The sequence below is a fragment of the Miscanthus floridulus genome, chromosome 5, assembly GCF_019320115.1.
Source record: "Miscanthus floridulus cultivar M001 chromosome 5, ASM1932011v1, whole genome shotgun sequence".
Taxonomy (NCBI): Eukaryota; Viridiplantae; Streptophyta; class Magnoliopsida; order Poales; family Poaceae; genus Miscanthus; species Miscanthus floridulus.
The window spans coordinates 44429197-44501285 of record NC_089584.1 but is presented as its reverse complement, the minus strand read 5'-3'; the positions used below and the strand labels follow the sequence as shown (position 1 = coordinate 44501285).

Genomic DNA, 72089 nt, shown 5'->3' with positions numbered 1-72089 from the left:
GGCTTGGAGCAGCGAGGATCGTCGAGTGGAGGTTGGTGATTGTCTCCGGCTTCGATCGTGGAGATTGTGAGGGGTTCTTGACCTTTCCTCGGTGGAGAGCCAAAAGGTACTCTAGTGGATTGCTCGTGGCTTGTGTGATCCTCATCTTGTGTTGGTTGTGCAGCACCCTATTGAGGGTTTGGCGTGTGAAGCCAATTAGCACGTGAACCTCCAAGTGAGTGAATTGCCACAACAAGGACTAGCTTGCCAGCAAGCAAGTGAACCTCGGTAAAAAATCATTGTGTTCATCATTGATTCTGAGGTGATTGATCTTCATTGTTATTCATCCTTGTGATTGATTTATTCCTTCATCTACACGGTGGTATAACCTTCTTGATCACTCTCTTTACTTTACCGCAAACTAGTTGACAAGCTCTTTAGTGTAGCTAGTTGTGAGAGCTTGCTTGGTTGGTTGGTGTGGCTCTTTAGTTAGCCTTTGAGAGCACACTAACATAGGATAGTGTCATAGCTATTGTGTGAATAGACACTATCTAAACTAGAATTGTGGTAGGTGGCTTGCATTTTGAGTAGGCTAGCGCAACACTTGCTTCGCCTCATAATTGTCTAACCATTTTGTTAAGTGTTGTTGTAGAAATTTTATTAGGCTATTCACCCCCCTCTAGCCATTAGGACCTTACAGGGGGGCGAACCCCTGACCTTTGTTTTGCATCATAAGAGCAAGACCATTTTGAGCCTACCCCTGCTCCTAGGTAGAGGGCTCGCTCCCCACTAGCACCTTGGGTGCGACGGCAGAGGCACCCACCCTATTGGCTCATAGGGTGGGCCAATGGTATGGCCCACCTCCGCTAGCTCAACGAATGTACCCTCCCCTCTGTGGAACAGAAGGGTCTCGATGCCTGCAAGGACAAACCGATACCTGTCAATGCATCCTCATCCTCTAGGTTGTCCCACTCGATATCGTCGACCACCTCATCAGTGTCTCCATCATCATCATCGCTGTCAGTGTCCTCCCCTCATTCCCACACCTGCTGCTTCCGCTATTACTTCCTCTTCTTGTCCTCTTTTGCCTTCCTCAACCGCTCGCCCTCAGCGTGATTTGTCATCCTCATGGTCAAATCCCTCAGCAATGGTGCTAGGTGATCCGTGAGGATGAGGTCCCTTAGCTGGTCTCGCCCCTCTCATTAGTATCAAGGGGTCAGGAAATTGATTGAAGAAAAGGAAGGAAAAAGGAGGACTTATGAAGATGATGTATCCTAACTCCGAATGCATCGGAGGATGCCCCAGCACTAGGTAGATGAAGTCAAGGGTGGCACCCATGTCATCCCACAAAGGCTCCATTGCCTCCTTGATGCGCTATGCGATCTTGGAGTTGGGGAGTGTTTGGTGAACTCTGACAGAGGGGTGGAAGCATCGTTCTTGAGGTAGAACCACTATGAGTGCCACCCCTTGTTGGACATTCACATCCGCATGGATGGGTACTCACCGACCCGATTGTTTTCAAGTTTGATGCCAGTGCATCTAATCGGCATGTGCAGCTCCTGCCTACCGCTCTTCTCTCTCTTATTCTGAAGGGTGACAGCAAAGAAGTGCCTCTATAAGTTGAAGTGGGGGCTGATCCCTAGAAATCCCTCACATAGGGCGACGAATGCCACCATGTGCTGGATCCCATTGGGATTGAGATGCTACAACTTGATCTTGTAGTAGTGCAGCAGCCCCCAAAGAAATTTATGAGCATGGGTCGTGAACCCACGCTCGTAGAAGTGGGCGAACGACACCACATAAGCCATCGGGCTATGATGGCAAATCCTCCTCGTCAGGCAGCAGCCACTCCTCGGTCGAGGTCCACGCATGGAGAAGACCATGATGAACAAGGCCCTCCATGCGCTGGAAGGTGATGTCAAAATGGCACCACAGATCCATTGGAGATGGAGGCGGATGGATGTGAGCTCAACGATGGTGGAGATGCGAAGGCAGGAAACCTAAGCGATTGGCGGTGGTAGTCATGGCTATGGAGGCATGGATGCAGGCGTGCGTATAAAACCCAAGGGGCCAATCCTTTGGTTTTATAGGGGCGATGGGTGCGAGGAAACCAACCACCCACCTAGATCTCTGCGCCTACCATGATCTGCCACCATGTCTCACCACGGGGCATGCGTACGCAACCTACGTCCGTTCTCTCTAAAAACTCACCGGACATTCTGCCTTCTTGAATGAACCATGACTCATCACAAGTAAAAGGGATACGGAGCTAAAAACGCTCCTACGGCCCGTCTGGGCCCAGGGGTTCAAAGGTTGGCCCACCAATGGGTTCGACAACTGCTCCGGGCACCCTAAGAGCAAGGTGTGGAACGGGATGGGCCTGTTAGCGGCCAGCACCTAGGCGCACGAGTGCCACGGGCATCCCAGCCCACGTTCGAGTCTTGGCTAGATACGATCCATGGTTTTTCCTTGAAGAAAGGCGGAGAGCCCTCGGGACCGATCAAACAGAACTGAGAACTATATGGATTGACCGCTAAGAACATGGAGTCAGTCACTAGCTGACCCGAGCTAAATCCCCACAAACAGAATGCTAGAGCCCCACTCGGACTAGCTAGCTAATAGCTCATCGAGCACCATGGCTCGTCCATGGAGGAAAATCATGGCATGGCTCAACCCCTCTGGTTGCGGAAACCGTGGATAGGGTGATGATCATAAGATGAGCCGACCCTCAACTAGACCCCTGCTACAAGTGGGGGCTCAAGGAAAGTTGGACTCATAAGGAGACCGAACGCACGGTCGTGGAACGACAAGACCCTCGTAGGGGTCGAAATCAGGGAAAGACCTTTTTTGACCCGCCAAACCTCATGGCTATACCCCTAAGGGGTTCGATCACGATGAAAGGGAATCATTGTCCCTAGGACATGCCGTGGGCAACAAAATAAGGCTAAGGCCATCAGAGTCCTCCCTTTCTAAAAAGCCTTCGAAGGAGTATTCTACTCCTCCACAGGCTCGGGGACTACTATCAGGAACCAATACTAGGGTACCAAAAGAGGAGGAGCTAATGATCATCAACATTGATTCAATTGAGCAGTCAAAAGCGTGACTATAGCTCTAACCGACCCCTAGGCATGCAAGCTCCACCTTGCCCGACCTCTAGGGGTGGACTTCGCCTCGCCCGACCCCGAGGCCACGGGCTCTGCCTCATTCGACCCTTGGGTTCACACTCTACCTTGCCCGACCTCTTGGGGAGACCTCCGCCTCACCTAACCCCGAGGCCACGGGATCCACCTCGCCTGACCTCGAGGCCATGGGCTCCACCTCGCCCAACCATTGGGTTCTCGCTCCACCTCGACCGACCTCTAGGGTAGGGCTCTGCCTCGCCCAACCCTGAGGCCACAGGCTCTGCCTCACTCGACTCTGATGCTGTGGGCTCTACCTTGCCTGACCCTTGGGTTCGTGCTTTGCCTCGCCCGACCTCTAGGGGAGAGCTTTGCCTCGCCCAACCTCAAGGCCGTGGGCTCCACCTTGCTCGACCCTTGGGTTTGTGCTCTGCCTTGCCTAGCCTCTAGGGAGGGCTCTACCTCTCCTGACCCTAAGGCAACAGGATCCACCTCACCCGACCCCCGAGGCCACAGGCTCTGCCTCACCCCCACCCATGGGTTCATGCTCCGCCTTGCTCAACCCCAAGGCCATGGGCTCTGCCTCGCCCAGCCTCTTGGGGAGGGCTCTGCCTCGCCTGACCCCAGGGCCATGGGCTCCGCCTCGCCTGACCCTTTGGTTTGCGCTCTATCTCGCCTGACCCCAAGGTCGTGGGCTCCGCCTTGCCTAACCCTTGGGTTTGCTATCCGCCTCGCCCGACCCTAAGGTCATGGGCTCTGTCTTGTCCGACGGAGACCCATACCATCGCCAACCACTCTAGGTCCAAGTGTATGGGTCTGGGTCAAGACTCTGACACCAAGAAAGAGACCGACATGCCCCGATGTAACCCGCAGCGATGATTGGCCATACCTGAGGATCCACATCAAGAATAGTGTCGGGCGTACCGATACTATTCTGCCTAACCCTCGTATGAACGCTTACATGCATGTCGGTTCACCCGACTTGTACCGTTCTAAGCATGGCTAAGCATAAATAAACATTCTCATATTAAAACAGGTAACAAGGTTGATATTGAAAAATAAGGTTGGTAATGCACCAATTAGGTTTTCACTCAACTCCTAATCACTTAATGCAGTATACAAAAGCAAAAGCGATAAAAATTTGTAAATCATAAGGTAGGTTTAAATGCATCCGGGGCTTGCCTTGATTGACGGAAAAGTCAGGTTCCGGAGACGTTCCATAATTATCAAACCTGACCTCAATAGACGGATTAACCTCCTCCTCAACTTGATTGACTACCACGTTCTCGCTTTCATTCACTACACATTGTAACAATGTCATGTTTAATATGATGCGCGATAAGAAACATGATGCTTGACAATGGATGCAAAAATTAATAACTTGAATACAACTTACCTTCGCGGTACAGTTACAAGACAACAACTACTTAAACCATTTCATAAATGCAAACACGTACTTTAAGTACAAAGAATTATTTTATACTAATGACCTAAGGTCATCACTCAATCCAAAATTCAAACAAAACTTAAGTTATTAAGGTTTACTATTTGCCTTTATGAATTAATTATTTAATTAAAAGATATGAAATAAATCAACTTTCTCCAAATGAGCTCAAACTTTTTATGAAGGCTTATCACATGATAACTAAGTGGCAAAACAATTTTCATAATTTTTGAATAAATAATAAAGCCTAGAAAAATCATGGAAACTCATTTATCAATTAATTAGAGCAATTTTTATCACATTCAAAATGTACTGAAAATAAACATCTAATATTTTTCCTAAATAGTGTACATCACAGAGAGTTCACACAAAAATTTTCATAATTTTTGGAGCTCTATTTAATTCTACACAAAAATAACAAAAACTTACACTATTCATCCTTTTCTAAAAATAGAAAATCCATTTTCAAATCCAACCGACACTGACAATGGGGTCCCACCTGTCAGCATCGATCTCCCGCCACAGCAGCGATGACCGCGCGTTTGACCACCGGTAACTCTCTGTCGGTGAGAACTCCGGCCACGGCGAAGGTACCAACACACTCTCCACATCACAACGCATCGATTGAAGGTACTAGCTAGATCAATTGCAGCGGGGTTCGAGCTCAACACCGACCATGGCGGCCACGAGGGCGTGGCCGCGCTACGCCGGCGAAACAAGGCCAGTAGCAGTGAAATAAAGCACTCAGGAAGAATCAGGAGCTCACCCCAAACACGCTCGAGCAGAAATCAGGACAGGAGGAGCAGCGGTGAAGCGGGTCGACGGTCACAGCAGCCACGGTGGCGCAAGCTTCATCGGCGGTGGTGTTCCGGTGGCTATGGTGGACAAAAGGCTCAATCAACAAGGCACAAAGCACCATGGCAACATGGCGAAGCAGGAACTATGCTGAGCAAGAGCCAAGACACACCGTGGATTGCTGGCCACGGCGATGCGCACACGACACTGGTGCTGCCGGCCACGAGGAAGAAAGGCACGCACTGTAGTTTCCCGGTAGAGTCAAGCTTCAAGGGCTGGTCGGATGGATGTGTGAGGAGCAAACGGAGCTATGACGGGCTTTGCTATGACTGGTTGGTGCAAGCTCGACGGAGCAACGGCGGCGGCATCGGGAAAAACAGGGGAGAAGAAAAGAGAAGAATGGCGACGGCAAAGACCTTATAACACGGCCAGGAAGCAAGAAGAAGCCACGCCACGGCCTTCTCCACGCTAGCATGAAACCAAACGTGGCCACGAGCACGCCTAGAATCCAGAGGAAGCTCGCCGTCGGTGAGGTGTCGCCCGAAGACACTGTTCACAGAAATTACCAAATTGCCACTCATCTATTTTCCCAAATTACTCCCAATTTTGTATGGTAACTAAAAAATCTCTAGAAACAAAAGTTGTTCCAAATTTAAAGTTCTACAACTTTACTTTAATAACCATACTCTAATTCGTTCTAAATTTTGAAATGCAAGTTTAAAATCAAAAGGGGACACTTTAAGTACATTTTGCCTTTTTAAATTACTTCAAATTTTATATAACAACTTTGAAAACTCCAAAAACCAACTTTGTACACCTTGACAAGCTCTACATTCTTGCTTTTAAGCTCAACCCCAAAATATGCTTAGATTTTGAATTAGGTTTTCAGGGTAGAATTTAATTACTGAAAATTAGGGTTTTCAGAAATTCAATTCAATACAATGATTTTGACTTGATTCAAACCATACAAGTCAACACATATAACATAAAGGTAAACTTGTTTTAGTGTATGCATATCAAAGTTCTCACTAACACATGAATGATGTGCAATGCATATGATGACATGGCATGTTTTAGGGTTTAAAGCACCAGAGGTGTTACAATCCTTCCCCCTAAAAGAAATCTCGTCCCGAGATTTAAAGTCCAAGGGTAAGTAATGGAAAAGGAAATGTGTCAATCCAAAATCATACAAAACCTATTCATAAAACAGCTAAGGTCCTTTTACAAAACATGGTGCGTAATAACAGAGCACAACTAACATTATTCTATATCAACGCAAGAAACTCTAGAAATTGTTCTAGCAAGTAATCTTCGGATTCCCAAGTAGCTTCTTCTTTAGAATGTTGATTCCATTGTATCTTGTAGAATTTGATTGTCCTCCTTCGAGTGACACGGTCTTTCTGATCTAGAACTCAGATAGGATATTCAGAATAGGTCAAATCAGATTCAAGTTCCACTCCTTCAACCTCAATATTCTGCTCAGGCATTCGAAGGCACTTCTTTAATTGAGAAACATGGAACACATCATGTACAGCTGAGAGATGTTCTGGTAACTTCAAGTGATATGCCACCTTTCCATACCTTTCCAATATTTGAAATGGTTCAATATAATGTGGTGCCAACTTGCCTTTAACACCGAAATGGGTATTTCCCTTCATTGGTGACACCTTCAGATATACAAAATCTCCTTTATTAAACACCAAAGGTCTACGTCGTTTATCTGCATAACTCTTTTGTTAGGACTGAGCTACCTTCAAATTACTTTATAGCTGCCTAACCTTCTCTTTTGTTTCTTTCACCAGGTCAACTCCAAAGAACCATCTTTCCCCAAGTTCAGACCAATTCAGCGATGTTCTGCATCTACGACCATAGAGTGCTTCAAATGGAGCCATTCTAATGCTCTCTTGATAACTATTGTTGTATGAGAACTCAGCCAAAGGCAAACATTCATCCCACTTATTGGAATAGTTAAGGACACAACACCTTAACATATCTTCAAGTACTTGATTCACTCTTTTAGTCTAACCATCAGTCTGTGGATGATAAGCGGTACTATATAGAAGTTTGGTACCCAACGAAGCATGCAATTGATTCCAAAATTTGGAGACAAACTGTGTACCTCTATCCGACACAATGGTCTTTGGTACCCCATGTAAACTCATGATTCATGCTAAATACATCTTGGCATATTGGATAGTAGGGTATATACTCTTGACTAGAAGAAAATGTGCTGACTTAGTTAGTCGATCTACAATAACCCATATTGAGTCAAAACCTTTTGATGTCTTAGGTAGACCAACTATAAAATACATACTAATATCCTCCCACTTCCAAGCTAGAATAGGCAATGGCTATAACTCTCCAGCAGATCTCAAATGTATAGCTTTTACTTTTTGACAAGTATCACACTTGGCTATATATTGAGCAATCTCTATCTTCATTTTGGTCCACCAAAATCTCTGTTTCAAGTCATGGTACATTTTATTACTTCCCGGATGAATAGATAACCTGGTGGTATGTGCCTCTTCAAGAATTAACAGTCGCAACTCAGAAACCTTTGCTACCACAAGGCGATCCTTGAACCATAACACATCTGCATCATCTATCCTAAAGCATACTGCTTTTCCCTTCCTGACTCTTTCTTTGATATAGGCTATACCCTTGTTTTCTTTTTGAGCGGCAATAATCTGGTCTCGAATAGTTGATTCAACAGTTGTATTGGTCAAACTACCTTGTTGAATTATCTCTACATTCAACTTCTCCATCTCTTGACATAAAGTCAGATCCATTGTTTTTACTGCTAGACAATTGCAATGACTCTTACAACTGAGGGCATCTGCAACCACATTTGCCTTACCAGGATGGTAATGCACCTCCAAGTCATAATCTTTAATCAATTCTAACCATCTTCTTTGTCGCATGTTCAATTCTGACTAAGTAAAGATATACTTTAAACTTTTGTGATCTATATAAATATGGCATGTATTACCAAGCAGGTAATGTCGCCAAATCTTCAAAGCATGGACAACTGCTGCTAACTCTAGATCATGAGTTGGATAATGTTCTTAATGTTGCTTAAGTTGTCTGGAAGCATAGGCAATGACTCAGCCTTCTTATATCAATACACACCCAATACCAATACCAGAAGCATCACAATAAACGTCAAACGACTTCTCGATATCTAGCTGTGCTAATACTAGTGCAGTGGTTAACAATCTCTTTAAAGTCTAGAAAGCTTCTTCACAATCAGATGACTAGACAAAATTGACTTGGTTCTTCAACAACCCAGTGATGGACTTGGATATTCTAGAGAAATCTAGAATAAACCGACGGTAATAACCCGCCATTTCCAGAAAACTCCGAACCTGATGAACAGTAGTTGGTGGTTTCCAATCTAGTACATCCCTAACTTTGCTTGGATCCACAGCAACTCCTTCAGCGGACAAGACATGCCCTAAGAATTGTACTTCCTTTAACCAAAAGTCACACTTCCTGAACTTGGCATACAACTGATGTTCTCTTAGGTGGGTCAGAACAATTCTAAGATGTTCCGCATGTTCTTTCTTGTTCTTGGAATATACTAAGATGTCATCAATAAACACCACTACAAACTTGTCTAGCTCAGGCATGAATACTAAATTCATTAGATACATGAAATGAGCTGGGGCATTCGTCAAACCAAAAGACATTACCAGGTATTTATATAATCCATATCTTGTGGTAAATGCCATTTTGGGAATATCTTCAGGCTTAATTTTGATTTGGTGGTAACTTGACCTCAAATCAATCTTGGAGAAAACTTTGGCTCCAGCCAGTTGATCAAAAAGTAAATCTATCCAAGGTAAGGGGACTTTTTCTTAATGGTTACTTCATTCAATGGACGATAGTCAACACACAATCTCAGGGTCTCATCTTTCTTCTTCACAAAAATTGCAGGACATCCCCAAGGTGATGAACTAGGTTAGATAAACCCTTTATCAATCAACTCTTGCAACTGAGTCTTCAATTCAGCTAATTCCTTGGGAGGCATCCTATAAGCTCTTCGAGAGATCGGAGCTGTTCCAGGCTTTAGATCTATGTTAAACTAAACATCCCTATCAGGTGGTAGACCGAGTAAATCTTCAGAAAAAACATCAAGGAATTCACCAACTACAGGGATATCTCTAATCTCCTTGATGAAAGTTGCACAAACTTTTTCCACTGGTCTCCTTAAGGTTGGAAGTTAGATAAGAAGCTGAGAATTACTATCTGGCAAACTCAACCTTATTGTCCTATTCAAATCATCTATAACAGTCTTATGCTGATACATCCAATTCATTCCTAAGATCACATCTATATCCTGATCCTTAAGAATAATCATGGTAGTGGGAAAAATATGCCCACCTAGGTTTATGGGTACCTGGTACACCATTTCCTTAGTACACAGACGTCCCTCGAGCGACTGTATAAAGAAATTTTCCTTGGTTGCCCCAATTGGAATTTCATGCTTTATGACAAAGGTTCTATTGATGAATCTATGAGATGCACCAGAATAAAAAAGCATAACTACAGGATGATCAGCGACAGGAAACATACCCAGCATCATAGGCTCCCCTTCTAGAATCTCCCCGGCCTAAATATAGAAAACCCACCCTGTCTTCTTTTCATCTTTGCCCTTCTAAGCATTTTGGTTGTTGTTCTTGTTCTAGACTTGACCCTGTTGTTGATTTCTAGGAGCCTTCTGAAAATTTGGATTATATTGCTTAGGATACGGACATTCCCTAGAGAAATGACCAGACTTCCCACAATTGAAACATGGGTAATGGTGGCCTTGGGGGTGTTGGAGCACGAACACCAGGAACATTTGACTGTTGAGAGTTCTGGTTAGTTGTAGCAGGACTGACATTTTGTCGTTGACCGGCTTAGAACTACGGCGAACGATAAGGAGGATGATAGTGATTCACTAGATGATAGATTATTTTCTATCTCTTTTGATTACCACCGAAAGATCTAGGCACACTCTTTTTCTTCTTAATCTCCTTATACTGCCAATATTTCTCCTCGGATGCAATAGCAATGTTGGCTGCTTCATGATATGTGACATTGGTGCAGGTAGTCATCATGGTTTGAAGTTTAGTATTTAGACCCCGCATGAACCACTTCTTCTTCTTGACATCTGTGTTAACATGCTCAGGTGCATATTGTGAAAGGTGATTGAACTTGCCCACATACTGCATGACTGTTTGATCACCTTGCTTCAAAGCAAGAAACTCATCAAGCTTCATGGCCATAACTCCCTCTGGAATATAATGGGCATGGAAAGCAGTGCGGAACTTGGTCCAAGTTAACTAAACACTGGCTTGTTGCATAGCTACAAGGTTTGCCCACCAAGCACCTGTTGCACCTCTAAGCTGTTGAGTAGCAAAAATAGGCTTCTGAAACTCAGTGCATGGAATGAGGTCAAACTTCTGCTCCACGGTACGAAGCCAATCATTAGCTTCCAATGGTTCGTCAGCCTTAGCAAACACTAGTGGTCCTGTATCGGTGAAATCAACATACGTAACTTCTTGCCTATGATGATTACGACCATGGTTCCCTTGCATCATATTTTGATTACTTTGAGCTAACTCTCGAAGCAATCGAGCATTATCGATGGTCACATTGACTAGCGCTGCAATAGCATCAGCCAAATTTGGCGGAACTGGTGGCGGATCAGGAATACCATCCTCATCTTGTGAAGTACTAGGAATAGTCAAACCCCGAGTACGATGCATCTGTTCATGACAAACCAAACTTTATTCACAATCCTTTATTGAACTATTAAAAGAGCTAACTACAAACACATTACACTGGTTTCACTTATTTAAACACAAGTTCAAACTTAAGCGAGACTACCCAACTAACCTAGAACTCAATATATTACAACTCTACTCTTCTCCTCGATCACCTCAAACCTCATGATCGGTATCCATTCTGGAAACATCTCTGCCTTCATTATCACTTTCATCGACCATCACTAATTCTTCTGGATCTTCTTCTTCCTCTTCAAGTTCATCATCATCATCTACAATGATGACACCTGGGTCCATGGCATCTGCCTGAGGTTCATGATTTGGATCCAAAAGATTGTTTAGCCTATGGACTACTTCATGCAGATTGGTAGAATATTCTTCTAAGTCTTCTACATAGAATTCTAACTCATGAGCTCAGGCTCTAGCTACATCTTCTCTATACTAAGCTTCATTTCTTCCTTCCACCATACGAACTAACATATGCTCATAGTTCTTATGAGCGGTGGTGAGACACCTCAATTGATCCTACAATTTGCCCACCTGGATGGCATCCAAGGCCCTATCTCTAGTAGCCTGTGCTAATTCTGCTGAAAGCCTCTGTATCTCTGCCTGGGGATTAGGCCTAAAGCTGCTACTGCTAGCACCATCACTCCTAGGGGCAAGCTGGTGATGAGGAACTTCTTTGGGTCCAATAGACTTACAGGGCATTATCTTGGTACAAGCCATACCGGAGAAAGCAAGATTTCAAAATAGTAAGACGATCTGATAAAAGTCTTAAGAGCAGCAAGGATGGATTACACAACTCAACCCAGACTCACTACTCAACCCAGACTCAGAGGGAAAGTAAGTAACAAATGGATTAATCATGATGCATGAATCGTTCTTACGAACAAAAACATCAAAGCTTATAAACAATAGTTGTTATTATATAGGGCATAATAAAATTACTACTCCACCACACAAAGCCTTTTTAATCAAATAAGGAATGGCGAGAATGAAATAAGATAAGTCGGAAGCAATTTGGACCAAATTAACAGGTTAAACTTATTTGTCCTAAATCATTTTGAAGTTTTTATAAAACAATACAACAAAGACTTTGTAACGATCACTCTGATACCACTCTGTGGTAGAACCTCCTAAATTATAGGGCCCACATGCACCTATCACTGTCCAATGACCTCTAACGACTATGCATATGTTCCCGGTAACTTAAGAAGACTATCGGGTGTCCACGGGGAACCCCAAATCATCTACAATTTCTGAGCAGGATCCCATTATAGAGTCATTACAGTATTACAACATTTATTCAAATATACATCAGAGTGAAATAGCAGAAGTCTTATAATAACTTAGTTTACAAACCAGTTGTTTCAAACCTTACAAACTAAGTTCGATTGTTATTACAAACCATAGTAGTGGAGTGGCATTAGTAACATAATACAAACACACAATATAAGTACCCTGCCCAAGGGTCACACATTCACTTATCATCCTTGATTTGAACAACCATCATGCAGCACGGTCCTAGATAGACCTACGCATGAGGCTCACCTGCAACAAGGGTCATCGAACCCTGAGTACAAAAGTACTCAACAAGACTTAACCAAAATAAAAACTGATAAGACTCAGGAATGCAGGCTTAGGGATTCAAGGTATGGCTTTAGCAATAAACAAGGTTCTTTTGCGTAAAAGCTCTTTAAAAAGATTCTTTCTTTTAACATTTGATCCTTATCAAAACTATATATGAATCTGCCATGATCCATATTGAGATCATGAACTTCATATCAAACCCTTTCTCAAATCTTCCTCAAGTTTCATTTATTAACTACGATGATGAACAGTGAGTTGAGTCTCCATAACCAAGGAGCAACGATGATTCGAACCGATTAAAACCCAGCTGGGGATTCCCAACCACACGACATATGCAGGTCCCCGACCTACATATACCAACCCACCCTCAGATCCTCTAAAATAAGAATGGGTCCGCACCACCTGAGAATACAGTACTCCACCAATCCAGCCCATTACCACGTGGATACACGCTACTCTCGCCATCTCTCCACTCCCAGTGCGCGAGTAGCCATTCTAGTAATAGAATAGCCAAGTTAAGGCTTACCGGAGTATGTGATCAGTACTACAAAGTCTCACCTCATGCAATTCAACAACGGATGTGTCTTAATCGACATAGGCGGAAAGAACCCACTCACAAGACCTCCATGTCTTGTGGCTCCCATACACCGAGTCCGCCCGGTCTAGATTTATTACTCCACATGCTCATATCTCATGATCACATAAATAACCAGTCGTTACCAAGAAACCATTTATATCTCGTAGGTGACCGGTGATCACCTGACTTGTACCGTTCTAAGCATGGCTAAGCATAAATAAACATTCTCAGATTGAAACGGGTAACAAGGTTGATATTGAAAAACAAGGTTGGTAATGCACCAATTAGGTTTTCACTCAACTCCTAATCACTTAATGCAGTATACAAAAGCAAAAGCGATAAAAATTTGTAAAACACAAGGTAGGTTTAAATGCATCCGGGGCTTGCCTTGATTAACGGAAAAGTCAAGTTCTGGAGACGTTCCACAATTATCAAACCCGACCTCAACAGATGGATTAACCTCCTCCTCAACTTGATTGACTACCACGTTCTCGCTTTCGTTCACTACACATAGTAATAATGTCATGTTTAATATGATGTGCCATAAGAAACATGATGCTTGACAATGGATGCAAAAATTAATAACTTGAATACAACTTTCCTTCGCGGTACAGTTACAAGACAACAACTACTTAAACCATTTCGTAAATGCAAACACGTACTTTAAGTACCAAGAATTATTTTATACTAACGACCTAAGGTCATCACTCAATCTAAAATTCATTATGAATTATTTGTCTTTATGAATTAATTATTTAATTAAAAGATATGAAATAAATAAATTTTCTCCAAATGAGCTCAAAATTTTTATGAAGGCTTATCACAGGATAACTAAGTGGCAAAATAATTTTCATAATTTTTTAATAAATAATAAAGCCTAGAAAAATCATGGAAACTCATTTATCAATTAATTAGAGCAATTTTTATCACATTCAAAATGTACTGAAAATCAACATCTAATATTTTTCCTAAATAGTGTACATCACAGAGAGTTCACACAAAAATTTTTATAATTTTTGGAGCTCTATTTAATTCTACACAAAAATAACAAAAACTTACACTATTTATCCATTTCTGAAAAATAAAAAATCTATTTTCAAATCCAACCGACACTGACAGTGGGGTCCCACCTGTCAGCATCGACCTCCCGCCACAGCAGCGACGACCGCATGTTTGACCGCCGGTGAGATCTCCGGCTCGGCGAAGGTACCAACACACTCCCCACATCACAACGCATCGATTGAAGGTACTAGCTAGATCAATTGCAGCGGGGTTCGAGCTCGACGCCAACCATTGCGGCCACGACGGCGCGGCTACGCTACGTCGGCGAAACAAGGCCAGTAGCAGTGAAACAAAGCGCTCAGGAAGAATCAGGAGCTCACCCCAAACACGCTCGAGCAGAAATCTGGACAAGAGGAGCAGCGGTGAAGCGGGTCAACGGTCACAGCAGCCACGGTGGCGCAAGCTTCGTCGGCGGTGGTGTTCCGGTGGCTGCGGTGGACAAAAGGCTCAATCAACAGGGTACAAAAGCACCACGGCAACATGGCGAAGCAGGAACTACGCTGAGCAAGAGCCAAGACACACTGTGGATTGCTGGCCACGGCGACGCGCACACGACGGTGGTGCTGCCAGCCGAGAGGAAGAAAGGCGCGCACTGCAGTTTTCCGGTGGAGTCAAGCTTCAAGGGCTGGTCGGTTGGATGCGCGAGGAGCAAGCGGAGCTATGACGGGCTTTGCTGCGATTGGTTGGCGCTACGGCGATGGCGCAAGCTCGACGGAGCAACAACGACGGCGTCGGGAAAAACAGGGGAGAAGAAAAGAGAAGAACGGCGACGGCAAAGACCTTATAACACGGCCAGGAAGCAAGAAGAAGCCACGCCGCGGCCTTCTCCACGCCAGCGCGAAACCGAACGTGGCCACGAGCATGTCTAGAATCCAGAGGAAGCTCGTCGTCGGTGAGGTGTCGCCCGAAGACACTATTCATAGAAATTACCGAATTGCCACTCGTCTATTTTCCCAAATTACTCCCAATTTTGTATGGTAACTCAAAAATCTCCAAAAACAAAAGTTATTCCAAATTCAAAGTTCTACAACTTTTCTTTAATAACCATACTATGATTCGGTCTACATTTTGAAATGCAAGTTTAAAATCAAAAGGGGACACTTTAAGTATATTTCGTCTTTTCAAATTACTTCAAATTTTATATAACAACTTTGAAAACTCCAAAAACCAACTTTGTACACCTTGACAAGCTCTATATTTTTGCTTTTAAGCTCAACCCCAAAATGTGCTTAGATTTTGAATTAGGTTTTCATGGTAGAATTTAATTACTGAAAATTAGGGTTTTCGGAAATTCAATTCAATACAAAGATTTTGACTTGATTCAAACCATACAAGTCAACACATATAACATAAAGGTAAACTTGTTTTAGTGTATGCATATCAAAGTTCTCACTAACACATGAATGATGTGAAATGCATATGATGACATGGCATGTTTTAGGGTTTAAAACACCAGAGGTGTTACAACCCGTCCCTCTCTCGCCCGTTTATAACCCCTACTACAAACTTTTGGTGCTAGTAACATGAGCAGCAGCAACGAACTAGACGTAGGGATATTTTGGCCGAACCAGTATAAACCTCGTGTCCTCTTAGCACACTATCCGAGCCAGACATGCAATATTAAAAATTTACTCGTTGGTGGTAACTCGAAACACCGACAATTTAAAACCCTCCAATGGAGCTTCTTTGCCCATGTTTGTAATAGTTAGGCACCTAATACCCTATTTTCATCCTTATGACCTTCAAGTCTCAAGCTGATTGTTGCGATGTTGTTTTGTATACTTTACCAATGATCCGAGTTGATCATCTGAAGTGGCCTCTTTGGGCTATGATTTTTATTTTGTGCAACGTTTCTGTGAGCGCGATGATGCTAGCGCCGCTTCGTCCCTTGCTTGGAAAATACTTCCTCCGTTCCAAATTAGATTATGCCTAGATACATAACAAAAAAATATCAAAGCGACTTATAATTTAAAACAGAGGAAATAGTACTCTCACCGCCCAAAAAAAGAAATTCAATTCTAGATTTTAGATAAGTCAACTTTTTTTAGTTTGACTAAATTTATAGAAAAAATATTAATATTTATGTGTCCAACTAGATTTACTACTATAAAAATATCTTTAATAATTAATCTAACAATACTTATTTAGTATAATAAATAATAGTATTTTTTTGCATAAATTTTGTCAAACTTAAAATTGTTTGAATTCCTCGGGAATTAAGAATCGCATTGTTTTAGGACAGGACTTTCATTTTGCTTGTTCTGTAACTAAAATATTTCTTGTGCGTCAACTGAAAAAGGCTTTACTGCGGTTCAAAGAAATTAGGATGATGTAAGGCGCCGCTATGGAGATCCGAGCGCCTACAAATAGACCTGTGCGCTGCACCAGGAGCAGTGGATCCACGGGGACAAGTTGACGGACCACGAGGCGAAGTTGTAGTGTTCAGATCAAGTACGACTGCAGTGCAACATGCGCACCGTGGGTTCAGTCTCCACTCTCAGAAACCCGTACCATCAGCGAATCTGTGGCTGTAAACCCACGGCTGACAAGGATATGCCGGCCTGGCGCGCTGGGACTAGGCGTCGCCCGGGGCATGCGCACTGTTCGTGTAGTCGTATTTTTTCAGTCAAAGAATGATATTTTTCTCTCACAACAAATTAGCTAATAGTATTTTTAGCTATGGCTTATCAGCCAAGCGATCACGGCGCCGGATAGATATATAATAACTCCCGTCGTCTGAGGAAGAATGTAAATCTTAGCTTTTCGACTAATGATTAGTGTATGTATGGAATTACGTATTCACCTCTCTTCCATCATTTTTTCTATAGGTAGAAACTAGAAAATAATTATTGCATTTCAGATGGTATGTTTTTCTTATGGATAGATAAAGTAGTGGTATTTTAATAGGTGAGTCCTGTTATTAGAAAAGTTGGTCTCATGTTATATATATAATTACCTTCTTTCTGAGACGAAATTTGAAACGCAACCCCGGCTGCAGACAGCTGTGGCGGATGCCGGACGCGGTCACGCGTCTGTGTCTGGGCTGGCGGGCGGCGCCTGTGGCGTGGAACACATGCGGGAGCGAAGACCGAGCGCCATCGGCGGCACGCGGCTGGGAAAGCCGTGGGCCCGTGGCACCCCGCCGACGAAATTTAAAGGCGATTTCTGCAGTGTTCCGATCGACCCCGGTTGATGACTTTTGAGCTCAGCGGCCCGCACGCATGTGATCCAGCACCGTACCACTTGCCTAGCAGCTACCGCCTACCAGGTAGCTGTAAGATACGAGAACGATCGATCTGCACTGCTGGCAGAATAATAAAATTTTCTTCTAAGTTACCAGCACATACAAGGTTTATAATAAAAACAAACTTGGAATTGGAGTACTAGACGAAACGTGTCACTATTATATAGTACATACAGAGAAAAAGCGCGATATTGTACACCGGCCTCGCATAAACGTAACAAACACACCAAATATACTTCTGGAAGCTCTTTACACCTCAGATCAGATCATATAGCTTTGAGCAAGACTTTACACCTCAGGTTCCCCGTCGCGTACTAGGCGTTCCAGATCCTCCATCTTGGACAGCAGACGACGTTGCACATGGGGGTAATCATGCACGCGGCACGGTGGCGAGTAGGAGCACGCACCTAGGCGGCGTTGAGATGAGGTGGTGGGCCGGCGTTGGTGGTGTAGGACACGACGAGATGCGGTGGAGTGGAGGCGGTGGCGTGGGGAATCTTACTGGGAGTTGCTGCCGCCGCTCGGCATGTGGCTTGTCGAGCCATCTGCTATTCAAGCTAAAAACGAGCAGGAGCGCGGTGGCCGGGACAGCCGTCACGAGATACGGTTCGCTGAATTGTTGTTAGAAAAAAGGAAAGGAAGCCTAGCCAGGCACTGCATGGATTCGATCTCGCACGTGCACTTCTTCATGAACGGCTGAACCCACGGTCGTCCTAACTCCGCGTCATGTAGCAACGTTATCGCGAAACCAACGGAGTAGTAATATTTTTCAAAAAAGAAAAAAAAAGAAAAAACAGGGTGCGCCGTGCGCACACTCGCTTTATTTGTACATGAACGAAACATGAAAGTCAAATCATATGGAGTGAATTTGTTATCTCAAGGATATGATAGAATGTACAATGCAATCTTTATTTGTAATATATATATATATATATACACATATTATATGTATATAAAATAACGTACAATATATGTATATGCATGTAATATATACGTTAGTTTCATACTTTAGTTTGTACAAAATGTTTGAACATTATAAGCGTATAGAATACGTATATTATTAGCAGCGTAGAATGCGTATTCGAAAACTTATTCGAAAACCAAAACGAATCATCAATTGAAAATAGAAACAAAAAAATAACTTTAGTCCCGATTGGTAATACCAACCGGGACTAAAGGGCCGACCCAACCTTTAGTTCCGGGCGAGAAACCGGGACTAAAGGAGGGGCCCTTTAATCCTGGATTCGTGCTCCCGGTTGAGAAACCGGGACTAAAGAGGTTTCCCAACCTAGTGTGCCTTGCACACTGTTGATGACAAATATATGATCGTATACGTATATGTATATCCAGACCCATAAAAAAATAAACATCAACTCATTGTCTGTCTTGTTCAATCCGAGCAATCCATGGCACAACGTATGGACATATATCTAGTAATGAATAATGTTGTTTTTCTCCTAAAGTAAGTCCAGAGAAATACCGGCACGTAAACCTGCTAAAAGTCTAGGATTTTTTTCGGTGGACCCACCATAATAGCTTACCATACCAGAGACACGTACGTCGAGTTCCTGATTAAGATATTATATATACTCCGTACTAGTAACCATGCATCTTGCATGACTTGCATACTAATAATAACCATCTTGCTACGACTTGTAATTACATTCACTATTGAGACGAGATGCATTATGAAATGAGAATGTATCGTAGCCGCGCCGCATGTTGTCTTGATGATGGTTTGGTGCTGTTTGTTAATTGCATGCTTCCTTGACAACGACCCATGTCACTTAATTGTTGCTAATGATTCTTCCATGATGCTGACTTGTGCTCAACGGATCGGATAATAGAGATGACTTAACTAACAATCCATAACCCATGCTTTGCCAGCTGGACACGCGACAACCCTCCTTCACATGTACACTAATGTCACTGTCATCTTCCAAACGACGATAGGTTAGCTAGATGTTGTAGCAAGTCCTAATTACTGATCTGATCATCAGTGGTCTGTAGGCTATATCTAGGGGTGAAAATGGTACGGATATTTTTCGACCGTATTCGAAACCGAATTCGTTTAGAGGGGTTCAGATCTGTCCATATCCGAGTCCGGGTATTCAACATCTGACACCGTATCCATATCCGAATACTCAAATTGCATATTTATGGTGTCGATATTAAATCATATCATATCCGACATGGTTGACACTATCCGTATTCAAATCCAAATCCGGACAGAAATATAAAAACAAATGTAATATCAGTGATATCCGTCCGTATCCGATCCGTTTTCATCCCTAGCTATATCTATAAAGGGCTCCAGTGGAGTGCAGCCCTCGTCGCCTTTGCCTTTTGAGTTCAGCTTCAGTGGAGCCCTGCCACTCACTGTCAGGAGTTCAGTGGAGACCTGGAATTTTTTTCTATTTTTAACCCTTTTTAAACTAATTTTAAATTCAACACTGTTTTTTTTTCAAACCTAATACTTTTAGCCGCGCCTATTGCATGGTGGCGCGGTGGCAGGATGACGTACGTGGTGACGACCGGGGCTGCTGACCGGTTACGTGGCAGGGCCTGCCGCGCCACCGATCTTGGCGCGGCAGTGACGCGCCCTGATCGGTGGCGCGACAGACGGCTAAAAGGGCCGCGGCCTAGTCCCGCCTGCTTGCCGCGCCCGCCACGCCTGCGTGCCTGCCGCCTCGCCTGTCCGCCGTGCCTGCCGCTGACAGCGCTAGCCTGTCGCGCCTGCCGCCGGCCGCGGCCGCACGCTGCTCCCACCGCGCCACAAATGCCGGCACGCCACGGCCGTCGGCGCGCCACCCCCTCCGGCCACCCGCCATGCCCGCCACCGCCCTCATTGCATCGCCTGCGACTGCTGTCGCCGTGAGGACGAGCGCTGCTGCCGCGAGGTACTCCCCTAGTGAGTCTAGTTATACATTAGTTGTTGTAGTTAACCTTGTATAGATGTTAATATTAATTTAGTTAGTATAGTTATAGTTAGAATAGGTATTAATATTACTATGGACATTACGTACGACGATATGGTTGAATTGATGAAGTTTCTTGAAATGCTTTTGTAGATGGATTGTTGTATTAGAGTTTTATACGGAGGAAGTGTTAGGAGAGAAGATGGTATGTTTAAGGATATAGAAGAAGAATTAGAATGGTTTGATGAACCTCCTAGCTTCAATGACCTTTGTGTCCGTTTGAATGCAAAGTTTGGCGATAATTTCACACTAAAGGGGAGGTTTGATACTAGGAAGACTAAGGCACACTATGTCCTCATGCCCTTGCGTGATCCTACTCACTGGTCCCGCTACACTACGGTGCTCTAAGGTTCCAATGTGCCCATGGCTGAGGTGGTGGTGGAGAATGGGTACAGGATGCAGGGTGTCTAGGACGAGCCATCCATTGACGGTGTTGGAGGCAATGAGCAAGAATTAGGGGTCGAAGGGGAAGCAACTCAAGGTAACATGGATTTGGACGATTAGTTGATGCATGAGCAGTTTTATTCGACTGCAGTAGGCTGTATAAGCAATGACTTCGATGTGAGCGAGTTCGAACAGAAAGAGGAGGAGCAAGAGTAGGAGGATAGGATCGGGTGATGTAGTTAGCAGTGATTTAGACGATTCTGATGATGACCAAGGAGGTACAGATGCTATGTCAACACCGGTTGATGCCATGCCAGTATTGGTTCATACTATGCCATTACTAGTACCAACTGAGGTTTTGCATGGTATCCAGGCTCAGGATAGACTAGTCACAGATTTGCCAACAGATGATACCCCCTATGATTCATGGGGCAGGATTAGCAAAGCGCAACGGTATGTTCCACCACCACCTTACACAATGACTAAGTTTGAGCAACTAAGGTCGATGAACGTACCTTTCAGGGGCGTTTCGAGCTATAGGGATGTCAGCGTGACGGATATGGCAGTTTGTGACACCGGTCTCTAGATATGTAGGAAATCATTGTATGACCATGAGAAAGAAACCCTTAGGAAGGGGATGATATTCAATACAATATCAGAGATGAAGCTCTTCCTTCAGGACTATGATGTGTATCACCATAGGCCGTACACCGTCACTCATTCGGACCAGGAGTTGAGGTACCACGTGATATGCAAAAACGATTGTATGTGGAGGTTAAATGCACGAAAGAGACAGAGTGATGGCAAGTGGAGGATAAGTAAAGTTGTCGAACCCCACATTTGCCTAACAAATAGGGGGAAGCAAAATCATCAGCAGCTCACTACACGTTACCTTGCTCGTCGTATATTGGGGCTCGTTGATGACAATAACGACATTTCGGTGTCTTCTTTACAACAGTCCATATCTAGATTTGTTAAGTATGATGTGAAGTACGGAAAGGCTTGGCGTGCTAAGCAAATTGCCCTGACGATTCGATGGGATAGTTGGGAGGAAGCGTACAACAGGGTGCCCCGCATCTTATGTGCAATGCATTACTACAACTCTAGCTTGAAATGGTTTGTGGATACTGGAGGGATGTGTTTTTGGGACCAGGTGAGGCATGTCCACTATCGTGTGTTCTGGTCGTTCGCACAAACGGAATATGCATTCTAGTTTTGTCGGCCAGTCGTACTTATTGATGGCACTTTCCTGACAGGAAAGTACAGGGGCACCTTGATGATGGCTGCTGATGATGATCTAGATGACCATATAGTACCCATGGCATTTGCTTTAGCAGAGGGAGAGAATAATAAATCGTGGTCATGGTTCATGCGGCTTCTACGTGTATAAGTGCTTGGCCCATCTCGCACTATATGTTTGATCTTGGACCGTCACCCAGGGCTTTTTAATGCTATAACTGAGCATATAGATGGGTTCCCACCTCTAGTGCATAGATGGTGCATGAGACACTTTGCCGCTAATTTCTGACGGTGTCAGAGAAAGCAGGAGGTATGTGACAAGGTAAAGGCTCTATATTGTGTACGTATAGAGCACCAATTCAAGGAGACAAAGAGAGAACTAGACAAGATGGTAAATGAAGCAGGAAAGGCCTGGTTAGAGGCGCAGATGGAACAGAAGGCTTAGTGGGCGTTAACATATGACGAGGGGGGTTTCAGGTGTGGCATCATGACCACTAACTCCTCGGAGTCCTTCAACCATGTATTCACCGGAGTTTGATCATTGCCAGTGTTTGGAATTGTTGATTTCTCCTTTCATAAGTGCAACAAATATTTTATCAAGAGGTGGGAACTTGCGCAGAGGAATATAGTTGAGCAGGGGTGTTTTGGAAAGGCCAGAGTAGAACATTTGAAGGAGGCCAAGGAATTGGCCAAGCAGCACACCGCCAAGCCGTATGGACCCCACCGCCATATCTTTAGTGTATGGGGCAAGGGTGGCACAAGCTTGGGCGACGAACGTTATGGTGGACGAAACTACCGAGTTGAACTTGAAAAGGTAGAGTGCAGTTGCAACGTCCCTCAGATCATGCATGCCCCTTGCTCTCATATGATGACGGCTTGCAGAGTTCGCGGGTACAACTATGAGGATCTGCCATATATGTCACTCTTGTATCTCCGTTCAAACACCGTTAGTATTTGGGAGATGAGCTTCGAGCCATACCTTGACCCAACACAGTGGTCACCTTATAATGGTTATGACTACGTGCCACATCTGGATCTAATGAAGGTAGAGAAGGGTAGGGGGAAGAAGAAGCGACTCAAGGGGAGCATGGACGTTATGAGAGGGTATGGCAAAGACATATGGAGGAGGAGACTTCAACGAGACCCATGGTATGAATCTTTGCACCATTTGCAAAAACCCTGGTCACAAGGCTAGCAGGCATAGAAGATGAGGGCAGCATGTCTTTTCATATTGTGTTCGTGTTGCATACCAAGTAGTTTAAATTTTGCAATGCTACATAATGTTAATTTGAATACTCTAACCCTTTGTTTATCAATTTGTAACAGGATAGCCCCTCCCACGCTGCACCAGATGTACCCCCTTCTTGAGGTGGAGTACGATGATGAGGTTTCCAAGAGGCGTCTGAGGGATCCTTACACTCCTGTGACTTAGTTGGTTATGTCGAACTTATGTCGAACGAATATTGTCATCCGAAACTTGCAGACTCATGAACCAATGAAAATGTTATGTGGCAACTTGTCAACTTGCGCACAGACTCCATTTAATTGCTTTATATTTGTTTTAACTTGCACATGGTTGTGGCAGCACTTGTTGCTGTTTACAGCACCGACAACAGCTCCCGTTCAGTTGCAACTGAGGTTGGTCGGCTTCTGTCTGTGTCCAGGTCCTGCCGCACCGTGGGGCATGGCGCGTCACTGCCGTGCCGTGGGGTATGGCACGATAGAACCTGGACACAGACAGAACCTAGGTTTAGGGTTGGCGCGTTTATTTTGTTCGTTTTAGAAATTCTCAACGCATTCGCTATTATTAAAAAAACTTGGAGAACGACAAACGGATAGATCGGAGGGTGGCAAACGGATGGGGTCACTTAAGATCGACCATGGGTAATCCGAGTACATGACACATGGGTACAATACATCAATAGTTCAAATGGAAAACAAGACAAACAATAAAAGTTCTAGTACATAGCTACATTGATCATTAATAAAGCATGGAACTAACAGACGACGCAATTCAAAAACTCTCAGTCAGAAACATACTGAGTAAGCAACTCGTTGTTCGAGTATTAATCCTCTACCACAACCCTATTGCTATGGCTAGGGTCACTTGCATTGCCCTGATATGCCTTTCGCCTATAGTAAGCGGCCTCCGAGCTTGAGTGAAGAACACATCGTCATCCTCCTCCGCCTGCAAGCTCGCCTCTGCTAGAGCGATGAGCTCGCTCAGTCTACCAGTGTCGTCCTCAGCCTCCTCCACCTACAAGCCCGCTTCTGCTAGAGCGATGAGCTCGCTCAGTCTGCCAGTGTCGTCCTCATCCTCGTTCCCCTCATCAAACAACACAATTGGTGATTCAACGGTGTGACCAGCTCACATTCTGTGCTCATCTAACTTCTTTTCCTCATACCTTGCACGAGCCACCTCTGCAGCATGTTTCTCACTGCATCCAATCCCTTCATGTATAAAATGCAATCAGTTAGTAATGTGATTATATTACATTTAAAATCAGGTAACAAAAAAGGCTTTCAAGCACTCACTGGCACATAATGCAACAATATGCTCGTTCAAGACCTGCATCTGTACTCTTATCTCCTTCCTTGCCTCCTTCCTTGCCCTCTCCTCCTCTAATGTCATCCATCTCTCCAATCCCTATTTGTCAAGACCAACATCGATCGGGTTATAAATATCGCGTTGTCTAGCAAACTCATGCATCTTGTCTTTGTGATGTTTAACGAATAGGTTGACGTAGTCAGGTCCATATCCTCTCTTCTGTGCAATTACTTGCTTCCCCTTCAGTTCATCCAAGAACTTAGCTTGACCACCATAACATTCTCACCTGCATTTTCTATTGATCTATTCAAACGAAAAACTATATCATATATGTCTTAGCAAAAGAAACAAAATACGATTTCATGTTTACCATAAAAATAACCAACCTCATCATAGTCAACCATATGGACACAATAATGGCCTACTCCAAGCTCCTAAGGGACTAGACCGTAGTTGGATTTAACACCACATTCGCACTTGATTGGAGGTGCTTTGTAAATTAACATTTCTTTCTTCTTTTGCTTTGCCTTTGGCGGTTCTTCTGGCCATTGGTTCTTAGGAGCATACAACCACTCCTTGAAACGACACTTCGCCATTAAAAACACCTAAATAAGGTGACATTAGTACATGAACACATATAGTTCAATATTTCAACACATACACTTTGCATTTACTTCATGCTTGTTTGGACACACAAACTCCAACGTATTCTCAGGGTTTATCATAGCTCGATCTCCGTAATCGCACAGAGGAGGTTCCTCGAGTCGTCTAACTGTGGCTAAGTGTTTCTCCTTAGTCGTCATTGGAGGGGGGTTAGGGGAAGGTGAAACCCACCTTTCGGAGTGCTCTCGTGGATGTCGTCCTCTCCACCAATCATCTAAAAGGAGGTACCTGGGGTCAAACTTGTTTGTATCGTCGATCCACTGAAAGAAAAAACACCTCTCATGGGCCAACACAATAAAATTCCAATAAAATATTAATAACCTAGTAATACAAATGAAGAAAAAAACATACAGAAACAATTACTTACATTAAAACGACTGCATGTGTAGAAGCAACGAGCCACTGTGTCCGGATGTCTCGATTGAAACACGTCGGCCGAACGACCACAGTCACAGTTAGGGACAGGGAGGTCAGGAGGGACGGGGGCATCTTTGCTAGACTCGTCGGGGTACAATTTTTTAGGATGACCCCGTTTTCGCCACAATTGCTCCCGAAACATGTCTTCCATTTAATAAAACGGTTCAAATTAAACATCAGTCGAAACAACGCAAATTAATGAAAATATAATCATTTGCATTGCAATTGAAATAATATAACAAACACTTATAGCAACAAAAATATACATGATAAACATACTTCTAACTAAATAATTAGTTAAGGCGTGCGGGCTGGCGGACGGGCGTGAGGGTGCGTGCGGGCAGGCGAGCGGGCGCGGGCGTGCGTGTGGCAGGCGGGCGAGTGGCGGTAGGCGCGTGCGGCCAAGCAGAAAGAAGGAGGGTGGCTCATGGGAGATATATATATATATATATAACAGGAGTGATGCGCCGTGAGGGATGGCCGCGCCAAGATCGGGGCGCGGCAGGCCCTGCCACGTCACCGGTCAGCAGCCCCGATCGTCGCCATGTCATCCTGCCGCCGCGCCACCATACATGGCGCGGCAGTGTTAGCTTTGGAAAAAAAAAAAACAGTATTAGATTTAAAATTAGTTTATAAAAAGTGTTAAAAAAATTCGGACCTGCGGGCTGCTGGTCACAACTCTCAAGTCACAAATGATCTTGCTATGAAAGTGAAACGTCAGCGTTCGGACGGACAAGAGGAAGATGACTCACACGGCCCAACTAACACAACACCAGCTAGGTCGGGTCAGGCTATGTACTGTGAGCCCAAACATCTCAGTTTAATATACTAGGCCCATTTGTTTTGGTCACTGCAGCAGGCCACTAACAGCTTTCCATAGGCCCAGGCCCAGGCATCAGCTACTAGGTTGCTGTACTGGGCCAGCAAGCGCATACCGACAGCCGATCCCTCTGATGTGGCTCTGCGTCTGGTTCAATAACGCAACAACGATCTTTGATGCTCCGGTCGTCATCATTATAGTTTTTGGTAGCGTGTCATGCTGGATGTGATGTGTAACCGAGTGCACTGTGTAGGATCAACTCAACTAAAGCCTTGTTTAGTTGGCAATTTTTTTTGAAAAATGGTACTGTAGCATTTTCGTTGTTATTTAGAAATTAGTGTCCAATCATAGTCTAATTAGGCTTAAAAGATTCGTCTCGTAAATTTCGTCTAAACTGTGTAATTAGTTTTATTTTTTATTTATATTTAATGTTTCATGCATGCGTCCAAAGATTCGATGTGACGAAAAATCTTGAAAAATTTTGCAAAATTTTAGGAACTAAACACGCACTAACAGTACTCGTAACGTAGAGATATGATAGAGCGGCGGCGCTTTATTAAAACAAAACACTGACGTGCATGTGCATGGAGGCTTGAAAACAATGCGTTCTCTTCGTAGGTAGTAGTATAGTACCATAGCGCACATGCTTATGAATGATGCTAAATATGCTTTTTTTGATAATAAAGCGTCGCCGAACGAAGTCGGGACCGATGGAGCAGCAGCACGCGATGCACCAATGCCGAGCCTTGCTTCATCAGGATGGCTAATTAAGCTAGGTTTGAGATGACCACGTACGTACTTAAGACGTATCCAAGACAGCGACAACGCATACATAGCCTGCCCCTGGGTTCACTGTTAATAATTAATTCGTGTATATAATCAGTCGCTAGCGCGCCGTCGTCGTAGCAGACCGCTCCATGTCAGTGGTGGCGCCGGAGTTCCTCGCCCGGATCTACCCCTCCGGGCATCTGGTGCCGGCACGGGTCAGTGATGGTGCTCTTCGGCCTCCACCGGCGTCGGGGGAGGCGGCCCGGTCCGCGGTGTCAATCGGGCCTGGTGGGGCCGGGAATGGATGTGGCGGTACTGGTCGGCATTGGCCTTCTTGTTCGAGGTCAGCGCTCCCCTGCTGGATCCGGTGTGCTGATGGTGGAAGTTTGTAACGTGGACTACTGGAGGCTCTGCGCGGTGGTGTTTGATGTTGGGGCTGCTTGGCAAGGGTCGGGATGGTGGTGGGCTGTTCGACTGTGGGCTTCTTCTGATCCCGGCTCTCTTCTCCCTGCCACCTGCCTTCCCCCTGTTCGGATTGGTTCCTAGGGTTAGGCTACCTCTGTGGGACTCCGGTGGCGGCGGTTGTGGAGGAGGCATGAGGTCAAGGCGAAAGCTTGAACGACGGCGTCTGCAGACGTCGTGCCCTCCTTGGAGGCGTCTTTTACTACCTTCTCCTCTTACCGCGCTGGATTTCGTAGGTGAAAACCTTCCCTCGTCGGGCTAGCTTGTCGACGTATTTGGCGTCTTTTCCTTCTTGAAGGCTTTGCTAGGCAATCCAGCTTCCGCTGTGGATCTCTTGCCGTCTGTCATGGCACTTCCCCCTACGGTGATGGTGCTCGATGCTCCCAGGAGTGATGGTGCTCGGTGCTCGGTCCTTCAAGTTGTCTTCTCTCTTAGTTGGGTTTTTTTCCTTCTTCGGCTAAGTTGTTTTAGTTGGGTTGAATTCAACCAAACTGTAAGTGGTGACGTGAGTCGTGATAGTTGTTCTAAAGTTGTATGGGATGAGTAGGGCACTCTCCACAGTTATATAGTTTTTCGGGTTCAGTTTCCATTCAAAAAATTAGGATAGCACTTGCATTTTTTCTTTCTCCGTCTAATAGAAATCACAGAGGATTGCCCAGGTGCTGCTCGCTCGGATCGGAGGAAGCGTGGTTTCTTCAGAGCCAACCAACCTTTAGGAGCATCCGGCGCATAAATCCGGCGCGTGGGCCGTCATGGAGCCCCCGTGCGTGAGCGGACGCGGATCACGTCAGGTGCACGCATCCCATTCTCACGCGCTGGGCACCGCATCCGCGTGGACGTCGGACGCGGAGGCCCTCCTGAACCTCCTGGCCCGGCCGGCTCGATCGGATCAGGGCCACCGCTCCACACCGGCCGCCGGCCTGCCTGCGCACCAGCACGGCAGCACCGCACCGATCGCCATTAATGATGGGACAGAGGGAACGCAGACATCCAACCGCCGTTCCTCCCATCCTTTAAATGCGAATACCACTGCTACTACTACGTCTTCGCACGTAACCCCTTGGATGATTCAAGATTCCTGCAATCGCATGCAGATCGCTAGTGCTCTGCTAGGGACGTTTCAGGTGAAACCTAGAGGCGCCGTGTTGAAGCCTACTTCTACATGTGGCCGCCAAAACCGCGCGTGGTAGCATAGCCTGCTCTTGGTTCGCTCTCAGCAGAGAGTACCAGTAGACACGCGCTAGTAGCAGTAGTGTTCTCCAACATCAATGACAACGCGCAGGACAGGTTTTGGCCTATAATATTTTGTTGCCAGGATAGTTAGGTCTGTTTGTTTGGAGGGACTAAAGACTAGAGAGTACTTTTTAATTTCTTTTAACTAGATAGGAGGACCACTGGAGAGACTTTTAATCTACAGTCTATTAGTTCCTTTGAAGAGGCTTTTTAGGACTAATGAACCGATTTTACAGCCCATACCGCTTCCTCTCTCTCCTCCCTCACATCTGTCCAAAAGAAGAAGAATAATATTTTAGTCTTTGTTCAGCCATTTAGTTTCTTTTAGTCCCTAAAACCAAGTGCATGTTTAGTTTCCAAAATTTTGTAAAATGTTTCAAAATTTCCCGTCACATCGAATCTTTGGACGCATGCATGAAGCATTAAATATAAATAAAAAATAAAACTAATAATATAGTTTAGACGAAATTCATGAGACGAATCTTTTAAGCCTAATTAGACTATGATTGGACACTAATTGCCAAATAACAACGAAAGTACTACAATATCATTTTTTAAAAAAAATCGCCAATTAAACAAGGCCCAAACATATTATTTAGTCCCTCTTTTAGTTTCTAGTCTTTAGTTCTTGTAACCATACATAGCCTTAGTCACGTGCACATGCCACCTACTTTATAGTACTTAGGCCCCGTTCGCTGGTCTGAAACTTGGTTGAAACTGGTTGGTTATTGTGAGAGAGAAATACTGTAGCGGCTGAAACTAGCTGGTTGTTGTGAGGAGGAGCAGCCGGTTGAAACTGGCTGGTCAGACCAGCGAACACACCCTTAGGCTATGTTCGCTTGGCTGATAAGCTAGACTGAAAAATACGGTTAGCTGATTTATTGTGGAAAAAAAATATGGTTCATTCACTGAAAAAATATGACTTATGAGACAAGCGAACAGAGCCTGTACCACCTTTTGCCAGAAGAACAGAGAGAAGAGCTTTGGGGTAACTCCCAGTCCCATGCATAAACCCAAACCTCGGATCTAGATAGTCCCTGCAGAGGCCTGCATGCACATGTTTTTACGAGCGTATATTTACGAGTTACGACGTACAATAGATACATGTGGACACATATGCTTAATAGTACAAGTCTGTGCATACGATTTTCATGTATGCTTGCAATCACGTATTCTGACGAGCCCTAGCGAAATCAGCCTAAAACGCTTGGTCCGAATCTGTCTACGGCTCTGTTTGGAAAACATTATTTTTTTCCTGTTTCTATCTTTTTCATGAGAAATTAAATTGATTCATGTAAAATTCCTATATAAATCTTAATTCCCGCTTTTCAAACATGCTCTAAATGGGTAAATGTTAACTAGTACGTATTCATGACGGAGTAAAAAAAAAAAAACTGGACTGGTGAGGGAAGAACCGTCCTCACGGCAATGTCATAGGAAGGGACCATATGACCCCGGTCGAGAAAACCCCCGAACCCTGGCACATACCCCGAAGGGCCGAATGAACCGGGACAGATCATCAGGCCGGCGTTGCCAGAGGCGCACCGTTACCGACGCAGTCACCAAGCTCACGTGCACAGCGAGGGGATTTTTTTGGGTGGGTACCGAAAATTCTACCCCCACCGGGGCTCGAACTCCGGTCGGCAGGCCAGTCGAGTCGAAGCTCGCTCCCTATTCATGACGGAGTAGAATGGGCACTGTCTAATTATTGTTAGTTAAAAAGTTTTTGGGCAAATCGCAGAGTGAAGACTATTTTTTTGTCAAGCAAATGCAAGTACTGAATGGTCCTGTTCGCTTCTCTTATAATCCGTCTTTTTTAGTTTTTTTTAACCAGAACAGTATTTTTTTCTCACAACAAATCAGCCGGAACAGTATTTCGGCTTGTTTTTCAACGAAGCGAATATGACCAATATAACATCATAACATAAGTCAGACATTGGACACATCAAATCGACATTACTAGTCTTGTTTTTTCTCCTTATTAAAGAAAAGTAGTACATACCAATGTAGGTCATTATTTACTCTGATTACATAAAAAATCAAAGCAAATGATTTTGGGCACAGCATCGGTCAATGAACCTGAAATAGTACACAACACAATTTTCTCATTTCAGTAGTCATATAGTATCGATGTTCATTATTTCAAAGTTGGGTGGACTACTTCATCGATACGTTCTTTTCATCGGTCTGTATATATAAAAAAGCATCTTAATTGTTTGAAACAAAAAAAAAACGTTATTGCTCTGCCTAATCCCTTTTGAGTAATTATCAGCTAATTACTTTCTTTTGCACAAGTTTTCAGAGAATGGCAGTACTTGTGCAACATTCGACTTTCCTAGACAAGTACAATAACAGGTTGCAAGACAGAGAAGAAACGAGCAGTAAATTTACAGCCGGTTTAGATATAAGAATCAAAAAAAATTATGAGATGAACAAATGGATCGTGTATATATGGATATGTTAAAAGATAGGTTGAAAAGATCCTTACAGCTAGCAGCCAACTCGTATTTTTAGTTTTGCTCTTACATGACCTTAAGGTCCTGTTGGACAGAACTTATTGCTGCCACGACTGATTTATAGAGCTGATTTGTTACGAGTAAAAAACACTATTCCATAACTAAAAAAAGTAGAGTTGATTCTGACTGATAAGCTCAAACAAACGGGGCTTAAAACTCAGCTCCATATATAAAACTTACCACATGATACACGGGCAAGATTTTTGTTTTGCACAACAGGAACATAATTTTTGTTACGAAAACCAGACGAGTAGGTGTGACAATTTATGAAAATCTTTGTTTTTAATTTTATGAACTTAATTTTTTTTCCTTCAGCTAGTCCTTGCGGTGGTTCTTGAAAATAGGGGTAATCTTGCAGGGCTTCATTGCACATGGAAAGAGAGAGAGAGAGAGAGGGGACAGAGGAGGAGGAATCCCATGCTTCTTAAATCCTGCTCCCATTCTGCTACCGTCGCGTCGTACAGCGCCATTTCCATACAGGCGCTCTCTCTGACGCACGCGAGCTTCGTCCACCTCTCACTCAATCAATCAAAGGAAGGCATGGACCGCACCTACGAGGGCGGCATCAAGGCGTACTGGAAGCGCCGGGGCTACTACCGCATCGACGCCGCCGCCGCGCAGCGCCGCCCGCCGCTCCCCACCGCGAAGCTCGGAGGCGGTGGCGTCGCCCAGGCCCCGGAGGATGGCTCCGGCCGGCGCCATCGCCGTCGCCGCGGGTGGCACGTGCGGCGCGGCAAGCTGGGGCGGCGGCTGCTCTCCGCGCTGTCGCCGCGCCGGTGGCTCATGCGGCTCCGCGACGCCTACGTGTCCGCCATGCTGCGGCTGGCGTCCTCCCCCGCCGTCGTTGGGTACGGCGCCGGCGGGCCCTACTGCGCCACGGCGAGCCACGGCCACGGGACGGCCGTGCAGCTCAAGGAGTACGACGAGAAGGTGCTGGTGGAGATCTACAGGTCCATCCTCGCGCGCGGCGGGCCTCTCCCCATCGCCGTCACTACCGCCGGCGACGGCGCCGGTGCGCCTGCCGCCGCCGCCACGCTACGGCTACCGACGGCTGTTTGAGCTTGAGCGGCAGAAGAAACATGTACTGTTCTTCTTGCTTACTCTTTAAGTCGCGACTTGTAATAAGTTGTAACAACTTTCTTGCGTCTCACAAGCATTTCTTCTTCGTAAAATTTCGGTTCCTGTGTTCTTCCTTCACAATTCGATCATCAAGTCTGGCGGATAACATGCTCTGTCTAGTTTGTCTGCTATACTAGTGCAAAATGCAACCATAGTGAAAATGTTTCAGTGATGAAGAAGAGCAAAATGTGGAGGTTATTAGCATCAATACTTTGTTATTAACAATGCAAAATTTAGTACTTCCTCAGTCAAAAAAAAAGCAATTATCAAGGAGTCTAAGAGTTTAAAGTTTAACTAAAATTATATGAAAAAAATACTAAGATCCACGAGATAAAATAAATACCATTGCATTAGTTATAGAATATATATTTTTATAATAAATTTATTCGAAGACATAAATATTAATACTATTTTTCATTAACTTAAACTTACCTGCACGATTCCCGTTCTTTTCTAAGGAGAGGGAGTATTGCACTATTGCTCGGCCGTACACAAATACGGTCTAGTAGTACTCCAAGACCTGATCTTGGCATAGATTTCGGTGCTCCTCAAGTACAATACTAATAACTGTTTCAGTACCTGGTAAGATTTTCATAGATTTCAAGCATGAGCTTAAAACTTGCCTTTGCCTAGCCAGCAGGTAGCCAGCCAAAACATGTGACGACGGTGGTCCGGCAATAATTTCCAGCCTGTGTACTGTACTAATGCCGTGCGGCGTCCGTAACGGTCTTGGTAAATCGTCGCCGGTTGACGTATAGACCCAATGGAAAAAAAACCAGTAATTTCTATAATATAGGATATCACATAAAAAAAGTATTGTTTTCTAACCTATAATTTCTATGAGTAATAATTATTTTCTCTTTCTCTCTTTCAACTCTATTTTCTTCCTCTAATGAGAGTGCGGCATGAGTCTTCTAGAAACTGGTGGTTTCTCCCCAATGATGATTTCATGGTTTATTGTGCATTGGGTCAAGTGAAGATCTAATTTCTTTATGAGAAAACTATTTTTAGGATTTTTGATCTCTTACTTCATTAATTATTTACCGTATCAGTGTTTTACCTACATGACAAATCATTTAATTAGGATAAAAACCATCGTGGATACACCAAAGACCAAGATGCGAATTAAATGTCGGGCCTCCAAATTACTGTGACAAAAAACAGGCTGCCCAACACGCTAATTGAAAACTCTCGAGAAACGTGCGAGCTAAGCAATTCCTCATCGCTAGCGCTGTGGATTTTCTGTCTCTCTCTCCTGTTGATAGGCCTGGTGCTCCTGCAAGCTAGCTGAGCTGGACACCAGGCCTAGCTGAGCTGACTCCAGCAGTAGCCTAAAACAGAGCCACTACTTTTTATTTAGGAGCACGTTTAGTTCTCGGATTTGAAAGTAGCCAAATAATTAATACGTTACTATAGCATTTTGTTTGTATCTATAAATTATTGTCCAAACATTGACTAATTAGGCTCAAAAGATTTGACTCGTAAAGTACAACCAAACTGTGCAATTAGTTTTTGATTTCGTCTACATTTAGTACTTTATGCATGTACCGTAAGTTTAATATGACGGAGAATCTTTTTTTTTTTTGTATAATGCATATTTTAGGAGTTTGATGGGAACTAAACGGGTACTCTTCCCTATTTTTTTGGTGTCCAAAATTTTGCTTTCGCTCCGACAGCACCGCAAATGAAGGCCCCAAAATCCTAATTGGCAGACAGTGACAAGGGAACCCACTCGTCATTGGCTCAAATATTTCTTCCCCACACCCTCCAGACTGGAGCAGCCACCTCCGTCCGCTTATGCGAGCATCCGTCTCCGTTCGCATCCTACTCTCCGCCGCCTCCACCTCCGTCCGCATCTGTAACAGAATCGATTAATTATACGAAATTAAGTAAGAAAATCATCCGCCAGAGCAGACGATTTAGCAAACTTAAGCCCGTATAACCCGGTAGTCCTTGAAATCACGAAGGATTTCAAACCAACTTCCATTCCAGCCAAGATCGTAATAAGTTTAGCGGTCACCATCACATATTACATAAAAGTTCGCAATCTCAGATACATCAGAGTTTCAACATAGTTATTACAAAACCAGTTCGAATAAAAGTAGCGGAAGTCATTTGTTCAAACCACACACTCACGCGGAGTTTAAATATAGTGCCAGCGAATGATCATCTCCAACAAAAGCATCAGATGAGACGTAAGGAATGACCATACCCATGGTCCTAAGCACCACCCATCGCAGGATAAAGGTAGTTGATACAGTAGCCGTAAAACATCTGCCCATCTGCAATAAATGGGAATAAAAACCTGAGTACGAGAAGGTACTCAGCTAGACTTACCCGACATAACCGAAAATAAGTGACACCAAGGATTATGAAGGGCTTTATAGTAGGGTAGCTGACTCATTTGTAAAAAGAAGCATTTTTAGCATTTCAAGAACCTTTCTAAAAGCATGATTACCAAGTTAATTAGTATTAACCTGTCGACTAGGTTTGCACCTATACTAGAGTAACTATGTGATTAAGCAGATAATGATAACCCATGATCATTAAACAACTTCCATACTGTCATATTCATTATAACCGTCCAAGTGTTCCATAAACATTTACTACGATGAAGTAACTCAAGTCAAGTGCTCACTATCCAGGAGCGATGGCGATTCGAATCGATTCCTAACCAGCTGGTGATTTATTCCTTACACAAACCTCACTCACCCGCTAAAGTGAGATATTGATCACCGAGTCAACTTTTCAGGAATCTCGAGTTTGCCAGGAACCACATGTACCCGGGGGCCGATCGACTGCACTTTGGTCTTATCATCCCGCCCCCGTGTCCTACCACACCTGCTCCGGCACAGTGCGTTGCGGGCAATCTACTCGGCCCGAAAAATCTCCCAGCTTCGCGGTCGGAAGGTATTTTATTCGGCCAGCTAAATGTAAGGCATGCGTTCAACATGACTCGAGGCCCAACAACGGTCGGTCCTTAATCGACACAGACGAAAACACTATAGTCCAAAACTCTGCAAGCCTCCGTCCAGTCTCAACTTCATTTAACACTTAGTTATACCATGACTTCATAGTCATCCAAGCAGATCCAGGTAACCACCTATAGCTCGTAGGTGACAGGGAATCACCCGACTTCTATCGGTCTAAGCCAGCTAAGCATTGACTCGACTGCGGATACCCGGGTAACAAGGATATAGTATAACAAAGGTAGACAAGGTATAATGTAGCAACGGTTGCAAACAACTCCTGAACGTAATGCATCAATTAAAGTAAAGTATTTAATTAAATCATTGCAAACCAGGAGAAAAATGCTCCGGGGCTTGCCTCTCTCGAAGGAGCTCGGACGGTGATCGAGGCACTCCGGAAGTTCCTCAACGTCCTCCTCGTCGGCTTCGGGCACTTCCTACGGCTGCACCTCGAACTGCTCCTCGGGTATGACAACTGGGTTCTCGGTTTGCGATCCTGTATGATACAATGTGCGTAAGTGCTTATGCAATCGGTGCATCGGATGAGATGAATACAATGGATATGTTTAAATGCAAGGTAGTCAACATCATCCAAGAAAATATACTACAAGCACATGTCATCTACTGCATTCTCTTCCACTACTAGTAGGTTAAGTCAACATATCTCATTAAATGCTTCAAAGATACACCAAAGCTTTACTACTTTCTTAAACACACATAAAACAACCCTTAATTAAACCCTAATTAATAATAGGTTTGAATAGCAACCTCTATTTTTCTTACTTAGAAAAATCTTAGAAAATTACAATAGCACACTACTACCCTAAGTAGTCTACCATCAGATTTTCATGGTGTTTGAATGAGTGGGTTAGCCTACACAAAAATAACAAGCTATGGCATGATTATGAATATGAAAATACTTTGTACTGTGAAAAGTGTCAAACAACAGAGTTAGTATTTTTCCTATGTTCTTCATAACATACAACTACTGTACAAAAATTATCACATGCATGTTTTATACAAAGTTTGCTCTCTAGCTAAAATAACAAAATTCAGCCATTAAAGGCACTTGAACTACACCTCAAAATTTTCCCACAACACATGCATGAAATATATTTTTCCTAGGAAGTACATTACATAAGAAGATTAACAAACCTAGAATCATATTTTTCTGAAGCCTATAGATTTTTCTACACATTTTTCAAGTTATTAGCAATATACATGATTAAATAAAGTTCTACAGAAAAGTATCTAAAAAATGACATGCAATAATTTTCCCAAGTAGAGCTGGTGATAAGGAACCTAGGAAAATTTATTTCAATAGATTTGGAGCCAAAATGAGTACACAACCATTTTCTAAAGCATTTAAACAGAATTCTGAAAATCATTTCTTAAACCCTTTTAAAAATCAGCTGACAAAACTGCTGGGTGCACCCGGTGCTGCACACCCAGAGGGGCTGCCATGCGGGACCCATGGTCAAGCCAGACCCACGCGTCAGCCGGAGCCAAGGCAGGGCCACCGTTGACCGGCCGGCTCTCGCCGACGGCGAGGTCCCCAGTGAAACGGAGGGCACCAACATGCTCTCCATGGCAAACCGCGTCAGCTAGGGGTGAATAGGGAGGGGCGGTGCAGGGGAGAGAGGCTCGGCGACAGTAATGGCGGAGCGACGGCGCGGGTCGTCGCCGGTGGAGCATCTCCGGCCACGGCATGGTAAAAGGAGGCGCTCGGGAGACTCAACGTCGCCGTGCGGTGCTTGTGCGCGCGAAGTAAAGGCGGGAAAAGGAGCGGAAAGGGGGAGTCCACGGGAGCGGAGCTCACTAGCATGCTCAGCCGTGCTCCGGTGAGCAATTACCAAGGACGGGATGCTTACCACGGTGAAGTAGCGAGAGCACGGGGTGCGTGGGGTGACGATGGAGCTTTAGGCGAGACGGAGTGGTCGCCAGTGAGCTGTGATGGCCCAGCGAGCGAGCTCCGACAAGGCGCGGCACGCGGTGGTGATGGCGGGCACGCGCGTTGCTGCTGTCCGAGAGAGAGACGAAGGGAGGAGCAGGAAATGCGATGCCGGGCGAGCTCTGCAGTAGCTTAAGCAGTGGCCAGCAGTGCCTAAGCTGCCGCGACGCGTGGACGCGGTGTCAGGCCGCCGTCGATGGGTGGCGCCACGCGGCGGGCAAGCCCTGACATGGTCGGGGGCGTGGCGCGGCGATGGGCGCTGCGCGCGGCGCTGGGCTGGGCCAAGCGAGGCGAGGCGCGTGAGCGGCGGGCGCTGCTGGGCCGACTCGCGAGGTGGGCTGGTGTGTTGGGCGGGCGAGGCGCGCGGCTGGCGGGGACGCGGGCCAGGCCGGCTTCGGCCGTGGGCCGAAAACGAGGCGGCGGCCCGCAAATGAGAAAAACCCTTTTTCATTTATATTTTTAAGAAATTTTTAAATGCCAGCTTTGAAATTTTATTTTGAGCAAGAAAATGACATCTTTTGAAAATGTACCAAAAATAAAAGTTGATTAGAATTTAATTCTCTACAACTTTGCTTTTATGACCATAGCCAAATTCTTTCTAGATTTTGAATTGTAAGATCAAAGTCCATGTTTAACTCAAAACCCTAATTTTTGGGAATTTATTTTTGAAGCCAAATTTTGAATTAATTTGAATACAAACCTTGCTCCAAAAATTGAACTAAACATTGCTAGATGATTTACAATAGCAGCCAAACATGTTTTACTAACCTAGCAAGCAAAACCAGAGCAAAACAACTCTTAAACAAGTATATACAACATTCATGTTTCACGAGCATGTTTCATATGTTTCGAAACAGTGTTTCAATTGTTATTTACATGATTAGGCATGTATGATTAGGATGCTTGATGATGCATGATATGTATGATTTGCAGTGCCTAAATGCTGGCATAACACCGGGGTGTTACAACCCTCCCCCCTTATAAAAATCTTGTCCCGAGATTTGGGTTACGAACCATTTGTTATAAAAATCTTCATAAGCTTTTTGTAGATATTCTCCTGTTTCCCAAGTTGCATCTCCCTCATCATGATGATCCCACTGTATCTTGTATGTTTTCACCACACTATTCTGTGTAGCACGTTCCTTAGTGTCTAACACCCGGACTGGTTGCTCATGATACACCAAATCTGATTTGAGTTGGATACCTCGAGGTTCTATTCTTTCCTCCGGAACACGCAAACATTTCTTGAGATGTGATACATGGAAAATTAGGAAAATGGTGCTCATTATCTCAGGTAACTCTAACTTGTAGGCTACCGGACCTCTTTGTTCTAAGATCTTGTATGGTCCTACGAATCTCGCGGCAAGCTTTCTTCGGATTTCGAACCTTTTCTTCTTCATTGGCGTGACTTTTAGATAAACATAGTCACCAACTTCAAACATAAGGGGTCTCCTTCTTCTGTCTGCATAGTTTTTCTGACGTGATTGGGCCGCTTTCATATTCTGCTGAATAATATGAACTTTCTTCTCAGCTTCTTCTACAAAGTCAATGCCATAATACCTTCTATCTCCAGGCTCGACCCAATTCAATAGTGTTCTACATTTTCTGCCATATAAAGCTTCGAAGGGAGCCATCTTGATGCTTTCTTGGTAACTATTATTATAAGAAAACTCAGCTAACGGTAACCATGACTCCCATGATCCCTTAGAAGACAATACACAGGCTCTTAACATATCCTCTAAAACAGTATTTACTCGTTCCGTCTGCCCATCTGTCTGAGGATGATAAGCGATACTACAAATCAAACTAGTTCCTAAGCCTTTGTGTAAATGTTCCCAAAAGTGAGCCCTGAACTGTGAGCCTCTATCAGATACTATGGTCTTCGGTATACCATGCAACCTCACAATTTCTGCGATATACTTCTCGGCATATTGAGGTGGTCGATAATCTGTTTTGACAGGCAAGAAATGAGCGGTCTTGGTAAGATGGTCCACAATTACCCAAATCGAATCATGTCCTTTTTGAGTAGTGGGTAAACTCGTGATAAAATCTATACTTATATCGTCCCACTTCCAACTAGGGACTGATAATGGTTGCAACATACCGGCAGGTTTCATGTGAATTGCTTTCACTCGACAACATGTGTCACATCTGACAACATATGCTGTAATTTCTTTCTTCATTTTGGTCCACCAATAACGAGATCTTAGTTCTTGATACATCTTACTACTTCCGGGATGGATAGATAGCTTAGAATGGTGAGCTTCATCCATGAGTTTATTCCTAAGCTCTCGATCCTTGGGAACCACAAGACGGTCGTCAAACCACAACACGCCCTGTTCATCCACTTTAAAGTGTTGAGACGACTTTTCTTTTATTTTCTCTTTGATGTGGAATATCCCCTTGTCGGTTTTTTGGCCTTCTATTATCTTACTTTCCAAAGAGCAACTAATCTGAATACTATGTAACACAGCAGGATGTATTAGATCGAACCCATCTTCAAGTAATGGCTGCACATTCAAGTAATGTGACTTTCTGCTCAAAGCATCTGCCACTACATTGGCTTTTCCAGGATGATATTGCACATTCAAGTTGTAATCCTTTATCAATTCCAACCATCTGCGTTGTCTCATGTTTAGCTCTGGTTGGGTAAAGATATACTTAAGACTCTTGTGATCCATGAAAATATTGCACACATTACCAAGTAGGTAATGTCTCCAAATTTTTAGGGCGTGCACAACTGCAGCAATTTCAAGATCATGTGTTGGATAGTTGACCTCGTGCTTTCTCAATTGACGTGATGCATAAGCAATGACTCTCCTTTCTTGCATAAGAACACAGCCCAATCCAGTCTTTGATGCATCGCAAAACACATCAAATGGTTTCTCGATATCTGGTTGTGCTAGAACAGGAGCAGTGGTCAACAGTTTCCGCAACGTGTGGAAAGCTGCTTCACACTCTTCTGTCCACACAAACTTGTGATCCTTCTGTAGGAGACTCGTCATCGGTTTGGCAATTTTTGAGAAATCTGGTATAAAGCGACGGTAATAACCCGCTAGTCCTAAGAAACTTCTAATCTCAGGAACCGTGGTCGGTGCTTTCTAATTCATAACTTTTTGCACCTTACTTAGATCAACTGAAACCCCATTCTCTGACAGAATGTGACCAAGGAAAGGAACTTCCTTCAACCAGAATTCGCATTTGCTAAACTTAGCATACAATTGATGATCCCTCAGTCTAGTCAAGATAGTTCTCAGATGCTCTTCATGATCTTTCTCGTTCTCGGAGTACACCAGAATGTCATCGATGAACACTACCACAAATTTATCCAATTCTGGCATGAAAACTGTATTCATCAAAAACATAAAGTATGCAGGAGCATTTGTCAAGCCAAAGGACATGACAAGATACTCATACAACCCGTATCTGGTGGAAAATGCAGTTTTCGGTATATCCTGTGGCCTAATCTTGATATGATGATAACCAGATCTCAAATCTATTTTTGAGAACACCTTGGACTTGGATAATTGGTCAAACAGAACATCAATATGTGGCAAGGGATATTTATTCTTGATGGTCACAGCATTGAGTGGCCTATAATCTACGCACATTCTCAATGTGCCCTCTTTCTTCTTCTTCACAAATAAGGCGAGACATCCCCATTCAGACTTGCTTGGTCGTATAAACCCCTTTTTTGAAAATTCTTCTAATTGCTTCTTCAGCTCCGCTAACTCATCTGGAGGCATCCGATAGGGTCTCCTTGAAATCGGAGCTGTTCCGGGGACTAGCTCAATTCCAAACTCAATCTCCCTATCTGGCGGAAGACCAGGTAGCTCATCCGGGAATACATCCGGGAATTCACACACTACCGGAATCTGATGAATAGGAATGACTGCCGTAGCACATGTAACACTTATCAGGTCTATTCTCTAAGGCAATGGTACTTGGAAAGTACCCTCACCCAGGGGATCCTTAAGGGTAAGTACTCGACTTCCAGTATCTATGACTGCTCCCCAATCCTTCATCCAATTCATCCCTATAATGACATCCAAGACTAACCCAGGCATAATTATCAAGTTCACTCGGAACTTCTGGCTACCTAATTCAAGGGTTGCCCCTCGAACCATCTGGTTGGTCAAAACATCAGCCCCTATTGAACTTATATGGTACCCATAACCCAATTCTATGCATAGTTGTCCATGTTTCTGTGCAAATGCTTGACTCATAAAAGAATGCGATGATCCAGAATCAAATAGAACAACTGCAAGGTTTTCGTTGATAGGAAACTTACCAGCAGTGATGGGCTCTCTCTCTGGAATTTCATCCACTGTCGTACTATGCACTCTAGCATTATAAGTCTGCTACTTCTTCTTGGGCGGGTATGGACAAAACCTCGAGAAATGGCCGAGTTGATCACAGTTATAGCAGGGTCCTCTCACTGTCCCGGTAGACCCCACAGCTCCCTTGGAACTGCCTTGTACCATAGTTGTGGCTGCTTTGTTGGGCTATACTGCCATCTTGTACGGCTTCTGAGGTCCACAGAAATTCTGACTTCTTGGCTGAGGTGGCCGGAACCTAGCGCCAGGTGCCGATGGGTGATATGGAGGACGACCTCCTATAGGTGCTCTAGCTTGGGACGGACCACCTTCAAAGGCTCTCTTATGTGTCTTGGCTATGGTGCTGGTGTTGTTATTCTTCTCCTGCTTTAGACAGTCACTGATGAAGTCATTGAATCTGATGCGGTTGTTGGTACCAACATGCTTCATCATTTTTGGATTGAGTCCCCTCTTGAAACTGGCTATCCTTTTAGCATCTGTGTCAACCATGTCAGGAGCATAGCGACATAAGTTGTTGAAGGCATGCAGGTATTGCGTCACGGTTTTGGTGCCCTGGTTCAATGCCAGAAACTCTCCCAACTTCATTTCGGTCAGCCCGGATGGAATATAGACTCCACGGAAGGCCTCAACAAACTCTCTCCAAGAAATCTGAGCATTTGGAGGGAAGGTGGTGCGATGATGCTTCCACCACATTCCTGTCGGTCCTTGCAATTGAAGTGCAACATACTCCGTTTTTAGAACCTCAGTCATCCTCAACACACGGAATTTATCTTCCATCGTGTTGATCCATTCCTCAGCATCGAGTGGCTCTGTTGCTTCCTTGAACACTGGCGGCCTGGTGTCCATGAAATCTTTGAAGCTGCTATATTGGTTCACTCCCATGCCACCACCTTGATTGTTACCACATTGAACGTTGTTGGCGATGGTGCGTAGAAAATCCTCCATGTTCTTCTAGGATTGTTCCGCATTGCGCTGACTCCCGAGCAGCTGTGCGAGGAACATCTCAGGGGTAAACGGGGGAGGAGGTGGCAAATGCGGTTCATGGGGAGGCTCATTGTTGTTGCCGTGGTTTCCACCACCACCACCACCAGTCCCCGCACCGTTAGCACCGGGCTCAGCGGCCTCATACGTGGTTCAGCGAGTGTTTGTCATTTGCATATTTCAGCAATAAGTAATGATTGAGTGAAGCTGTAATAATTGTGAGTGAAGGAAAAATTATGCCGTACTAAATTTACTGGAGAGAATAAATTCATACAATAAAACAGAGGCACAACAATCGCATCCAATTAAACAACAGCACTTAATCAAATTACTTCAACGGCAAACATCGCGTCCATACAATCAATTTGCCAGCATACATACACTGGACTTTTTATGCGTTCAGATATTGCATTCGAAAATCAGTTCCAACTACATGCCAAGTCTCATACGTTCGAAGCAATATACGATAGGTTACATGCCAACAAAAGAAAGGTCATCATGACAGGGCCTAGATACTAGCGTAAGGCAACTAGCCTACTCCTCGGGGCCATCGTCGAGATCGGAGACGTCACCATCGCCACCAGGTGAAACTACAGGCTCGTCCTGGTTGTCGTCGTCGATATCCATGCCAGCGGCGTTCGGTGGAGCATATGGGCTAACCCCATTGTAGAGCGCATGAAACTCCTTGTGCAGGTTGCCGTTGTATTCCTCTAGCTCATCGACCCTCTGCAGCAAAAGGTTTCTTGCGTTCTAGGCTTCATTCCTTTCCTGAACCAACTGTCCAATCATGCGGTCTGCATTATTGTTGGCTTGAGTCAACGTATGCACTCGCTGCATAGCTCTATCACCTCTCTCAACCGCCTGATCTCGCTGTAAGTTCATATCAGCTAACTGCTCCTGCAAGCTAGCTATAGCACATGCATGTCTCTTCTTCTGCTTTCTCCCCTTGAGCTTATCCTTGCCACGCAAGCCAGTCAAAGTCCAGTAGGTACTCTCGAGACCCTCATACGCTCTGATGGCGGCGAACATAGCACTCATTGCCTGGTTGTCGCTAGCATGTCCCTTAGCTGGACCTCTGACCAATGCACTTCCCTGAGGCTGAACCCAAATGGCATCATGAGGATCATCCCTAGGAAAAGTACTAGCTAGAGCTGCTGCAAGCTCACTGGGAAATCTGCTCATAATGTCCCTGATGACACGGAAGGCTGCTCCCTCTGCACCCTCAGCTAGAGTGCGACCCTTAAACTCCAAATGCCAACCATCCCAATCTGGAGCATCACCGAGAGCAGGAACCGTGATCTCCACCACTGTGAGTCCATCCTCTGCTAACTGGCTCTCATTCCAAGAGTACACCGGCTCTTGACCCTCTGGGTACCCCACATCATGGAGCACTCTCCAAAGCAAGGTCGGCATGCCAAACTCGCTCAAGAAGGTGTCCGTGGTGCGGTGCTCCCTCAGGGCCAACGGACGTCGAGGTGCTCTTCCTCCGGTGGACTTATGGGCTGTCTGCTTTGTGCAGGCCATCTGTAGCAAAAGTTCTTTTATTACTTCGGGGAAACATATTTTAGGTGATACAACTTTTATCAAAATGAGATAATCAATTTATAAGGGGAGGAATGCATGACATGAATGAAATGCACAAGTAACATGATGTATGTACGTGCCGTACGTTCTCACAAACTTAGGAATAAATACTTTCTAACGACTAATTCGGTGGCATACAACGATCTCTCAAATACGTAGCTAATACGTTCTACACGATAGCGTTGTTATGTACCTACAGAAGATTCATTTCAGCCCAATTCCCAATGAATGCATAAAAGCAGTAAGGTTTTATCTACACGCTCTACACGAATCCCCAGATACATGTACAACGGTAGTAACTACCCGAACCATCGTCCTATTGATGGCATCGCCTCCACAGACGAAAGACCCATACATGAGATACCTTTGTAAAACATGCGTAGAACATGTAATTACTCCAGCATCATATAAGCATTCACCCTAGATCGGCGGTGTATCCGATCATGCTCTCACAACTCACACTTACCGATGCGTAGAGGCAATTGATCCATACATTACCACTCAAACAAGTGGCACTCATACAATAGCACGCCGTATGAGCGACGAAAGAGAAATATGATGCAAGAACCCCAGTCAGTACTTAATTAAGCCACCTAAAGTCCTTAACTGGGCATAAAGGATATGATCACTAGCACACTTTATATTTTGAAAATCACATTTTCCAAATGCCTTTTTGTTTTAAATACAATTGTGAACAATAACACGCTAAACCATACTCTGATACCAGCTGTAACAGAACCAACCAATTATACGAAATTAAGTAAGAAAATCATCCGCCAGAGCAGACGATTTAGCAAACTTAAGCCCATATAACCCGGTAGTCCGTGAAATCACGAAGGATTTCAAACCAACTTCCATTCCAGCCAAGATCGTAATAAGTTTAGCAGTCACCATCACATATTACATAAAAGTTCGCAATCTCAGATACATCAGAGTTTCAACATAGTTATTACAAAACCAGTTCGAATAAAAGTAGCGGAAGTCATTTGTTCAAACCACACACACTCATGCGGAGTTTAAATATAGTGCCAGCGAATGATCATCTCCAACAAAAGCATCAGACGAGACGTAAGGAATGACCATGCCCATGGTCCTAAGCATCACCCATCGCAGGATAAAGGCAGTTGATACAGTAGCCGTAAAACATCTGCCCATCTGCAACAAGTGGGAATACAACTCTGAGTACGAGAAGGTACTCAACTAGACTTACCCGACATAACCGAAAATAAGTGACACCAAGGATTATGAAGGGCTTTATAGTAGGGCAGCTGACTCATTTACAAAAAGAAGCAATTTAGCATTTCAAGAACCTTTCTAAAAGCATGATTACCAAGTTAATTAGTATTAACCTGTCGACTAGGTTTGCACCTATACTAGAGTAACCATGTGATTAAGCAGATAATGATAACCCATGATCATTAAACAACTTCCATACTGTCATATTCATTATAACTGTCCAAGTGTTCCATAAACATTTACTACAATGAAGTAACTCAAGTCAAGTGCTCACTATCCAGGAGCGATGGCGATTCGAATCGATTCCTAACCAGCTGGTGATTTATTCCTTACACAAACCTCACTCACCCACTAAAGTGAGATATTGATCACCGAGTCAACTTTCCAGGAATCTCGAGTTTGCCAGGAACCACATGTACCCGGGGGCCGACCGACTACACTTTGGTCTTATCATCCCGCCCCCATGTCCTGCCACACCTGCTTCGGCACAGTGCATTGCGGGCAATCTACTCGGCCCGAAAAATCTCCCAGCTTCGTGGTCGGAAGGTACTTTATCTGGCCAGCTAAATGTAAGGCATGCATTCAACATGACTCGAGGCCCAACAACGGTCGGTCCTTAATCGACACAGACGGAAACACTACAGTCCAAAACTCTGCAAGCCTCCGTCCGGTCTCAACTTCATTTAACACTTAGTTAAACCATGACTTCATAGTCATCCAAGCAGATCCAGGTAACCACCTATAGCTCGTAGGTGACAGGGAATCACCCAACTTCTACCGGTCTAAGCCAGCTAAGCATTGACTCGACTGCGGATACCCGGGTAACAAGGATATAGTATAACAAAGGTAGATAAGATATAATGCTGCAACGGTTGCAAACAACTTCTGAACGTAATGCATCAATTAAAGTAAAGCATTTAATTAAATCATTGCAAACCAGGAGAAAAATGCTCTGGGGCTTGCCTCTCTCGAAGGAGCTCGGACGGTGATCGGGGCACTCCGGAAGTTCCTCAACGTCCTCCTCGTCGGCTTCGGGCACTTCCTGCGGCTGCACCTCGAACTGCTCCTTAGGCTCCTCGGGTATGACGACTGGGTTCTCGGTTTGCGATCCTGTATGATACAATGTGCGTAAGTGCTTATGCAATCGGTGCATTGGATGAGATGAATACAATGGATATGTTTAAATGCAAGGTAGTCAACATCATCCAAGAAAATATACTACAAGCACATGTCATCTACTACATTCTCTTCCACTACTAGTAGGTTAAGTCAACATATCTTATTAAATGCTTCAAAGATACACCAAAGCTTTACTACTTTCTTAAACACACATAAAACAACCCTTAATTAAACCCTAATTAATAATAGGTTTGAATAGCAACCTCTATTTTTCTTACTTAGAAAAATCTTAGAAAATTACAATAGCACACTACTACCCTAAGTAGTCTACCATTAGATTTTCATGGTGTTTGAATGAGTGGGTTAGCCTACACAAAAATAACAAGCTATGGCACGATTATGAACATGAAAATACTTTGTACTGTGAAAAGTGTCAAACAACAGAGTTAGTATTTTTCCTATGTTCTTCATAACATACAACTACTGTACAAAAATTATCACATGCATGTTTTATACAAAGTTTGCTCTCTAGCTAAAATAACAAAATTTAGCCATTAAAGGCACTTGAACTACACCTCAAAATTTTCCCACAGCACATGCATGAAATATATTTTTCCTAGGAAGTACATTACATAAGAAGATTAACAAACCTAGAATCATATTTTTCTAAAGCCTATAGATTTTTCTACACATTTTTCAAGTTATCAGCAATATACATGATTAAATAAAGTTCTACAGAAAAGTATCTCAAAAATGACATGCAATAATTTTCCCAAGTAGAGCTGGTGATAAGAAACCTAGGAAAATTTATTTCAACAGATTTGGAGCCAAAATGAGTACACAACCATTTTCTAAAGCATTTAAACAGAATTCTGAAAATCATTTCTTAAACCCTTTTAAAAATCAGCTGACAAAACTGCTGGGTGCACCCGGTGTTGCACACCCAGAGGGGCTGCCATGCGGGACCCGCGGTCAAGCCGGACCCACGCGTCAGCCGGAGCCAAGGCAGGGGCGCCGTTGACCGGCCGGCTCTCGCCGACGGCGAGGTCCCCGGTGAAACGGAGGGCACCAACATGCTCTCCATGGCAAACCGCGTCAGCTAGGGGTGAATAGGGAGGGGCGGTGCAGGGGAGAGAGGCTCGGCGATGGCAATGGCGGAGCAGCGGCGCGGGTCGTCGTCGGTGGAGCATCTCCGGCCATGGCATGGTAAAAGGAGGCGCTCGGGAGATTCAACGTCGCCGTGCGGTGCTTGTGCGCGCGAAGTAAAGGCGGGAAGAGGAGCGGAAAGGGGGAGTCCACGGGAGCGGAGCTCACCAGCAAGCTTAGCCGTGCTCCGGCGAGCAATTACCAAGGACGGGATGCTTACCACGGCGAAGTAGCGAGAGCACGGGGTGCGCGGGGTGACGACGGAGCTTTAGGCGAGATGGAGTGGTCGCCGGCGAGCTGTGATGGCCGGGCGAGCGAGCTCCGGCAAGGCGCGGCGTGCGATGGCGATGGCGGGCGCGCGCGTTGCTGCTGTCCGAGAGAGAGACGAAGGGAGGAGCAGGAAATGTGATGCCGGGCGAGCTCTGCGGTAGCTTAAGCAGTGGCCAGCAGTGCTAGAGCTACCGCGGCGCGTGGACGCGGTGTCAGGCCGCCGTCGACGGGTGGCGCCACGCGGCGGGCAAGCCCTGACGCGGTCGGGGGCGTGGCGCGGCGACGGGCGCTGCGCGCGGCGCTGGGCTGGGCCGAGCGAGGCGAGGCGCGCGAGCGGCTGGCGCTGCTGGGCCGACTCGTGAGGTGGGCTGGCGCGTTGGGCAGGCGAGGCGCGCGGCTGGCGGGGACGCGGGCCAGGCTGGCTCCGGCCGTGGGCCGGAAACTTGGCGGCGGCCCGCGAATGAGAAAAACCCTTTTTCATTTATATTTTCAAGAAATTTTTAAATGCCAGCTTTCAAATATTATTTTGAGCAAGAAAATGACATCTTTTGAAAATGTACCAAAAATAAAAGTTGATTAGAATTTAATTCTCTATAACTTTGCTTTTATGACCACAGCCAAATTTTTTCTAGATTTTGAATTGTAAGATCAAAGTCCATGTTTAACTCAAAACCCTAATTTTTGGGAATTTATTTTTGAAGCCAAATTTTGAATTAATTTGAATACAAACCTTGCTCCAAAAATTGAACTAAACATTGCTAGATGATTTACAATAGCAGCCAAACATGTTTTACTAACCTAGCAAGCAAAACCAGAGCAAAACAACTCTTAAACAAGTATATGCAACATTCATGTTTCACGAGCATGTTTCATATGTTTCGAAACAGTGTTTCAATTGTTATTTATATGATTAGGCATGTATGATTAGGATGCTTGATGATGCATGATATGTATGATTTGCAGTGCCTAAATGCTGGCATAACACTGGGGTGTTACAGCATCCGCGTGCAATTGCGCCATGGCCGTCCGCATCCGCGAGCAGGTGAGCCATGGCTGTCAGCGAGGAGGTGCTCCGCCGCCTCTACCTCCGTCCGCATCCATGAGCAGGTGTGCCATGGCCGTCTGCGAGCTGTTCCGTACGAGCTCGCAGAGAAGGGCAGGCGGTGCGCCTCGCCAGAGGGGAGGCGGGCGGGCGGGAGGCCGCTCTCGCGGGGGAAACGGTCTTGCTCGCGGTTTCGTATGACGCGGGTTGGAATCAGTCGGATGGGGGCTGTGGCCAACACGAATGGGATCCGGGTGGGAGTTTTGGGTGCCCACCCTAAATTAGAGGCTCTAGCAGTAGAGGTTTTGCTGGAGCTATGTTTTAGAGGTCTTGCTTGAGCTATGTTTTTTTGTGTGTGCATCTATATTTAAGCTGTGTTTAGTTCGTGAAATGAAAATTTTTAGATATCATATCGGATGTTTCGGGGATGTCGGAAGAGGTTTTCGGATACTAATAAAAAAAACGAATTACATAGCTCGTCTGGAAACTGCGAGACGAATTTATTAAGCATAATTAATCCATCATTGGCGCATGTTAGTTACTGTATCACTTATGGCTAATCATGGACTAATTAGTCTTAAAACATTCGTCTCGCGATTTCCAACCAAATTGTGCAATTAGTTTTTTTTCGTCTATATTTAATACTCCATGCATGTGCCGTAAGATTCGATATGATAGTTTGGAATAAAAATTTTTATGAACTAAACCAGGCCTTAGCTACGGGGGCTCAAGTAAGGACGCGAGTTGCTGTAACGCATCATAAAACACAACCCCCATACCAAACTTCATCGGCTGTAACAAACGGCCTCCTTTACAGGTCATTGTAGCAGCTGCTGCTACAGTGAGAGGGTTGCAGCCGCACGGGAAACTCGAAACTACAGCGCATCCGTCGTGCCGAGCTGGGGCTGGGCCGGGCGCGAGCACTGGCAGTGGCAGCGGTGCCCCACGCCGCCTGCCTGCCCGCCTCGTCGATGCGGCAGCTGGGGCAATCGCGCGGCGCACAGGAACACATACAGGATGGAGCTCTGCTCTGGGATTGGGACACGGCGTTGGTGAGATTCAAGTGCTCCAGCCTGTTGCAACTTGTTGACCACCAACATTTTCGGCACTGGATCACCCACGGCCCTGTTTCACGGTACTGGATCACCCACGGCCCTGTTTCACAGAACAGGCAAATCAAAGTTCTCCAAAGAGCCTTCCTCCTCGTCGGTGTTTCGATCCACTAACTAGTAAATTTATATTTACACGTTTGGCCGTGATGGTGTGTTCGAATGACACAAGGGTTTATACTATTCGGACAGAATATCCCTACGTCCAGTTTGAGGCTGCTCATGTTACTGACACTTGTTTGTAGTAGGGGTTACAAACAGACGAGAGAGGGAGAAGGTCCCAAGTCTCTAATAGAATGATCGAATGGAGTCGAGTCTAGTTGGACTCAGTCCCTTGAGCCGTTCAGTGTTGAGCCATGCAGCGTTGAGCCGTGCAGTGTTGAGCCGTGCCCTTTGTGGGGCGTCATGTTTCTCCTTTTATAGTTGAAGGGGAAGGCACATGTTACATGAGAGAGAGAAAAGCGAGGTGGAAGAAGACCTCCAGGGCCGCGGTGCCCTTCATCTCCTTTACACGGGTCCTGCCGGTCCTGTAAATGATGACGGGGACAGCTCCACGTCGTGACCCTGTTCATCGCTGGCGTTATACGTGGGCGTCGTCAGCCAGTCGTGGTGCTCCATTCCGTCTCGGCGGGTGACATGGTTAGCAGATACCCCCGTCGGAAGTCGTACTGGGATTAGGTAGCATAGCGCCAGCACGCCCGACACTGTTGGTGACGTGAGTCCTCAGGTATGGCCCGTCATGGTCGTGGGTCACGTCAAGATGCGCCTACTCTCTTTCTGGTCTTAGTAGTTTGACCCTGGGTTCGTACTCTTAGACCCATAGTGGTTGGAGGCGGTACAGACCCCCGTCGGGCGAGGCGGAATCTCGCTTCGAGGGGTCTGGCGAGGCGAAGTCCGTGACCGAGGGGTCAGGCGAGATGGAGCCCGCACCCTCAGGGTCAGACATGACAGAGCTCGCGCCCGAGGGGTCTGGCGAGACGGAGCCCACGCCCTCGGGATCGGGTGAGACAGATCCCGCGCCCTCGGGGTCAGGCGTGATGGAGCCCGCAACCTCGGGGTCAGGCAACATGGAACCCGCACCCTTGGGGTCGGGCATGACGGAGCCCGCGTCCTCGGGGTCGAGCAACACGGAGCCCGCGCCCTTGGGGTCGGGCGACACGGAGCCCGTACCTTCGGGGTTGGGCAAGGTCAAAATACGCTCTTGACCATCTGGGCGAGTTAGCGTTCGTGGCCATCAGCTTCCTTCTTACAGGTAACCCTAATACTGATACCCAGCAGTAGCCCCTAAGTCTGCGGAGGAGTAGGATACTCCTTCGAAGGCTTTTTCAGACGGAAGGATTATGAGGGTCTTGATCTCCCTTTGCGGGCCACAGGATGTCTTGGTAGGGTCGCGATTCCTTTCCATCGCATTCGGACTCTTCGGGAGCATGTAGCTGTAGGATTCAGGGGGTCGGAAAAGATCTCTCTTGATTCCAATCCCTCTCTAGGATCCAATCGATCATTCATAGATATGCGACCACGTGCTCGGTCTCCTTGCGAGTCCGACTTCCCCCGAGTCCCCACTCGTAGCAGGGGTCCGGTCGAGGGGTCAACTTGTCTTGTGGTTGTCCTCCCTCAAACATTTTTTTGTTAAAAATGAAGGGGCTGAGCCGTACCATAGTTTCCTCGATGGATGAATCATGCTAGTCCGAGTGGGGCCCCGGCTTCCTGTTCGTGGGGGGGGGGGTCCGGCATGGGTTAGCTGGTGACCGACTCCAGACCCCTGATGGCCAATTCATATAGTTCTCGGGTCCATTTGACCGGTTCCAAAGGCTCAAACATGGGTCGGGATGCCCGTGGCGCTCGTGCGCCCGGGTGCTGGCCACTAGTGAGCCCATCCTTAACCACCCCTCACTCTAAAGGTGCCCTGGAGCTGTTGTGAACCTGTCGATGGGACAACCTTCGAACTCCTAGGCCTTAATGGGCTGTGAGAGTGTTTTCAACTCTGTATCCCTCCTTTCCTGTGGCGGTTTTTGGCCCATCGAATGCGAACCATCATCTGACACGCCCTTCGAGCGGGTGGCTAGGGTGGCGTGCACACGACTTCTAGAGAGGCGAAGTGACGAGGCACGACAGACATGTCTGTGGTGGAATCGCCTAATCTAATGCCTCCCAGGAGTGCTCATCTTTCATTAGACACTAAGCACCTAAGGGAGAACATCAAATTTCTTGTTTCCGTCGGGCACACCCCAGGGGAGAACCCGAAAATCTACATTTTTGCCATCAGGATCATAAATGAGAGAATAAAGCTTACATCATTCTGAACCATTTCTTACATCACTTTTAATACAACATTAGAGTATAATATTTGTTAATATAATAGCGGAATGAAATCATATTATCAGAGTTATGAACAATTTAATTGAATAGTGGAATATAAACATGCGATCAGAATTACAGTGGAAATGAATATCGAATCATGGCATGATGAAGTATTAATATATAAACTACGATAATAGATTATGAAACTTTTATTTATAAAAGAAATTGGTGAGAGTTATAAATAACAACTACGATCGCAGCGTAAAGGAATCCTCACTGAGCCCACCAGGAGGAATCCACACACAAGGGTCAGCTCTAGCCTCCACCTGTCACCTGCAACAGGGGGAATAAAACCCTGAGTACTCAATTATACTCAGCAAGACTTACCCGACAGGAGGAAAGAAAAAGACTTCAAGGATATGTAAGACTATCTGGCTTGTGGGTTTATTGCATTTGTAGAAAGCATTACTAAATGTGCGTCCTTATAGTCGATTTTTATTAATAGCCGCATTGGTTCATTAACTAACCATTCTATGTAAGCACCTATGCTACTTTCAAGGAGGCAGTAAGCAATAAGAATTCCTTTCCTTTCCATCTTTCATCTTCCAGTTCTTACTACGGTGCTAGACATGAAACTAGCCATACCGGATTGCTCGGCGATTTACAAAAAAATGCCCCCAGCTGGGTACCCCGAAAACATACGCCCCGCTTGTACCCAAGGCACAAGCAGGACCAACCCATCACTCTCCCGTCCCAGGTGTCTAGGTCCTCATCCAAACTAGGACTCTAAGCCTCCGCCCCTGAGTCTCGAACTCAGTGCGGTGCAAGGACCTCCTCCACCAAAATAAAACCCTAATAATCAGTCCGAAAAGAGCCGGATCCACAACAATAGAGCATCAAGTCTTCCAAGTGCCCATACCCAAGTATGTGCTCAGGATAATAAGTCTGTGACTTGCCTCGATGGCTTATACAACGACCGGTCCTTAATCGACATAGACAGGGAAAGCAGTGTAACCAAGCCATGCGCGGGTCCATGGCGACACAACCTCTTACACCCACCAATACCCAAACTATATCCGTACCCAGTCACCATTTTTCCTTTCCACCATTTATATTTTCTAAGTGATAATAATTCAGCAATATATTTTCTATCTCTCGCGAGTGATAGGCAATCACTCGACTTCTACCAGAGTCCTGTAGCATAGCATTCTACACGATCCTATCATACCAGTAAGACCCATAGGATAAAGATATATATATGCAAGTGAGTTTCATTCAACTCCTTAAAACTTAATGCACAATATAATTTAACTGTAGATGAGTAGGGGTTATGCACCGGGGCTTGTCTAGGTAAGATATAACCAAAAGTTAGTATTTGCATCTTCAGATCAACCACCATCATCTAAATAGAAAACCCATTGCATCATCTCCTGGAGAGAATACCATTACACCATCTTCGGATTCCTAAGCATCCTCCAATTGATCCGTTGATCCATCATCGCACCTATATGATATGCATTGATGCGAATGCATAGATGTAAATAATCAACGACAACCGAAATACTTAGAAACCTAATCATGCCTTACAAGCTAACGAGCTTGTTCTAACAACGTCCGTACTTAGGCTACATACCCATATTGGCGAATAAGGCGTTATTTCCCAACAATTATTTTAGTTATATAAACCAACGGTGTTTCTTTATTCTATTCTGGCGATCCAATCTTTATTTGGAATAGGGCATCATTATCTATTTAGCGAATTAATTATTCTAGAGCTACAAAAACTACAGTGAGTACCTAATATTGCTAGGAGCATACTATACAATTTTTAGATCCAACACTATCACCACTTTATCACAACAATAACTACAAGTTTATATTTTTACAATATTAAGTATCTTAAATTAATTATATAGCTTCCAAGAATATTATCAAACTATGTGAACAAAATAAAACAACAGGTAGATCATGATTTTAGGAGACTAACAAAATTAGTTTCATCATTTTTGGACCCCTACAAAATTTTATATTGATTTTGTAAGTTTCAGCCATTTTAAACAAAAACTAGAAAATATAAGCGCTTGGGCTGGCCTCGGCCAGTGCGGCCCACGCGGGCGGCCAAGAGGCCCAGACACCTGCAGCCAAGCCGGCTAGGCAGGCGGCCCACAGGCGCTCAAGCGGGCAGCGGCCCAGAGGGCGGGGCGCGCGCCCAGCGCAGCAGCCTAGGCGAGGTGGCCAGTCCGGCCCAGCAATGCCAGCCCAGACCACGAGGCAGCCCAGCGCGGCACGGTGGCGGCCAATTTTGTAAAAACGTCCCTGCATTTCTAACAAATCACACCGAGGTACATCAACACTATTCACTAAGGTCGCGTATTTAGCATTGAGAACCTTGTATACTAATTCAGCTTGGATTTATACCCTCCTCACCTTGCTCTCTCTTCCCAAAAGCAGAGCGCATGGAGCAGAGGAGCAACCCGCCGGTGGACAAGGCGCGGTGGCAGCAAGGTGTTGCGGTGGAAGACAAGGGGGCACCGGTGCTGCGGTACAGCGCAAGACCACGGTGGCGCTGAGGAGATGGTGATGGCGGCCATGGTGCGGTCATGCCGAGAGGCAGCGGGACCAACACAAGAGGAAGGAGAGGCGATTGTGGGGGTACCGGCGCGTGGGGCACAGGAAGAGCCGCGGTGAAACGGAGCCATGGACGTCCCCGTGTGCTTGCGCGGGGGAAGGCCAGCACCGATGGGCGTGAGACACGGCGGCGTGGGAGAGGAAATGAAGAGCCATGCGTGGCCTCTGGCTAGTTGTGGCAGCGGCCGGGTCGCATCTGGCGGGGCGCTCAGCGCTGGCGAGGAGTGGGGAGAAAGGTCGCGTGCGGGCTCGGTGCATGACGGCGCTCTAAGCGTAGCGTGGAGCTCACGCACGGAGGTAGGGGACAGCGCGGACGTCGGCGAGGCGCTATGGCTTTGGTGCAGCGTGGGACACAGCGGGGGCGCTTCACCGGCATGGATGATGGTGGGATGCTGGTGCGCAGGGCGCTGTGGCTTGGGCGCGCTGAGGAACCATAGGTCCACACGGGGCTGGGGCATGCGCGTGGGGAAGGACTAGCATGGAGGTGGAGCGGCGCTATAGCACATGGGTGCATGGAAGGGAGAGCAAGGGAGGTGGCAGAGCCAAGTGCGGTGGGAACTGTGGCGACTGCGGACGCCGCCTAGGTGGGTGCTCGGCTCAAAAAAGCAACGGAGATGAAGGCAGAGCGGACAGAAAAGAGTAGGGAGGATTCACGGTAGCTCGGTCTTCGGCTTAAGCATGAGGGCAGCAGTCAGGCATAATCATGAAGCAGGGGCAGTGCGTGGCAGTGGCAGCGCCACCAATGATGCATGAGCTTTCTGCGCGGAGGAAGTTGGGACGTTGCCATCTCATCTCGCCTCACGTCCACGTCACATTTGTCCGTGGCAGGCTCCTTGCATCCATCCACTCACTCCACCACCAGCCCACTCCACCCTGTCATTCATTCATCGGTGCCCTATGTCGTGACATGACTAGTGGAGCCGAGCGCCTTTACGACTTTGTGATGTGTCGTCGTAACATCCATTTCCATCTCTTGTAGGGGCACGGCGAGAGCAGCTGGGCGTCCTCAAGAAGAAGAGGAAGGGACAACAGCATGTGTGGCCTGCCGCAATGTGGCTAGAAAATGACGCCTGCGCATGCATAGAATGTGAAGAGACATGGCACGGCAGGGATAGAACCATGTGTTCGGCTAGCAAAGGCAAAGCTGAGTTAATGTGAGGAGATAATGTCCAGTATAGCTATAGTAACCACTAGGCAGACGAGCGGAGAAATGAACAAGCAAGGTCAACTAGCACAGTCTTATAGAGAGGACAGATAGGGATGTTTACAGCAGCACTAGCACCATAGTTACACAAGGAGTGCATTTTAAATCAAAAAAATCAGAGAAACTCGTTTCAAAAATTTTACTTAGGCCTAAATCACGGTGCTAAACAAGCTCGTAACACCAGGGGTGTTACAGTGTCGATCCAGGCGGACGGTTTGCCTCTCACTCCACCTTTCGCTATAACTTGGGTTTTTCCCTTCATCTTTGATACGCCTAACCAGAACCTTGCCCTCTCTACTTCTCCACCGCAAGCGCTCGGATATCTTGCTCTTGCTCTTTCGCCGCCAGCGAAGTTCTCGTTTCTCCATCCTTTGCTTCCCATGGAGTCGTGGTATCGCTCCGACATCACCCACATGCGCATGGAGGGCCTCGTTAAGCGTGGTCTTCTCTATGGGAGAACCAAGGCAGCGGAGTGGCTCATGCCCGGTCATGAGGAGGCGTCAATGCTGCCCAACGGCTACATCATGTCCTTTGCGCCGTTCCACAAGCGTGGACTCATGATTCCTCCCAATCTATTCTTTTGGGGACTACTGCACCACTACCAGATCGAGTTGCAGCTCCTGAATCCCAAAGGGATCTAGCATATCATGGCCTTCATAGCATGCGAAGGGTATCTAGGGATTGAACCCACTTCGAGCTATGGTGTTACTTCTTCTCCATCTCTCTACACAAGAAAAGGGAGAGAAGTGGTGACCTATCGGTGCCGATGGGATGCGCAGGTATCCACCTTCGGGGCCATTGGTCCACTGAGTACATGACTTGTCCGCTGTTGAGGTCCAATAAGGGATGGCACGCGCTTTGGTTCTACGTGAAGAATGACACCGCCGCCCCTGGTCAGACTTCACTAGACGCCTAATCGAAGAGGCAACGCTGGTGTGGGGGTGGTGTCGATGTTTGACCACCAATAGCCAGCCATGGGGGTCCCTGGGGCAGTATGTTCGGGCTTCAGTGTATACAGAACTCGATGGTTAACGCAAGAGACAGTCGATTTATCCTGGTTCGGACCCTCGATCTTTGATCGAGTAATAGCCCTACGTCCAGTCGATCGTTAGCCTTTGCGTTGGATTGATTGTGAAGTGTTGTGTTGTATAGTTGTTCTCTGAACTCCTGATCTAAGGAGCTCTGCCCTCCTTTATATAGTTAGGAGGCCAGAGTCCTAGTCGATTTACAATGAGAGTTCCTAGTAGGATTACAGAGTAATACCGCTACTAAGATTACAGGAGAAGAATCCTAATTAGACTAGGTCTTCTCCCTTCCTTGCGGGTATCCCATGGGTTCCGCACCGACAAGCCCCCGAGCACTTCATGGTTGAGTTCTAGAAGCCTTGTCTTGTTCCTTCAAGTCTCATCAAGTAGGAACAAGTGTCGTCCGAGTGTTTTCTTGAGTGAAACCGTGTAGCGCTTCGTGAGATCTTTGCGTGGTGTGTACTTTTTTGAAGAAAAAAGTACTCCCATTTGGATGTAGCCCCCGAGCCTCTTGCTGTTTGGCACAAGGAGCTTTGAGGGTCTTTTCTTGAAATCCCCCTGATTCTTCATCAAAAGGTTTCCGAGCATATACCCGTCCTTTTTGTTGAAAAGAGCTCGGATTTAGCTATGTCCGGGTTCTTTTTATCTTGTGGCCTTGAAGTTGTCTGTCTTGAAGAAGTCTTCTGAGTGACGTGCGCTTTTTTGAAAAAAGGGCACTCACTGAGTGTAGCCCCCGAGCCTCTTGCTATTTGGAACAAAAAGTTGGAGGGTCTTGAATCTAAGTTGAAAAGAGCTCGGATATAGCTATGTCCGGGTTCTTTTTATCTTGTGGCCTTGAAGTCGTCTGTCTTGAAGAAGTCTTTTGAGCGACGTGCGCTTTTTTGAAAAAAGTGCACTCACTGAGTGTAGCCCCCGAGCCTCTTGCTATTTAGAACAAAAAGTTGGAGGGTCTTGAATCTGAGTTGTTCGAAAGAACTCTATATCTTTCCTTTTGCAGCCCCCAGGCGTATATCCAGGTTATTTTGTTCAGGAAGAACTCGGATGTGAGGTCTTGGTGTATTCTTTGATAGTCTGCTGTTGTTAGATGTAGTTGTATGGTGGTGGTTGAGTTTGAATGCCTTTTGTTCACGGGTTGTACTATGTTGGTATATTCTTCCGAATATGCTCGTCTTTGAGTACTGTTCCCTTTTGCCTGAGTCTTCCATTATTGAGTCCTATCTTTTCACTGTGTCCTTTGTTAGGCTTATTTCATTGGTACTCCTAGTCCATGTGCACCGCTCCTTTGATCTATAAATACCCTCCTGGAGTGCTTGTTTTCATCCATTAAACATTCTGTTGAAACCTTCGTGGTCATGAACATGGTAGTTTGTGAAGTAGAGTAGCCCCCCGGACGTGTTTTATAGTTCCTGTGTGTCTTGTTGTAGCTGGAGGAAGTCTTGTGATAGGGATTAGAGGTAGGCTAATCCCGTAGCAGCATTGTACCAGGATGTACGTGGCGGTAGTTGGAGGAAGTCTTGTGATGTGCGCTTCGTTCCTTAATCTGACAGTTCTGGGTTGATCCTCATCGCCTATCCTGAGACTGTCCGGTGCAGATCAACACCATATCCAGCATCACAGTAGTCTTGGGTATACAGATGCCTGCCAACCTTCTCTACTCCATGTTGTCCTGCCATACTGCTGATTTCCGCGTTAGATGCACTGCGTCCGTCCTTTGAAGAAAACAGTGTAGCCAATGGTGGTTTGTCCTTCCGAGTAGCAATTTGGGACACGTAGTTGTTCTAGAGCCTAGCTATGTTCGTGTTCCTCTTTGCTACTTTGCTTTTCGCGGTACCAAGTTCGTTGGGTCTTGTAAGATTTGTAATCTTCTATTTTTGGAGTCGCTTGTAATGGAATGAATCCTGTCTTTCGAGTTGTCATTTACTTTTCTGCTGTAATCCCTGTTGTTCATGAGGTTCCCAAGTTCTTTCCATAATAACTGAGTTCTTATGTTCCTTGTGAGATAGCCCTTCTTTTCTTCATGGTTGTCGGGTTATTTTTTGTAGTAATCTGATAACTCCGTCATAGTGCTGGATGGATAAGTCTGAAATCTGCCCGTTGAATTATACTGTTGTGTGGATTTGTGCCCTCCCTCATTTTAGCTGTGTCAGTAAATGGACCATTGCGTTCTCACACGATGCTTTAACGGGCCTGGTGGGCCGTTTTTATTGCTGTAAAATCTATTTAGAGACCCTTCATCTTCTTTTTCTTTACTGCCCTTCTCTTGCCTTGAAACCCTAGCTTTTAAAAATCCACCGTCGCCATTGCTGCCGCCGTCTTAGTGCCGCCATCCACACTTTCTCTTTCCCTAGTTGATTTTTTGCCTCTGTTAGTACATGGGTAAGAAGAAGGCCGCGAGCAAGTCCCAATCAACCTTCGTAGATGAGGAATCATCACTCTCCATGATTGAAAACTAAGAGTTCATGGCCATGAGGGTTGCCTAGAAGGCTTGGCCAGCGCTAACGATGATCGAAGACTAGCTTCAGGAACTTGTCAGCGATGGTTTGATCCAGAGCAAGGTCATTGCTGAATGGAGAGTTCTAGGCTAGCATCGGGTCCCTGCTCCAGGTCCTGGTGAGATCATTCTTTTCGTCTCCTTCATTCGTGCTGGACTTTGCCTTCCTGCCTCCGCCTTTCTTCATCAATTTCTCAACTATTTTGGGATTTGCCTGAATCATCTTGCTCCCAATGCAGTTCTTCACCTTTCTATCTTTGTTCGTCTTTGCGAAACTTTCCTTGGAATCCCCCCTTCTCTTTCTCACTTTCGCTACTTCTTTCATCTGAAACCCCAACCCCACCATGAAGACACCAGTGTTCTTAGTGGCTGCGGGATTCAATTTAGCCACGGTCTTAAGAGCAAGTTCTTTGACTATGACCTGGTCGATTCTGTGAGGGATTGGCATGCTGACTGGTTTTATGCCGCCAATCTGATTCCTTCTCTTGTTGTTCACTCTGGATCTGGTCCCTTGGTTAATGACCGATGGGATAAGAACCTCATGACGACTGCTAAGGTTCAGGCAATCCAGCCATTTCTTGATAGGATAAGTATTCTGAAATAGCAGGGCTTGACTAGTTTTGGTATTGTTTTGAGCTTTCTTTGTCGCTGAGTTCAGCCTCTGAAGGAGCGAGAGCACCTAGGCTTCGAGTACTCTGGGGCTGAGGATCCTTCATGCATGGTCCTAGCCCTTGAGTTGACCGACGAGAAGGTACTCAAGCATCTCCAGAAGATGCTGAAAGGAGCAAGCGTTGTCTCGCTTACTATCTCCGAGTTTTCTGCCAACAACCCGCCTCCAGCTGTAAGTCATTTTCTCTTCGTTTGGGTACTTTCTGTATTTTTGCTGTAGCCATTTCTACTTATTTTTTCCTTGTCTTGTTGTTTTGTTCTTTTCATAGGAATTAGGGCGCAACTTTGTTGACCCGATCCCTCTTGATGTCCTCCCTGCCATGGTGAATACTAGGGAGAACCTTGCAGGGGCTTCCGTAACCAGTAAGTTCCCAATTGCTACAGTGTTTTCTAGAGTTTCTTCTGGATTTATTGATGTATATGAAGAATATGTTCCTCGTCTAGTCCCTCAAAGTCCTCATAGTGTCTCGAAGAGGGGGCAAATGGATGGTTCTTCATCTGGTCTGCCTGCTTCCAAGAAGTCTCGCAAGCCAAGTACTCATCCATGTACTCCAGTTGTAGCTAGCATGCTCTTAGGTGAGCATATTAATACTCTCTGTCCCTTTGTTTTCTTATTTTTATCTTGAATCGAGTACTTTTGTTCTTTTTTTCAGTGGGTGCCCTGGTGGCCTTGGTCGAGACCGAGGAGGAAGAGGATGACGAGGTACCCCTTATCATGCGACGGTGAGTTGTTTTCATATTCTCCTGCCGTTGAATTCCTCCTCTTTGCTCTGACTTTAGTCTTGATCTTTTTGTAGTAATCGGACGTCGGGTATGGGTTCTTCTGAGGCTCCTACGCCAGTTTCTTCGGTAGCTCCGATGTTGAGTTCTTTGGTAGCTCTGGTACCGAGTTCTTCCAGGGCTCCGGTACCGGCTTCTTCTGGGGCTTTGGTACCGGCTATACCACTGCTGTCGCCAAGTGGCGGGGATGTTTTTGTCGCCGTGGTTCCCCCTGCAAGGTCTTCTTTTTGTTTTGCGAAGAAGAAGATAGCTGGGTGAGTGGATTCTGGTTTTGTCTCTTTGCTTCTGTTTTCCTTTTCTCTTGTTCTCATTGGCGAGTTCTTTTATCAACTTTCAGGCCTTCATCTTCTCTCGTCCCCCCGTCGACATCTTCTCAGCCCTCTGTTGTGCCACCGAGTACTAAGCCTTAGGACTCGCAACACACTGTTAGTGAAGTGGTTGTGGGGACAACAAGGCTTTTTGGTGATGATGCCGCTGCTGACTTGGTTGCCTCGGAGGTGACCGTGGCCATTGCGGCAGGTCCTTCTAAGGGATTGGCCTTGGCTTCCCAGGAGATTGCTTTGGTCGTGCCTTCTTCGCCTTGGCCGGCTTCTCCTTCTCCTTCTCTTGCCTTCGGTGGTCCGCCTTTTGCCGATGATGTAGTGCAGCAGTTTGATGCCACTCATCGGCTATCAGAGTTAACTGCTGCCTGGGGAAGCTTATCTTCCCTTGCGACTTCTTTTGAAGAAAAGCTCCAGGTAAGTTTTTTTGCCGTTCCTTCTTTGGATGTTCGCTTTTCTTTTGTCCTCATTCCTTGTTTTTCTTTGTCTCTTCTTGCTCAGTCCTTCTCTCATGATCATACTGACTTCTTTTTCTCGTCTGAAAACGAGAAAAAGTTGTCTTCCGAAGTGAGCGCCCTGAAAGCTGATCTTGACCTCCTCCAGGCCGAGATGGATGCTGAGCGTCAAATGCATCAGGAGGAGGAAAAATCTCTTCGTAACTAGGTTGTTGAGACCGAGAAGCAGAGGGATGCTGCTTTCTAGGAGGCTCAAAAGAATTCGAAGGCCGTGAAGAACTTGGAGGTCATGAAGAAAGAGTGCAACGGTATTGCGGGTTCTTTTTGTTTCCTTCTGCATTCAAACTCTCCTTTCTGCTGACTTGTTTGTTGCCTTGTCTAGCTCTCTATGTTGAAAAGCAAAAACTCTTGGAGGGCGTTGATGAAATGAAGACTCTTGTTCGTACGAGTCACAACAAGGCTGAGGAGGTAATTACTCATGCTGAGGAGGAACTTGCGCTTGCTAAGTTGATTAGACATGGAGCTGATAGAGATCTTGTGCAGGCCCAAAAAACTATTGAAGACTTGTCTAGCAAGTTGGCGACGGCTACTGAAAACTGGAAAGCTTTGTGGAAATCCTTTCGTTCAGTAGCCGACGTTCTCCGAACTCTAGCGGATGATGGGCAATCTTGGGCTCAGTTGATTCCTCGAATTCTGACTTGTTTCCAAGAGTTCGTGAAGAGGTGTGCCCAACTATGTACCAAGAATGTCCTGGCCTAGGTCTGAGTTCTTGCTCTAGCAGCTCCTTTGTCTAAGATAGCAGAGGAGGCTGATAGTCAAGAATACATTGACGCCGTTGAGAGGATGGAGCTTGAGGTTGAAGACTTAGCTAGTAGAATAGTAGATAATCTTAATATTGTTATCTCTCCTCCTGATGATGAGGCTTGATGTATTTGACCTTTATGCCCGTGCCTTGTAATATGACATTATGCTTCTTTTGAATGAAGATTTTTGTTGATGTCTTCTCTGCCTGGATGCCTTGGATGCCTTGTTTATTCCTTGGATGATTTGTCTAATTGGTCAGAGTTACTTGACCTGCCAAGTACTTTGTCTTGCTTTCGTCTTTGCCTTGTAAACAACTCTGCGTGCTATTTTGACAAGCTTTCTTGATTTGTCGAGTACTTTTCTGACCCATGTAAACAACTCGTTATATATATAGATCTTTATGCTAACAACCTTTCTTGATCTGTCGAGTTCTTGTTTGGCCTTCTTCTGTGCCATGTAAACAACTCGTTATATGTAGGTCTTTGTGTTCTTGGGTATCTCTAGTGTAGCCCCCGAGCCTCTTGCTATTTGGGACAAGTAGCTAGAGGGTCTTGTCTTGAAATTGCTCTGGTCTATGCCTAGGCTTAGTTTCAGTTGTTTTGCTTTTTGTTTCGGGTGTTAGCTCGTTAGCTACCCTCAACGGCGGGCTCAAGCGTTTTTTTAGCTATTTTGCTCTCGGCCGGGATGCTCAGGCCTCTTTTTAGCCATTTTGCATTTTATTTCGGGTGTTAGCTTGTTAGCTACCCTCATCGGCGGGCTCAGCGTCTTTTCAGCTATTTTGCCCTCGGCCTGGATGTTCAGGTGTATTTTCAGTCATTTTGCATTTTATTTTGGGTGTTAGCTTGTTAGCTACCCTCATCGGCGGGCTCAAGCGTCTTTTCAGCTATTTTGCTCTCGGTCGGGATGCTCAGGCGTATTTTCAGCCATTTTGCATTTTATTTTGGGTGTTAGCTTGTTAGCTACCCTCATCGGCGTGCTCAAGCGTCTTTTCAGCTATTTTGCTCTCGGCCGGGATGCTCAAGCGTATTTTCAGCCATTTTGCATTTTGTTTCGGGTGTTAGCTCGTTAGCTACCCTCATCGGCGGGCTTAAGCGTTTTTAGCTATTTTGCTCTTGGTCGGGATGCTCAGGCATCTTTTTAGCCATTTTGTATTTTATTTCGGGTGTTAGCTTGTTAGCTACCCTCATCGGCGGGCTCAAGCGTCTTTTCAGCTATTTTGCTCTCGGCCGGGATGCTCAGGCATATTTTTAGCCATTTTGCATTGAAGAAACAACTCAGAGAGAGCCATGAGACATATGTTTGTCGAGAGATAATCATCTTTATTGATCATGAATATTGATGTGTTACAATGATACATAGCGCTATCTTTGTTGATCATGAACGTTGATCTCTTGTATCCTGTATACATATTTTCCCTTGAGTTGTTTTTATGCGTAGAATCTTCGTAGCTGACTGATGTGCCATGTATTGTTGACTTCTTTTCCGTCTTCAGTTATGAGCTTGTATGTGCCTAGTCCGATGACTTTTGTGACTATAAAAGGACCTTCCCATAGACTGAGTAGTTTGTGGTGTCCGTTAGTTTTTTGTACTCTTCTTAGTACTAGGTCTCCGACTTGTAATGATCAAGACTGGGTATTCTTGTTGTAGTGGCGCCTTAGTCCTTGGAGGTATCTTGCTGATTGTAGGGTAGCGTTTACTCTGACTTCTTCTGTACTGTCGAGTTCTAATCTTCGTGTGTGTTCTGCTTCTCCTTTGTTGTATTGCTCTATCCTTGGTGACGTCCAGATCAAGTCTACGGGTAGTACGGCTTCTAATCCATACACCAGAAAGAAAGGTGAGTATCCGGTGGCTCTGCTTATTTGAGTCCATAGCCCCCATACGACCTTGGGTAATTCTTCAATCCATTTTGATCCATAGTCTACTAGTTCTTCATACAGTCTTAGTTTCAATCCAGCCAGTATGAGTCCATTGGCCCTTTCTACCTATCCGTTGGCTTCTGGATGTGCGACTAATGCGTAATCAATGCTGAAGCCACAATCCTATGCCCAACTTTTGAATTCTGTAGCTATGAACGGAGAACCCAAGTCTGTGATGATTCGATTAGGCATGCCGAAGCGGTGCATAATGTCTTGGATGAACTTGACTGCTTTGGCTGCGCTGTATTTTGCGAGTGGTTTGTATTCGATCCACTTGGTGAACTTGTCAATTGCTACAAAGATGTACTCGAAATCGCCCTTTGCTTTCTTGAGAGGTCCTACTTGATCCAGCCCCCAGCAGGAGAAAGGCCAAGCGGGTGGGATGCAGATGAGGTTGTGGGCTAGCACATGAGCCTGTCTTGCGAACATCTGATAAATTTTGCATCTTCTGACAAGTTCTTTTGCGTCTTTCAAAGCGGTTGGCCAGTAGAAACTAGTGCGAAATGCTTTGCTGACTAGTGTTCTTGAAGCGGCATGATTTCTACAGCAGCCTGAGTGTATTTTGTCTAGGATTTGTTTGCCTTCTTCAAGTGAGACGCATTTTAGGAGTACTCCTGATGATGCGGCTCTTCTGTATAGCTTGTCTCCTACTAGAACATAATTCTTGCTTCTACGAACGACTCATGTGGCTTCGTATTTTTCTACTGGCAACTTATTCTCTTTGATGTAATCAATAAAAACCTGGGTCAGATTACCCAGATCTAGGTGCCTTTTGCTGAGATTTGAGGGGTTATTTCTCTGGGTTGTTTGATAGAGGGGGCTGATAACTCCTCTATGAAAACATCGGGTGGGACCTCTGCCCTGTCTGATCCAAGCTTAGCAAGGATATCTGCTGCAATGTTGGAATCCCAGAGGACATGTAGAATTTCTAATCCTTGGAAATGTTTTTTGAGTTTTTGGATTTTAGTACAGTAGGCACCCATGTTTTCTTTGGTGCAATCCCAATCTTTATTGACTTGGTTGATGACTACTGCCGAGTCACCATATACGAGTAATCGCTTGATTCCGAGGGTAATAGCCACTCTTAGCCCGTGTATGAGAGCTTCGTATTCTGCTTCATTGTTGGTAGCTTGCCATAATATCTAAAGGACATACTTTAGTTGTTTTCCGTCCGTAGAGATTAGGAGGATGCCTGCATCAGCTCCACCTAGCTTGAGTGATCCATCAAAGTACATCTTCCAATGATCAAGGATGGCGCTTGACACGGGTTGTTGAATTTCTGTCCATTCGACAACACAATCAGCAAGGGCTTGAGATTTAATTGCTTTCCGTGGGGTGAAATCGATGTTGAGAGCACCGAGTTCAACCGCCCACCTGGATATGCGTCCTGTTGCGTCTTTGTTGTGTAAGATGTCTCCTAGTGGGAAATCTGTCACCACGGTAATCTTGTGGCTTTCAAAATAGTGATGAAGCTTGCGTGAAGTGATCAGTAGGGCGTAGAGTAGTTTTTGCACATGCGGGTACCAAATTTTTGATTCTGATAGTACTTCGCTGATGTAGTATACTGGGCGTTGTACTTTATACACACGCCCTTCTTCTTCCCTTTCCACTACTATCGCCGTGCTTACTACAGTAGAAAGTTGCTGCAATGTATAGCATCATGTCATCGTCTTTCTTTGGAGGTGTGAGGACTGGTGAGGTATGCCTTAAGTTTCTTGAAAGCTTCATTGGCTTCTTCTGTCCACTCGAACTTGTCTGTCTTTTTTAGTAGTTTAAAGAAAGGTAACCCTTTTTTGCTGAGTCTTGATATGAAACGGTTGAGTGCCGCCATGCAGCCTGTTAGTTTTTGTACATCTTTGATGCTTCGAGGAGGGCCCATCTCTGTTATGGCTCGAATTTGCTTGGCGCTTGCTTCTATTCCACGATGACTAACCAAGAATCCGAGTAGTTGTCCTGAAGGAACTCCGAATACACACTTGTTTGGGTTCAATTTCCACCTCCACCTTTTTAGATTCTCAAAGGTTTGTTTTAAGTCTTCAATCAGTGTATCCGGGTTCTTTGTTTTTACAACCACGTCATCCACATATGCTTCTACGTTTTCGCCGATCTAATCACCAAGGCATGTTTGGATGGCTCTTTGGTAAGTGGCTCCAGCATTCTTAAGTCTGAATGACATGGTCCTATAGCAGTATGCGCCAAATGGAGTGATGAAAGATGTCTTGCTTTGGTCCTATTCTTTTAATGCGATCTGGTGATATCCAGAATAGCAATCGAGAAAGGATAATAGGGTAGATCCTGCTGTTGAATCAACTATCTGATCAATGCGTGGTAGCCCAAATGGATCCTTTGGGTAGTGTTTGTTGAGATTTGTGTAGTCAACACACATGCGCCACTCGTTCATGTTCTTTTTCTGTACCAAAACTAGATTTGCTAGCCAATCTAGATGGAGAATTTCCCTGATGAATCCAGCTGCCATTAGTTTTGTAATTTCCTTTTTAATTGCTGCCTTCTTGTCAGGAGAGAATCGTCGTAGTCGTTGCTTCACAGGCTTGGAGCCTTCATTGACATCAATTCCGTGCTTAGCCAACTCTCTTGGGACCCCTAGCATGTCGGCCAGCTTCCAAGCGAAGATATCCTTGTTGTCCTGAAGAAAGTTGGTGAGCGCGAGTTCCTATTTTGCCGATAGGTGGGCACTAATGGTTGCCGTTTTTGTGGGATCACTGGTGCCTAGGTCAATTTGCTTGACGTTGACTTCTTTTGGTGGTGCTAGGATGCTTGGTCTTTTAGCCGATATCTCTAGTTCTTCTTGGCTTATTTCTACGGCGATAGAGGCTATTTCTTTTCTTCCATCGTTTGCCTGTGCCTTTGCTACAATTTGGATTGCCTATATGTCACAGTCAAATGCGTGCTTCAAATCACTCCGAAGAGAAAGAACACCATTAGGCCCTGGCATCTTGAGCAACAGGTATGGATAATGCAGTATTGCCATGAATTTTGCTAGTGCTGGGCGCCCGAGGATTGCGTGATATGATGAATCAAAATATGCGACTTCAAACTTAATGAACTCTGTGCGGTAGTTCGAGGGAGTCCCAAAAGTAACCGATAGAGTGATTTGTCCAAGTGGCATTGCTGCCTTGCTGGGTACTATTCCATAAAAAGGTGTGCTTGTTGGTGTGATCATCCCGACGAGTTGTAGTCCCATCTTCCTTAGAGTTTCTAAAAAAATGATGTTGAGTCCGGCTCCTCCATCGATTAGTACTTTCGTAACAGTCATACCGGTGATGGTTGGATTTAGAACCAATGGGTAATGGCTTATGTTTCCTATGCTGGTCCATTGGTCTTCTCTTGAAAATTGGATTGGATACTCTGACTAGTTGAGATATCTTGGTGTAGCAGGTTCTGCTGCCATGATGGTTCGTAATGCTAGTTTTTCTTGATGTTTGCTTCTGGAATCTAGAACCCCGACAAAGATTACTGCCATTGTCCCTCTAGATTTTTGGAATCCCTTGTCTTCATGGTTGTCTCCTTCTCTTTTCTGATTATCTTCTTTATTGTCTCCCTTGCTATCTTTTCTAGTGTATCTTTCGTTGAAGGTGTAGCAATTTCCGATGGTATGCTTTCTGTTGGGGTGCAAGGGGCAATGTATGTTCTCAATGTCGTCATATCTTCTGGGCTTGGTAAATTTCTTTGATTTGTCAGCCGTTGCTACTGTGTTGTCTGGACCACGCTTTCTCTCCTGATGTCTGCTGTTTCAAGGAATTTGTCTGTCCGGGTTGTCTCTGTTGTTTCTATCTGGGAATCTTTCTCATGTCTTCTCTGCAGTAATCATCTTTCCACTGTTCTTCTGAATTCTTCATTGTTTCTTGGGTTTTCTTTGCAGAAGTCTTGAAATTGCCACCTAGCCATGATTTCATGAGAGAAGGCTTCGATTACTTCTCGTTGTGTGATGTCATGTACTTGAGCTCGTAGTTTGCCAAATCGTCGATAGTAATTTCTGAGACTTTCACCTCCTTTCTTCTTGAGTCCTTTTAACTCTGTGTGGGTGATTGGATGTGTAAAAATTCCCATGAAATTTTCACAAAAAGCTCTTTACAAGTCTTCCCAATTTCTAATTGACCCTAGATTCAATTTGTTAAACCATTGGAGTGGCATGGTTTCTAGGGCCATGGGAAAGAACAAGGTTTTGATGTCATCGTCTCCTCTGGCCAATTCAATCGATTATGAGTAAATCCTAAGCCATTGCTTTGGTTTAGTTTTGCCATCATACTTGGAGTGGTTGGACAGCTTGAACTTGTGAGGTAGTCATATTGAAGCAAGTCTGTTCGCAAAATAGGGGAATCTATCATGCGTTCTGGCTTCCGTATATTCTGATTCTGCACCCCCTTCTTGCCAACTGTCGTCTTAGTGAGAGTAGTTCTGCATGGCTGTCCGAGTAGGTGCTTTGCTTCTAGCTTTTCTTGGTTGCTCGACTCGGTTGTTTTGACTGTGATTTCTTCGGCTCTCTCCGTTGTGACTTCCACTTGGTCCAAGTCTTTTGAAAGCGGATTTCCTTTGATTTTGATCTTCCTGTTCATGAGATGTTGCCCTTCCGTCGTGCGTTTTAAGGACCGTTGATCGGAGAAAATCTCAGAGCTATTCTTGTTTTTCATTGGGATATGAGGTCGCCCTGAGTTCTTCTAGTGCTTCTCGGATCTTATCGTAGGGTGTATTTGCCGCTCGTCCTTCTTCAACCTCTTGTTCTGATTTTCTTCTATTATACTCAGCTAGGTCTGATTCATATTTGATCCAAGTGTCCTTTCGCTGCTTAGCACGGCGTTGACATCCCTGTTTCAATTTGTTCTTTCTTTCTCTTGCTTGCCTCTGGCTCTCAGTCTCATCGTCGTGCCCCTGGATAAATGGTGATATGTTGGATTCGGATTCATCTAAAGACCTTATGTTAGGTACCTCTAGGGGGATCAATGGTGATCGAGGATGGCGAATCATGAATACTTCTCTAGCGTGAGTTGTTCTGTCATCATTGTTGATTTCCGTACAGCCAGAGCCGTTGATAACTTTAGTGGAGGTTTCAAGGTCATAGATCGAATCTCCTTCTTGGTAGGGTAGAATTGCTGTTGTCGTATCGTTGACTAGTTGGGTGTCGTCATCCTTAGGATTGGTACCTAGCCAATGAACGATGCAATCTTGAGATGTTATAGTTGAAACAAGACCTTCCTGGTCTCCTTTCAGTGGCATTCTAAGCACAGGATAGATGGATCCTTCGTGCCATGTTTGATAAGGTGTCACCATGTTGAATAGAAGAGGACTCGACTTCTTCGAAGTACTCTAGGTGTATTCCGAGTAGTATTCTTGACAAGTTGACATCATGTTCCGAAGCTTTGTCAGAAAAGAACTCGGTTTTACGAAAGAACTCAGATAAGACTTTGCCTTGGAAATGGAACTTGAGTCTGAATTGAATGCGTGAAGTCGCGGAATCCGAGATGGATTGGACATTATGAGCTGCACGAATCTTCCAGCAAGCTGATCCGTCATTGTTGTCGAAATGAAAGAGTCCTGATGAAGATCTAAATCTTCGAGGAGACGGCCTTGGAGTTTGCCATCGTCGCCTGCCTCGCATATCCATGAACCAAAGATGAAGATTGATCCCCTCAAGAAGATCATGTTGTCGAGGTCCATCGAGCTCTCGGATGCAAAGTCACCGAAAGCCCCTACCTGGCGCACCAGCTGTTGATGTTTGACCACCGATAGCCTGCCACGGGGGTCCCTGGGGTAGTATGTTCGGGCTTCAGCGTATGCAGAACTCGATGGTGAAAGCATCTAGGCCCCTAGTTGGGTTTCGGTGATTAATGACAATACAAGATTACTATGACTAACGTGTGTTTTGCAGAGGCAATAAAGTTAGGTCATGGTAATGGAGATCGATTGGGCAATCAAAGATGTCATGCCCCTACGATGGAAATCGTTTTGATTTTCAAAGGATGCATGACAAGGTTAAGGATGACTAATTCTAAGTGTCGATTGGAGTTGGAGAGACATTTAGAGTAGTTCAGGACTTTGTTTTTCCTTTGGCTATACTATTAAGGGGGGTATGGATGGGTAGCTTGACCTAGTTGAGTCTAGTGAGTTAGGTGTGGTGCACACTTGTTAAAACTAGCTCTAGGTAGCTCCTATGAATGCCTAAGATCCTTTGGAGCAAACTTCATTCACATATGATCGAGAGTTGGAAGTGAATGGAGGGTCAAATGCTGACCGGACGCTGGCCCCGGCGTGACCGGACACTGGCCACAGGGTCCGGTCAGTTCATTTGATCAGCTATCTGTGTTTGGTGTGACTGGACGCTAAAGAGGTCATGTGACCGGATGCTGAAAGGCAGCGTCCGGTCGACTCCAGTAAGGTTCCAGAGAAGGGAATCTACGACCGGACACGTCCGGTCAGTACTGACCGGACCCTGAGGGTTCAGCGTTCGGTCGAGTCCAGTAAGGTTCTAGTAAGGGTTTTATGCGACTGGACGCGTCCGGTCAGTGCTGACCGGACCCTGCCAGCGTCCGGTCAGCTCATTTTTACTGGTTCACGGGTTGAACTGACCGTAGCGTCCGGTCAACACGTAGAAGCTCAAAACGGTTTGTTTTTCAGGCTGCCTTATAAACAGAAGCTCCACTCGTGTGTGGAGTCACTTTTGCTCATTCCAACAGCTGAGAAACACATTTGTGAGTGCCAAGAAGAGCAAGGTCCTAGTGAGGTGATTGAGATTTGAGAATCCAAGAGAGTAGCCTCATTAGTGAATCAAGAGTAGTCAAGTGTGCATCCATCTTCTCATTAGGCTTCGCATGGTCAAGTCAGAGTTCGTGCTTGTTACTCTTGGTGATCGCCATCACCTAGATGGCTTGGTGGTGGTTGGGAGCTTGGTGCTCACCCGGCGGAGCTTGTGGGTGACCCAATTCAAGTTGTGAGCAGCTTTGGGTGATTCACCATGATGGAGTGTCGAAGAATCAACCTATAGAGAGCACTTGATCCTTGCGTGGATCAA

The 72089-nt window shown here is 45.4% G+C and overlaps 1 protein-coding gene across 1 annotated transcript; it reads left to right on the top strand.

Moving 5' to 3' along the window:
- The first annotated feature begins 32009 nt into the window (after positions 1-32009).
- LOC136452089 (uncharacterized) lies at positions 32010-32936 on the top strand. The gene has a single exon (XM_066452731.1). It carries the CDS (start codon positions 32027-32029, stop codon positions 32666-32668), a length of 642 nt encoding a protein of 213 aa, XP_066308828.1. The 5' UTR covers positions 32010-32026; the 3' UTR covers positions 32669-32936.
- Positions 32937-72089: the final 39153 nt, after the last annotated feature.

Bases quoted from the DNA above. Each gene is read 5' to 3' on its own strand.
- LOC136452089 (XM_066452731.1), top strand. From the start codon at position 32,027: ATGCTTCTTAAATCCTGCTCCCATTCTGCTACCGTCGCGTCGTACAGC.